We start from the raw sequence: 62,680 nt of genomic DNA on the forward strand, positions 1-62,680 counted from the left end.
ACGTGAAGAAGTCAGACACAAAAACCGACGTATTGGATGGATCTATTTATATGAAATGTCCAGAAGACACAAATCCACGGAGACAGGAAGTAGGTTAGTGGTTTCCAGGAGCTAGGGGACATGAAGACTGACTGCTAATGGGGATGGAATTTCTTTTGGAAATGACGAACATACTCTGGATGGTGGTGATGGTTTCACACTCATGTGAATGTTTAAAAGGGTGAATTTTATGATGTGTGAATTATATCCCAATAATCAAATAACTAGACAGGGGTAAGGGAGCAAATGATATGGACGGCCTCGCTATCCACTGACAGTAGGTAAAATGAAGAGAGGTATAAACAGAGGTATATTCTATAGAACCTGACTGACTGTGTGTGGGAGGCAGTGAGATGAGTGAAAGACTCAAGAATGATTCAGAGGTGCCTTATCACTTAGTATTCTCTTGATTTAGTATGTATTTGCCCATCCCATTAGCATATATGTCCCTCAACATACATTGGCTAAAAATATAGGGCCTATTGTGGGGGGAGGAGAGGTGGCCATTTTAGATACACGTCAGGTAAAACATCAAGTATGTCCATTTTCATGGGTCTGTTTTTTTTAAAAAATATATTTTTGTTGATTTCAGAGAGGAAGAGAGAGATAAAAACATAAATGATGAGAGAGACTCATTGATTGGCTGCCTCCTGCACACCCCCTACTGGAGATTGAGCCTGCAACTGGGCATATGCCCTTAACTGGAATCAAACCTGGGACCCTTCAGTCTGCAGGCTGACGCTCTATCCACTGAGCCCAGCCGGCTAGGGCAGTGGTCCGCAAACTGCAGCTCGCGAGTCACATGCGGCTTTTTGGCCCCTTAAGTGCGGCTCTTCCACAAAATACCACGTGCGGCGCGCACATACAGTGCAATTAAAACTTCGTGGCCCATGCGCAGAAGTCGGTATTTTGTGGAAGAGCCACACTCAAGGGGCCAAAGAGTCCCATGTGGCTCGTGAGCCGGTTTGCTGACCAGTGGGCTAGGGCATGGGTCTATTTTATACAATTCAATTGCTCAATTTCCCGTGTGAATAGAGAGGTCACTCCCTGTGTTTGGACAGTTTTGCAAGTTTACTTCCCATTTTGAAGTTTCCCCATTAGAGAGGCCGTGAATCTCTATCCACTCTATAGTAAGTATTCAATGTTCTGCAGATGAGGTGCCCTCTTCTTTCATCCTGAATTGAGGCCACATGTTTTGAAATATGTTTTTTGGCAATAAAAACATTTATCAACTGCCAGGGCTGACCAGCAGACCCTGAGTGATGGATGAATGATTACTCTGACACATGTTTCTGTGAAAGAGAGGGCTAAGGGACTGCCTGGCTAAAGGAACCAGACAGCCCCGTTCACCTGCCTCCTTAGGCTCTTATTGTAGCAACAGCTTGAACTGAAATTAACCTCTAGATACTATCAGCAGGGTAAGTATCCTTGAGAAAACACATGTATCTGTAGTGTCTTTAAAACAAGGATGTTTGAAGTCTAAACATAAAGATTCCAGTAAAACACCCAGGGGCTCAGACTTGTTTGGAAAAGTCAAGGCAGGGTCTGCAGGCTTCAGCAAGAATCCCCTAGAGGCCTCCGACCTTTCGGAGAATCCTCCTTACAGACTTTCCAACCAAGTCCTGTGCTTCCCCACAATCAACATATTTGGTTTCCCTTTTTGTCAAAGTTATAATAATGCAACTGTCAATTGGACCTTCTCCTTGGTGTGAGCTGTCCCACCACTACCACAGTGCTGGTTGATAAACTTTCAATGTGAAAAAGGATCTTGACACTTGGATAGGTCTGTACATTCTCATTTTAGATCATGTAAATTTAGATCACTAAAATAACTCAATTCCCCAATGACCATCTTCCCAGGCCATAAGACTCTAATGTCACATAGCTGTTCATTAATTATTAACCAGGTTCATTCTGGACTGAGTGTTTGCAAGCTGATTTTATTGTTCTCAGAAAGTTTGGCACCCAGAGTGTGTATCATTGGAGGTATATCTTAGGATAAACTATTTTGCTAAAGTTTTTCTTTGGCTCACCTTTGCTTATGCTATTTTTTGAAAAACTCATTTATTATTCATGGGTGTGGAGGGTGTGGAGAACTAGATGTTTTCAAGATACTGCAGTATATATATCTTGGATTTCATAAACTCTATAGAAAGGTTTCATTTTTTTGTTTGTTTTACAGTATAAAAATAAAATTTATTTTCTCTATTTTAATTTGATGGAATGCCTCTTATTCGTCAAGTGCCTGCATGGTCACTAGATGGCACTCATGAGTCATGGAAAGTAAATGGCTTTCTTTAACTTCAAACTTTATTATTATTTTTAAATTTTAATTTTTATTGAATTTTTCTGGTGACATTGGTGAATAACATTAAATAGATTTCAGGTGCACAATTCCATAACACATCATCTGTATACTGTATTGTGTGTTCACCACCCAAAGTCAAGTCTCCTTCCATCACCATTTGTCCCCCCTCTACCCTCTTCTACCTCATTATTTTTATTTTAAGTAAGAAAATTGAGGCTTAAAAGAATAACGTAGATAGTAAATGATAAGGCCTGGATTTGAGATAAGACTTGCCTGTTTCTTTCTGGCAAGTCACATTTTCTCCCAAGAAGCACGTGCACACAGAGGAGAGTGACACTGATCTCTTTATGAGAATGGATAACTCAACACATCTTCATGTGTATTTAAATGCATGTAATTACTGCTCTTTTCTTATATGCTCACTAGGAAAGAATGTACATTTGGAAACATGGTCACATAAAAATCTAGGAACTGTGTTAGAGTGAAGATCTATGAATCACCCGGTCTCCCTTGCATTCATACCACCTGGCGTCCATGAAGCCTTCAGTGAAATCTGTTGTTGCATTTGCTTACAAAATACCCCAGTTCCTCCAAACAAATGAATGAACAAGCAAGCATAGGAGAGAGAATCTTTAGGATGCTTATTCCATTGCACTCTGAGCAATAAAATAATAGAGCTAACAAATTTAAAAGGAATAATTTCGAATTTTACCTTTGAATAGGTATGTTCACTAATGTATTAAAAAGATAAACCATTACAAGGTAAAAAGTCTTAGTCACATCTCTTTTTCTACTTATCCTGTTTTAACCTTCTCACTCTGTCCTCACACGCATCCCCAGTCAGGTTATAATTTTTATTAGTTTCTTGGGTATCCTTCCAGAGTTCTTTCATGAAAATGTAAACAAACATTAATATATATATATTTCTTATTCTTTCTCCTTTTAACCCCAAAGTAACTTACCATTCTGTGGCTTTCTTTTTTCTCCTTAAAAGTGTATTTTGCAAATATTTTCATATCAATGCATAGAAAACTTCAATGTTTTAGAACTGTATAATGTGCATACTATAATTGACTTAACCAATGCATGATTGATGAATATTCGGGTTGTTTCTAGTCTTTTGCACAATAGCTCACATTTATTGAACTAAGCTTACTATAGCTCAGGCCCAGAGCTAACTGCTTTACTTGGATTCATTTTATGAAACAACTCTCTAAGTTAGTTAATATTATTTCCATTTTTCTGGATAAGGAAGCAAAAGGATCAAAGGTCACTAAGCAACTTGCCTAAGACTTGAACCTGGACTGTCTGCTTTTAGAGCATGTTTGTATACTAGTGAAACATAAATTAGTACCCTTTTTTAATTTTAGAATTTTTTTTTCCTTTAAGAAGTTTCCAGTTATGTGTTTGTGGTTGTTCTTCACTTGTTTCCAAGATTTTTTTTTTTACAAGTATTTGAAGAGTTTGTACAATTCAGGGTTTTACTTCTTTCTACCGCCCATGCTTTATTTTTTGTGGCCATGGAGTATGTAACGATAAATCTGATACCAAATGATATCTGTTAGAGGGAGTTTAAGGAGGAAAAGCCTAAAATTATGGGATAGATGGACATTATCTGAGAGTGATTAATTTTTATTTTAGGGCTATAATATGCTGAAATCTTGATCTGAAAAAAACACAACAGCCAACATCAAACAAACAGACAAACGCAACTTTGTTTGTAGGCACCGGAAGTTTAAAGTGTAGAATAAATAAATGACCTTGCCTTTTGATATTTGCCCTTCCTCTAGGCTTTACCTAATGCAGTCAGGGAACCATGGAAACTTTGCATTTTGTGTCTTCCTTCTCAGAGCTGTTTGACTTCATTCAAGTGTGAACCAAATGAAAAGTATCTTGCACTTGCAGGCTGCTGCTACTATGCGCATTGCAGATAATGGAAAAACCCAGATGCCAGTTAGAAACCCAAGCAAACCGGCCTTCTCCTAAATTTAGCAAGTGCCTGCCCCTATTGAAAAACCGTAACAGCAAAATGACAAAACATCTAATCCCCTCCTGGTGGTAATTGGATCCTTGCCCTCTGCAGCCATCAGAACCCCTGACAAAGGCCTGTGCAGGGCTGTAAGGGGCCATGGCATCTGCCTAAAAGGGCAGTGTGAAGCCCCGTAAACATTTCTTACTCTAATTAAACCTTAAACAGCATTCATAGGAAGACCTGAAGGCCAGCGCTTGAATGCACAGATTCCAGTATTTAGTGCAGTGCCACCAGCGGAGATGGGCAGAATCTTATTAGGTGTAATGATAAAACATGTAACAATCATTATTTTGCTGAAAACTTCCTTTGGAGAAGGCATTGCCTAGTAGTCATTTTGCACTGTTCGAACAGTGACACTTTAGTGGAAAAAAGAGATGCCACCTGGAGTCTTGACTAGCTTAACAAGCACTTGATCTGGAGCTGAAGAAGAGTCAATGTTTCTCAGGGCTTCCAAGTGGTTTCACTCCAGAGCCTAATGCTATTCCTTTTACTCGAGGAACTGGAGTACGCCTGCCACTAGGGGGTGCTGTTGCTTCTTTCTCCAACCCCGGACAGTTTCAAGTCTGACCTTACCAGTCTCAGCAGAAGAGAGACAATGAGGCTTTATCCTTTCCCAGTGGGTTCATTTCTCCTCCGCCTCCAGAGTCAATGGAATCTGTTCGAACAACTCAGAACAAAACCAAGTGGCTAGTCAATGAAATAGGCCTGTTAAAATGTTTTCAAATACCTCCCCTAGTTGAGCCACAACAGCTCCTTCATGTCATCAGCGGCCTAATGGTTTTATTAGGGTCTGGGGATGCTAACGGCTGTTGAGGTGCCACCAAGGGGAGTGAGGACTGATGGGGAAAAGGGGGTGGGTCATAGCAGGAGATGGGGAAAGCGCTAGGCTCTAGTGGAACCTTCCCCGCCTGGCAGAAATCTGCTTTGCCTCTCTACCCATTCAGTTTTGGTTCAGACACCAGTTGCCAAAGCATGTCACATACCAGTTTGGGGGATTGTTAGAAATGCAAGTTCTGTGGTCACATGAATTTGGGAAACTCTGGTTTGAAAACAGTTAAGAAGAAGTATTAGTTGGGTAGAACTCTCAGAACGTTTAATTTGTAATGCATTGTGCACTGTGCTTTGTGACTCCAAGGCTGGGCATTTGCTAGGAGTAGACAATATTCCACTGCTTCTCAAAGGAGGGTGTGTGTGTGTGACTTTTGTCCCCAGGGGATGTTTGGCAATGTCTGGACATATTCTTTTTTTGTTATTATTTTTTTAAATCCTCACCCGAGGATAAAGAGAGTGGAAGGAAGGAAGGAGTGGGAGAGAGAGAGAAACATAGATATGAGAGAGACACATTGATCGGTTGCCTTCCTCTTGAGCCCTGACCTAGGCCAGGGATCGAGCCTGCAACCGAGGTACCTGCCCTTGACTGGAATTGAACCCAAGACGCTTAGGTCCGTGGGCCGACGCTCTAACCACTGGGCTAAAATGGCTAGGGCTGGACAGGGTTTTGATTGTCATGACTGGGAAGGGCGTTACTGTCATGTAGTGGGTAGAGACCAGAGACCTGCTGGATGTCCTCTGATTAACAGCACAGCTCCCTCTTCACTCCCTCTACCAGCAAAGAGCTATCAGGCCCAAAAGGTCAGTAATCCAGCTGCCGAGAAACTCTGCTCTATAATTTATACAATCTCTTACACTTACTTAACCTCAACATTATTTTGCAAGGCCTTGAGCAGAGACTATGTCAGAAATATGCCCTCAGTTCAGCCACAATGTTTGAGTTGCCGGGTGGTGTGGTCTTCATCAGTACTCCGTCTCCTTGACCTCCAAATGGTGCTTGTCATTGTTGACCGACCTCATCTTGAGATTCTCCTCAGTCGGCTTGACATGCATTGTTTTCATTTTCTTTCTCCTCAGTAACCTTTCTCTCTCCTTTTTAGCTTTTCTTCATCTTCTGGCTCCTTGAATAGGAGCATTTCTTGTGGTTTTATACTTCACGGTGATGAGTCTCCATGACTTCAATTATGTTTGCTCAGGCCCGTGGCTTTACCTATAACCCATTCCAAAATGTTTCCTCCCAAAGATTTCTACATTTTCAGCCCAACATTGGATGTTTTCTCCCACTTAACACTTATGTCTCCTACTCATAGTACCCTAATGCAAAGAAAACTGTAGCTCAACTTCATAGAAAACCTAAAAGTCTTACCAAAAACAGTGTTTTATGAAATCAATGACAGTGATATTGAAGAACTGCTAGAATCAATGCCAAGCCAAGGAAAATGAGGATCTGGCAGAAGAAGACAAGGCAACAACCGAAGAAGAGAAAATGGACAAGGATGATAACCATGATAAGACTTTTCCAACAGAGTGATCTGGATATCAAAGGATTAAGGGAAGTTCTTAGGAAGATTAGTGATGCCTTTTAATATGTTTGCCAAAAAAAAAAAAAAAAAAAGATGTTCTTTTTGATCATGCTATGAATGAAGGGTCGGGTATCATATTGTTTTAGGCCATATATATATAGTGTGGTCTTCTCTCCAGAATGTTCCACTTACCTTTGGAGTGACAGAATTGCATTTAGATCTTTTCTCCCACAAAGTGTTTAGTCTCTAAATCTGGTCTATAAATCCTTAAAAAAAAAACACCATGAAAACATTCACTGAGTTTAGTACAGCGATTTTCAGCCAATGTGCTCTAAAAATTTTTAAAACATGCAATACCTATTTAGTCAGAAGCACTGATGTTTTTTCCCTTAGGGTGTCAAGTAAAAAAATGACAACAGCCAACACAATAGCCGTTTGATGTGAATGAATAAAAATTATTCCTATTTTTTTGTCAGATGGGCAAAAATATATTTTTTGGTGTGCTGCAGAATTTTAATAATTAGTTCATATGTGCCCTGAGATAAAAAAAAAAAAAGGTTGAAAATAGCTGGTTTAGGCCTAACCAGTGTCCCTCAGTGGTTGAGCATTGACCTATACTAGGAGATCACAGTTCGATTCCCAGTCAGGGCACATGACCAGCTTTTGGGCTCAATCCCCAGTAGGGGGTGTGCAGGAGGCAGCTGATTAATGATTTTTTCTTGTAATTGATATTTCTATATGGTTTCTCCCTCTTCCTTCCTCTATGAAATCAATAAAAATATATTAACATGGAGGCATGGAACAGACTGACATACCTCGATGTGGGGTTGGGGGGATAAGAAGAGATAAACCAAAGAATTTATCTACTTACTAGAGGCCCGGTGCACAAAATTTGTGCACTCAGGGGGGCCCCTCAGCCCGGCCTGCACCTTCTCACAGTCCTGGAGCCCTTGGGGGATGTCTGAATGACAGCTCCATGGGTAGCGGGCCTAAGCCGGCAGTCGGACATCCTTAGCGCTACTGCAGAGGCAGGAGAGGCTCCCGCCACCCCTGCTGCACTTGCCAGCAGTGAGCCCAGCCTTCTGGCTGGGTGGTGCTCCCCCTGTGGGAGCACACTGACCACCAGGGGGCAGCTCCTGTGTTAAGCGTCTGCCCCCAGTGGTCAGTGTGCATCATAGCGACCAGTTGTTTAGCCATTCGGTCAATTTGCATATTAGGGTTTTATTATATATGCATAGCCCATGGTCATGGGCAATAGGTTAGTGAAAATATGAGGGGTGGGTAGGGACTGGGAGGAGGGGGGGGGAGAAGGGGGATATTTGTAATATTATCAACAATAAAAATATATTTTAAAAAAAGAAAATAGCTGGTTTAATAGTTTGAGACAGGATGAAGGCTTATTCCTTATCTTACACAGCCTCCTGTGGTTGAAAATCACTTAAACATTGAACTGAGAACATTCTCTGCCTTTTTTGATTTATAGATGTTTCTTCATAGCTACACTTCCAAACAGTCCCCGTTGGCTGTGTGGATTGATAGGATGCATCTGGCTTGAAGACACAGACTAGTCACGGGGCAGGCCAATCCCTAGAGGATCTGGTTGGGGTAGGAGCTGCCTCTCAGGAACCCTCTCTCTATATAAGAGAGCCAAGCAAAGCCCCAGGCAGAGCCAGGAGGATGCAGACTGCTGGGCTCCTCAGCTGGTGAGCTGCCCAGGCGCTCAGCAAAAACTTTCACCCTCTCTTCCGCCCTGAATGTGCTCCCCAACATGGAGGTAAGAGAATTATTTCATTACTTTTGTAAACACAGCTATCTCAAATGAGGATAAGGAAGACTAAATGGAAATAACTCAAATAAGGAGAGGACATGGGAAATAGTGACGATGAGGGTGACTTTTTAAATCCTTACTTAAATATTTAACAGTTCCGCTAAAGTGAATTCCTTTTTCTTATCCTGCAGTTAAGGTATTGGTTCAGGGGTGGGAATCCGAAATTGGAGACAATGTTTATGAAAGTCCTGAGAAAGCCTCTAAGAAATACACTGGTACTATTGTTTTTTCTTAAGGAAAAATTCCCTCCAGTGCATTTTTGTGTGTTTGATTTGGAGCTGAGCAATGGGCACCCTGTGGTCTGATTTACCTAAGAGCTTTATAAAAAACAAAGAGTTCAGAGACTTGGGCTTTAGGGGGTTAGCATCGTGACTTGGAAGGTGCAGGTAGTTGAAACGAAACTAAAGGTTTAGCAAATACACATGTTGGCCCAATGCAAAATGGCCAGATGATAAAAAAAAGTTACTATTCAACCAAAGACAGGACCAAAGACAGCAAACACCGTCATAAACTATATTTCTGGGATGCAAAAATAACTTGAAATTGCTACCACAATTTTATTATTGAAAATTTTGGTATTTAATGTTAAAAATTCCGCATAATAATGCTGAAACAATAATTTCTTAGTCCTGTCAGCTGCTAAGATGGCCTTTGTGGTTGCTATGCTGTCCATTTGTGATATTGAATCTATGCTCAGTTTCCAATGTGGTTGGAGGAGTAAGACATGGGTCTCGAATGACTCATGCACAAAATGAAATAATTCAAATTAAACACAAATCACAATTACCAGGACACCAAGTAACCCTACAAAAGTAGAATTATGATATAATCTAATGTTTATTACCTTGTCTTGTATTTTTATTTTAAAATTTAACCAGTGTCACCCCAATAAATTCAATAAAAAGAAAAAAAATATTAGAACATTTGTTAGCTCAAAAATAATGATGCTTTTCTTAGGGCCATCTAGCCCTAATATTTGTGTTAACCATCAACCAATTTCCTTATTTATTTTGTAATGAGACATCTTAATAATTGTTTTGAACTTAAAAATTTGTCCACTCTCATTGATTATTACGGTATTATTCTACCATGATAATAAATATACATTTCTCCTTCAATTGGCTGATTCAAAATAGAGAAATTATTTTTTTTGAACATTGCATGCAGGGCTCTCTATTTCAAAGTAGATGTTCATATTTTTACATGAAACCTGAAGGGAATACTTTTGTGATACGTTTCAGAGAAGAAAAACTTGGGTTATGAAGACAACGGCAACGATGATTCCCAGATCTGGCCGTTTAAGGGGGAGTATGCTTTTGTCCCCAGCCCCCTCCATTCATGTGAACTAAATTCAGAGGGAGGCTCCCAGAAACTCTTTGGTTCTCTCTGTATCCCTTGGTTGGGAGATAACTTGGGTCTGAAGTGTTTCAGAAGGATTTCAGAGCAGAAAGGGCTTCCCTCTGATCCGGCTGTGGTCCAGCCTTTCACTCTGTCTTCTCTGGACTGAGATGAACCTGGGGTCGGGGAATCTACAGCACGATTCTCACGGGGCTGTCTCATGTCAAGGCCTCTGTGTTTTCACTACACCCAGAGCTGATCTGGTATTACCAGCTGTCTTCTATCAATGATATTGTGTGGGTATTTGTGCCATTAAAAAAACATGTCCTTCTCCAGATTACAATACTACCTTCTTGGGAAAAATAAGTTCAAAAAGAAGATAATATCTATTATTTCTCCACCCAGTTAATAACCACTATTAACATTTTAATCTTTTCAGACTTTTATAGGAATATGTACAAAATATACTTTATTAAATTGCTATTACACTATCTGAATATTTTTACTCACTATATCATAAGCACGTTCTTTTGTCATTGGAACCTATAACATCCTTCTAATGACTACAAAGTATTCAATCATATTATTTTACCATTGTGCATTTCTATATTGTTAGAAATGTTGCAAATACAGATGTAAGTAAATTGATTTCGAAATCTAACTTCTTCATTTGTATGATGTTCTATGTTTGAAATTCATTGATCAAGATATTAATTAGGAAATGCCAATGAATTAAATTTGATTCATTTAAATTTCCTATTTAAAAAACTTTGGATATTGGAACCCAGTATTCTACAGAAATTAATATTTTATTTTTTACCCTGAATTGGCTCATGGCTCAATAGACAAACACAAATGACCAGACCTGAAGAAATTAGAAGCATGGAAGACAGAAGAAATTGCAGCTGGAACATATTAGAAGAAGGAGGTAGCACTAATGTTTATTCAGAAAGAAGAGAAAAGAATTCTGGGAAATGTAGTTCCAGCTTAGCTGTATCACACAATATGAAGACACCATATCTCTTTTTTATTAATGAAAGATGATACAGAAGACACTAGTTCTTCTTTTTTTAAATCTATTTTTATTGATTTCAGAGAGGAAGAGGGAGAGAAAGATAGAAACATCAATGATGAGAGAGAATCATTGATTGGCTGCCTCTTGCACGCCCCCTACTGGGGATCTAGCCTGCAAGTGGGGCCTGTGCCCTTGACAGGAATGGAACTCAGGACCCTTCAGTACAGGCTGATGCTCTCCACTGAGCCAAACATAGGGGGACACCATATCTTTTCAACTAAGGAATTCTTTTATAGAGTCAACCCAGATGTATGTCTGTCTCTGTCATTAATGTGACTGTTTATTAATTTGTGATTATTCTACCTTGCCCCTTTGATAAGATAGTCTTTCCAAAGGCAAGATATGATAGCTGCTTCTTTTTTAGGTATCCAGCTAACAAATTCTTAAGAAATTATTTTGGTTATTAGATTCAGCTTGCATAACTCATGAACAGAAACTGGCTTTGTAATAAGCAGATCTTCATGGGCTAGAATAAGGAGTTTGTACAAAGGGAAGGTGGTGTCAAAGGTACTTCTGGTGAAAAAAAAATCCCTAAAATGTAGTTGAAATTTTTAAAAAATGCATGTAATAATAGAGTGTTAAAAGTGATGTGTGCATGATGCCTGATTTGGCTGGGAGTCAAAGGCCATGAACAGGTGCTCAGTGCCCCACATGTTATGGTGGAATGTTGACATTCAATACAGTATTACAGAGAGAAAAGCCCTAAACCTGTCCAGTGTCCTGTGGCCATCTCCATCCTCAAGAGTATGCAAGATTGTGTCCCTTTGGGGATAGAGAATGACACCTTTCTCACATGTGAGAATATCTAAGGGCATAGGCTGGTTGACTGGCCTGCCTTTAGCAGGACAAATTGACACAGCAGGATCAGTTGCACTGGGACATCAGAGTTTGAGAGAACAGAAGGTGCCACAGTATCCCATGGACTAGACATGGGCCTTTGTGTTGTCAGATGCCCTGCCTGAGGGACTGTCTGCCGGATAAAGCGATGAAACGGATAGCATCAGTATGGGTAGGGCTCCAGTGAGAGTCAGGAGTGAGATAAAAAGATGAGTCATTTGAGCAAGAGAAGAGTAGTTGTAGATCTCCAATGGGTGGGTGGGGGTATCCAAAGAACCACAAAAACTCTGTGAGAGATAAACAATTGGCATCAATCATCCAACACACTCCGATTTACCATCACCAGAGTCCTGCTGAATGAGTCAAGCAATGTCACCCCCATACATTTTTTAAAATGTATTTTTATTGATTTCAGAGAGGAAGGGAGATGGAGAGAGAGATAGAAACATCAGTGATGAGAGAGAACCATCAATCGTCTGCCTCCTGCATGCCCCCCACTGAGGGACAGAGCCCACAACCAGACATGCGCCCTTAAGTGGAATCAAACCTGGGACCCTTCAGTCCTCAGGCCGACACTCTATTCACTGAGCCAATCTGGCTAGGGCACCCCAATACATTTAATAGTAATTTTTAAAAAATGTCCTTTTTGGCTCTTTCCTCTTTCACTCCTGCTGCTCTGACTTGGAAGAAGATAAGAGGCAGCTTCGGGGAGGGAAGGGGGAGAGAAGCCGGAGAACACCCCTCCCCTGTCGTGAGCATCCAGGAACTGGGAGCAGGAGAGACATTTGAAATCAGATGATAAATTGAAATTTGACTGTTAACTTGTTCCAGAATTTTATTTTCTGAAAATTTGCTAATGCCTGGGAGTGACTAACACAGCTCTGATATAGGCTTTCTCCCGGGCAGGAAAAATGGGAGCTGAGAGACGTGTTGAGAAAGGAAAGAGAAACATGTTGTTTATAATTAACAAATAAAACCTGTCGAAGGTGTTGCTTTACATTATATGCTTCATGTGTCTGTTGAAAACTCAGGAAGCATCCTAGCTCCCCCATCATTGTTTGCTCATTTCCACGTGGTCCACAGCTCCTTGGTTGTGCTGGTCAGAATAAGAGGCGGAAGGATTTGTGCAAGTTTAAAAGACAGAGGCAGGCAAGAAGGATTTTATGATAGAGGGGAGATAACTAATATGAGGACAGGGGATCTCAGAGGGGAGTGGGAGAGTCTGGAAAAAAGGTTGGGAAGCCACTCCACAGCGACACTGAGAGAAGAGAGGTTTGGGGCAGAAGAGGAAGAATACTGGCCTGCTAGCCTGAGGGGTCGGATGATTTTAAAGACGTTTATTCTGGGTTATGAATTGAATGCATTTGATGTTCTTCGAGCGTCTCCAGTAAAGATTTGAATTATATGCCCTACACCTTCAGTTGTCAGGTAATGTCGGAAGATACTTAAAAGTAAAAGTAAGATAATAAAAATCATCTATGATTTTACAACTGGAAATAAACTTTTATCCTTCTTCATAGGTTTTTCAATACACATTTGATTTTTCAAACAAAACGTAATTACATTCTACACACAATTCTGTCACCTGTCAGACCCCCACACCTGGCTGGTGTTGCAGGTAAGGAGGGGTCAAAGGCCTCCGAGCCTCTTCAGAGACCACAGGAGCCACCCACAGAACTAAGGAGTGGACTCACATCACCGCCTCCCTAGCCAGGGACGTGTCTCAACCCCTGAGTCTTCATTTTTGAAGCTAATTTCCCTTTTTACTCCTCTGCTCTCGGCTCTGCTCTTTCTTCCAGGCCTTTCCTCTCTGGGTGTCCTCATGGGTGCAGAACTTAGAGAGAAGGACAGTGGAAAAAGGAACTAAAAGATGATGGGACCTTACAGAAATGCTTGGGACAATTGAACTCCAGTGAGCATTATTTATTTGTCCATGACATCGCCCATCCCCTAGTTGTTTTTACAGAAATGAAGAGTAGGCCCAGCCGGTGTGGCCCAGTGGTTGAGCATCAACCTATGAGCCAGGAGGTCCCGGTTCTATTCCCAGCCGGGGGCGTGCAGGAGGCAATCAATCAATGATTCTCTCTCATCATTGATGCTTCTATCGCTCTCTCCCTTTCCCTTTCTCTCTGAAATAAATAAAAATACAAACACACACAAATGAACAGTAGGATGTGAGCTTAACAGAATTATATTAGACTCTTATTTAAAATGGAGACTTCAAAGACAAGTAGAGTCACCAAGCCTTCTTCCTGGTCCTTTCACTCTATATTCCTAAATCACAAATCTTGACTTGTACAAATGAATTGGCTTTCAACTCATTTAAGAAATGCAAACGAAAATAATGCTTTTATTTCCCCCCAGGCTCTAAGTTTCTTCATCTTGGTGGGATTTATAGCAGAGTTCCCAGTTTTTTCAAGGTGAGAATTGTTTGGATTGTGTGTGGAAATAATTAAAATTGTTTTTTTGTTTTTAGGAAATGTTTTAGTGCAGCCTGAGCATGTTTCTCTCTTCAACGCTGTATCTTTCCACATCTTGAGAAAAGGCAATGATAGCAAAAGCTTGTTTTATTCTTATTTTACTTGCTGCAAGGAAGAAGCCTGCAGTTGAAAAATACCTCAAGGTTTTCTGCCTGTCCCAGCTGTGGTTTTACCCCTTTCGGAGAATCGCAGCTGCCTTACACAGCTCAGAGCAGAAATTGATCTTTAAATGTAGGCATTGCAAAACATTCTTTGGATTTTAAAGGTCGAGAGTCTTTGCAGACATAGTTTTAGTGGCTCTCGAGGCCTGGAGAACGGCGGGCTCATTTACCCACGGCCTTGTTTTGCTTTTGCGGTCAGTTTGGCAGGACGGGACCAGGTCAGTTCACGCTAGGAAACTATCAGAATATGTGTCAGGCGCCGTGCTAGTGACTGGGGACCGGGCAGCACTGCGCGTCGGCTGTGTGATTGGGAACTGGAAACAGTTGATTTCCACACACACATGCTCGGGGCTCCCTCTGCCAGAGGCCTGGACAGGGCGCAGCGGGAGCCCAGAGGAGGTGAGGCCGAGCGCGCTTCCCTCCCTAAGCCTCGCGCTTTGGGGAAGGCTGAGCCTGCCCGTGGGACCCCAAATAGGAACATAGCAAGTTCACATTGTTTGAGGGTCAATAATTCTAAGGCATTGGGACCCTTGGTGCCACGTCAAGACCACAGGTTAGCAAGGTTGGCTCCATCAAAGCACCCGAGACACACACACTGCAGCACCGGCTCCTGACTGTCAAGGTCACCCGAGGGCCCGAGGAGGAGCGCAGGTCACCCGCAGGTGTGTCCAAGGCTAGAAATGTGCTCAAAATCCAGAAATTGGGAGTCTCCATTCCTTCACCCTTTGCGGATGTGCGAGGGGAATGTCTGAGGGCTAAGCCATGGGACCTCCACACAGCTGGAGCTAAGCATGGTGTGAGCGCCAACTCCCCATTTCCACATATTTTGAGTGCACTTGTTTAGGCTCGGATTTCCCCTCTATGGGTGTGGGCTTAAGAAGGGACCTAAATGAACAGGGGAGCATTTAAAAGTGAATTCCTGTCCATTTAGCCCTTGCTCGTCTTCAGTGTCCCACTCTCCCAGGGTCTTTCTAGAACTCCTGGTCTCCCGGGTTCGAGAGGTTTTGAGTAACTTTTTCATGTCACTCAGAATCCTTCCGAAGGCTACAGTACCTTCCTCCCAGATGTTCTCACTTATCCCTCCCGACTCTGACCACTCCCCTATCTCTATTTCCATAACATCATCCTGTACACATTCCTATTGTGAAATCTTTTAGATTGGATTTATTGCATCACGGGTTACAGTTGTATTATTGTACTGTGATCACTTGTTGATGCATCTGTGTCTTTGTCCTCCCCTTTGTCAATGGTTAGTGACCTCTTTTAATATGCCTACAACTGTAGTGTTTCCATAGTGCCCGGTACATGATAGATGTTTAACAAATGTTAATCTCTCAAAAAGTGGGTCCCTTTTACAGATTTACAAAATATATTTTGGGATACTTTTGGTTGCTCTTTGGAAGTAAATTTGTGAAGCAGTTTTTGACTGTTCTCTGTGTCCCCTCTCTCTTACCTTCCCACCTGCGTTGATGAACCGTTGGACAGCGCCTCTTCTCCCGTCAATTGCCAGTGGGGTTCCTTCGGCCCTTGGTCGGAATGCAATGGCTGCACCAAGTCTCAGGTGGGCCCCTGTAGAAACTTTGTATTTATTGCTTATCTCCTGAAATCGCTGAGGTGTGGACAAAAGGGCATTCACGTTTGAATGCTATTTTTTTATGTTTCTTGAAATGCAATTAGTCATTTTAAAGGAAAAGAAGTATAACTTGTATAATAATTAATATTGTAATAAAGTAATGTCTGCATTCTAGCTTTTCCTCACAGGACTTTTCTGAATTTTACCAGAAATATACATAGGCTAACCATGAAAAGCAGCTCACTAATTCCTGAGCTACTAGAGAAACAAGAAGAGCATGAAATGAAGTCAGTAGACAATTCAAAACCTGATTCAAGTTTAATGGATTCAACTTGTCTTCTTATTTGAAATAAACACTAACAAGTGGCAAAATTACCGCTTCATTTTGCCTGGCAAGTAGTGGATGACCATAAAAAGTCAAACATTTTGCAATGTTTTAAAGTTCCATTTTTTAAAAGAAAATTGAATTTATTTAAGGAACAGGGTGTGGGAGACGTGGCTATCCAAAGGGAAGGGCTAAACAAAGAAAAGGGGGCTTGGAGAGAGGTTCAGGGGTTAGCCTGGCTTGAGCTGCCGCCGCCCTTGCTCCCCGGTTGCAAGTCTCACGGCCCCTTAGAGGTTGGAGGATACGTGTCTGCCTGTGGGGGAAGGGCACGGGCGTGCTCCTCAGAGGGAAAGTGCACCTGAAGTTTCATTTTTAAGTAATACAAATAAAAGACCAGACCTGCTCTGGAGATTATAGAGTCCTTCTAGAAATGTATGCTTTTTTTCCCTTATTATAAATTACTCATTGGAGAAAAAGACAGAAAAGTATACATGAAGAAAACACTACTTATAATTCCACCATTTAGAAGAAACCGATATAACAGCGTTGGTTATTTCTTTTGTTTTCTTCCTGTGTGTTTATGATTTTTAAAATTAAGATTATTTGATCATAGTTTTGTATTCTACTATTTTAACCTAACATACTGTCAGCATAAATTAAAAAAGAATTTTTTTGTTGAGAGTATTCCACATGTGCTCCATTCCCCCCCCTTTGTCCCACTCCACCCAGCTCCCACCCCACCCCAGTCCTTCTCCGCATTATTGTCTATGTCCATGGGCTATGCATATATATCAGCATGAATTTTAATAGCTGTATATAAATATATTAAACGTATTTATCTACTTTCCTATTATTTGATATTTTAGATTATTTACATTTTTGGTTATTATAAATAAAAATTTAATGAACATTTTTATACATAGGCATATATCCTCTTTTCTGATAATTCTTTAGGATGAATTTGAAAAATATAATGTTTGTTTTATTTTATTTTTTAAAATATATTTTTATTGATTTTAGAAAAGAAGGGAGAGGGAGAGAGAGAGAAACATTAATGATGAGAGAGAATCATTGATCAGCTGCCTCCTGCACGCCCCCTACTGGGGATCGAGCCTGCAACCTGGGCATGTGCCCTTGACAGGAATCGAACCTGGGACCCTTCAGTTCACAGGCTGATGCTCTATCCACTGAGCCAAACCAGCCAGGCTTATAATATTTGTTTTAAAATTTCTGAACATTTGAATGTTAAGATATTTTTCATTGAAATATTATTGACATGTAACATTCTAATAGTTTCAGGTGCACAATATTATTCGATATTTGTAAACTATTTTAGAAGTAGTGCTGTTTGGATAAAAATATGTATTTAAAATTTATATTTTAAGTTATTAGAACAACAGAAACATATTGCAGAACATAATTTTGAAGCATCATCATAATCATCATTTTCTTCAAGCATTTATTTAGTACCTCTGTGAGTGGTATTTACAAAATAACTTACACAATTGCAGAATTTGGCTTCTGGCAAATATAATAGATGACAACTCTGATTATAGGCAAAAAAATACATGATTAACAAGGCGAACATCAGACAAACACCTACCACAGAAAACATTTTTATAATTTAAAAAATGTTAAGAAAGAACACTAAATAGAAGTAGATAGAAGGTATTTTTCATATTAGCAATTTTTTCTCGTTGAGAGAAGGTCATGATGCAATGGATACATCCTAGCTTATACAATCAAAATTTTCATCCAGAAAGAGACAAGTGAAAATTAAAAAGGGGTCATAAGATCAGAATCTGACAGGTGAGAATGAGACTGCTGAGCGTAGGCAGTCATCAAGGTCCTCCTGACAGACAGGGAGGGAAAACATCACTTATACAACAACACAATCCGTGCTTTGAACTTCAGAGAATGACAAATTAATCAGCCACACATGAGAGGGGTCTTCATCAATTAAATAAAGAAACTAAAAACTTATTAAGAAACTGTACTGAGCCCAGCTGGTGTAGCTCAGTGGTTGAGTGTCAACCTATGAACTAAGGTCACGATTCTTGGTCAGCGCACATGCCCAGGTTGCAGGCTCGATCCCCAGTTGGGGGCGTGCAGGAGGCAGCTGATCACTGATTCTACCATCATTGATGTTTATATCTCTCCCTCTCCCTTCCCCTCTCTCTGAAATCAATAAAAATATAATAATAATAATAATAATAATAATAATAATAATAAAGAAACTGTACTGAGTTCCATTCCCCACTGAGAAATGCCAGAGCCAGGCCCAGGCTGATGTAAAACTGCTCAGAGTTCATATCACATTCCTGTGACCCTTTGTCCCAAGAAATCCCCACTTCTAACCAGTGTAAGATGGATGAATAGACTCAACATATCTGGTTTTCCCTGTTGGTCTTTGCTCAAGGTTACATGCTCTGGAATGTCAGATTTTACTCATTTTTATTAATGGGGAAGAGCTGAGTATAGGAAGAGGCTTTGATGATGCACCTTTGGGGAGGGAAAGGGCTTTGTAGATCTTTCTTTTTTGTTTAAACATTGGATACATGTTGATTGTTGCATTTTAGGATGATTAGTTGTTTCTCAATTTGCTTGATGATTTTCTAAATTTTCCCCTCCTGCCCCTCCCTCCCCCCTGCTTCCTTAGAGGTTTGCTTTTGAGCTAGTTTCCATTTTAGACATCAAGGATTTTTATTGTTTCCTAACATCCTATTGTAGATGCAGCTTCACCTTTGGACTACTAAGGCTTCTATTTTGTAAAATTGTTTAAAATATATTTTTTATTGATTTCAGAGAGGAAGGGAGAGGGAGAGAGAGATAGACACATCAATGAAAGAGAAACATTGATTGGCTGCCTCCTGCAAGCCCCCCACCTGCAATCTCGGCATGTGCCCTGACCGGGAATCGAACAGTGATCTCCTGGTTCAGAGGTCAATGCTCGACCACTTAGCCACACAGGCCAGGCTTCTGTTTTGTAAATTTGACTTCTATGTGATCACATTTCTCTCTGGATTGTTTTGCCTTGACTTGCCTTCCTGACAAAGGATTAACATTCAGTTCAAATCAATTGCCACCATGTTTCCAAAGTTTTCCGTAACTCCACTTCATTTCAACCCTCTTCCCAAAACCATTACCCTCTCTCCAGCCAAATTCATTGTCGCCCTTCTAATTAGCTCTTGGTACAAAGCTTTGGCAAAGACATTAATCTTCTACATTGCAGTCTATTTGCATACATGTTTACCCAGCTAATTCTTTCAGGTTATTTTCTTAAAGATTCTATAATATATTTTTTAGTACTCACTCCTGAGAGTAAATATATACATACACATATATAAATATAAATATAATATACTAGAGGCCCGTTGCAGGAAGATTCCTGCAAGAATAGGGCTTCCTGTGGCTGGAGCGAAGCAGAGAAGGGAGCAAAACCCGCTGAGGCAGGCTTCGCTCCCACTCTGCCGCGTGGCTGGTTTGTTTTCCCTCCCGCTCCGCCGCACAGCTGGTTTCCCTCCCGCCTCCCGCCTCTGCTGCCGTGGCTCCGTTCCTGTCTCTGCCGCCTCTACTTTGCTCCCTTCTGTAGCGCTTCACTTCCACCTTGTTTTCAGCCTTCCCTCCCAGCTGGTATATGCAAATTAACTGACATCTTGGTTGGGCTAATTTGCATATAGTCACTCTGATTGGCTGGTGGGTGTAGCAAAGATACGGTCAATTAGCATCTTTGTCTTTTATTAGTGTAGATTATCTGTAATAATAACCCAAGTGTCACTGGACTCAAGGACAAGTGGGTCTTTGGGTTCATTGATTTTGTAGGTTTTACTTTTGTGGGATCCAGGACCATTTCCCAGACATTGCTTCTCCAATTGTATTAATGTTTCTCAGATTTTATTTCTCAGATAAAGGAATCTGGAGTTATCGATAAGCACTACCTGTTCTTTGTTTAGACTCGCAGGCGGATGATTGATGTTTATGCACAGTATGGCGGCTACCCTTGTGCCGGAAGTGCTTTTCAGACACAAGCATGTAAACCTACACAAGGATGTCCAGCGGAAGAGGGATGTGGACAGCGTTTCAGGTGTTTTTCAGGTACTGGTTTTCCATAGGCGGAGTGTAAACTCAAATGTTATTTGTTTAAATTGCTCAGTATATATTTGTTGAATTTTACTGAATTTATACTGACCTATAAATTAATTTTCCTCAAATATCAGTATCATTTTTATTGGCACGATAATCACACTCAGCTATTATTCTTTTAAATGTAAAGGGAGGCATATGGTAATAAAAGTGGGAAGATTCTTTGCCTCTTTGAAAAAACACACAAAATAGTTCTTGACATTGCACTGAGACTGGGAAAAAATGTTACTACCAAAATCATTATTATGTTTATAAGAAAAGCAACTCTAATAGCTAATCGAGGAGCAATACAAGTCACCCTTATGCATGGGTGATTGAAACAAAGTTTTTCCATTATTATTTGATTTATTGTCTATGTTGCATTTATAGAATCAGATTAATTCAACAACCTTCAGCAAGCATTTATTCTTCTTCATTATGTTCCAGATATAGTGATAAGGGTTGTGGATTTAGAAATAAAACACATAGCCTCTTCCCTCAAAAAAATTTTTAAAGTTTTATGGACAGAATAGTACATAAATAATCCCTGTGTTTGAAGTGTTCTTTAGAAACACTTGTCAAACTCCTATTTTACTTTCAAAGCCCAAATTACATGACACCTCCTTTGAGAAGCCTTCCCTGAACCTCTAACCAAGAGAACTAATTAACAAATCACTTCCGTGTTTCCTATGTACATCTGCAATCTGGACTATTGGTTGGCCTGGATGTCTCTTGGCAGACTGAACTCTTTGAAGACATGCAGGGTGGTCAAAAGTAGGTTTAGAGTTATGAGTACGCAAAGCAAGGAGTTTGTTCTTGCATTATTATTTATTTATTAACTATTGTATTTTCCATATGAACAACTGTAAACCGACTTTTGCCCGGGCCTGTACCCCACATGGTTTTTGCATCTGGAGTGCCTGGTACACTCTCAACCAATGTTTACTGCATGGGCTTGAGGGGCAGCATAGCGGGTATGTGCTATCCCGTCAGGACAGTGTGGAAGGACAAGTGGAAGGACGTGCATCGCAGCCTGTGGGGTAGAGATGGTTTCTGCAAGGAGACCATGTGTCATTTGATTGTTGAAGACAAGCAGGTGGTAGGTAGAGGAAACCCTTCTAGGCTGAGAGAACTGTAAGTGCAAGGTCAGTGGAGACGAAGAAAAGCCTGGCCTTTATTCATGGAAGTGATCCAGGATGACTAGGGCATGGGAAGCTGGCCGAGTGGCTGCAGAGGATGCTGGGGAGGTTGGCGGGGGTTTGATCATTTGTACCCTCCAGTGCATCCTGGGAACCCTGCGCGTATGTCTACTGTGACAATCATGTTGTTGAATTGTAATGATCTATGTCTTTATATCTTTCCTGTGACATTGTAAAATGTATTAAAAACCTAACAGATACCATTTTTATTCATACTTGTATCCCCATACGCAGAAGAGTCTCTCAAACAGAGTAGGTGTTAATGTTGAGCTGTAACCTTGTGGCTCGGTTGCCATGCTCTCAAAGCTCACACATCTAGGTCACCAAGAAAAGCAGGACTTGGCATCTTGGTCAGTGATTCCAGAAAAGAAACTGAAAGTTCAAGGGCAGGAGGTCAATCTGTCCTCCCAGTGGTTGGCATGGTCTGGTTTTGGAGGACTCAGACAAACTTCTTTGATGCTCATGAGTGAAAGCCTGGAATCGGAATTCAGGCTTTATTTTCAGTTTTGTGTCTGGCCAAGGTCAGAGTCAATTCTGTGTGTTGCAAAATGAGGACCAAAATAATCACCAGTCCTTCCGGGACATGGATGTTAAATTCACACTGAAAGGCCAGTGCATGCTGGGGGCTGCGGGCGGACGATTTGCTCCCACGTGGTGTTCCCTTTCTGCCCTCCTTTATTTTTGTGTGGGTGCTTTTCTCGTGGTCAGGCCAATGCATCAGCAAGTCACTGGTTTGCAACGGGGATTCCGACTGTGATGAAGATGGCGCCGATGAGGATGGATGTGAGGACATGGACAGCAGACGTTCCTGTGACCTCGATAAACCTCCTCCCAACATTGAACTTACTGGAAATGGGTAAGGGGCTGGGCAGCCACCTGTGCATTCAGGTGGGCTATAATTCTTCATTTTTTTTGTTTTGTTATTATTTTTTGGTAAGTCTAATAGCAAATCACCTAATAGCCAAGCCTCTGGCTCAGAGCTCTTTGCTACATCCTGAAACAATTTTTTAATTCCTATCTGTATACCCATAAATACATATGCAGTAAAATATGGAGTGACCAATTATCCCAGGACTGTCCTGGTTTAAGCACTGAAAGTCTTGCATCCAAGGAAACCTCACAGACCTGGAAAAATCCACATAGTCGGTCACCCTGTTGGAGAGAGAGAAGGAGAGAGAGAGAGAGAGAGAGAGAGAGAGCGAGAAAGAGAGAGAGCGCAGTATATTGGAATATGCAGGCTAAAAAGTAATCGCTCAGATGAACTGGGAACTTTTATTTCCAAGTAAAGTTGAGACAATCCTGTGTTTGTCTTTTCAAAAAGAATTCTGAAGAATTTTTAAGGGTCAGACCCAAGTTAAGATTTCAAGGCTTTAAAATAATCTATTATTGAATGATAGATGTGATTTTTTTCTATGATATTTCAAAATGCATTCATAGAGAAGTGATAAAATTACCCTAAAGAGGACACCAGGCGACATGCTAAGAGGTAATCAGTTGAAATTCTTTGTAGAGTGCTCTCTGTCCTCGAAGGTAATAGTAATTGTATTGGTTTTATCTGTAGATTCAATTCAAAGCCAGCTGTTGCCATAGCTACACAAGGACATATATTTCCCAAACATGTGCTTAGGCTGAAAGAGGCTGGCTTTTCCCAGATATTAGTTTTAACTACCATACCAAGCATGGGAGGCTGGAGAACGTAGGGTATGCACTAGAATTCCGTTCTCTTTATCTGAGCTCTCTTTCGAAGACATACTTAACTGTAATGTATTTCTAGAGTTCTCTAATGATGCCGTTTCCAGCAAGTGCTATTTCTGATTTTTAACCATCTGTTCTTCCTGTTAAAAAAAACACCCACAACAGTTACAATGCACTCACCGGCCAGTTCCGGAGCAGAGTCATCAACACGAAGAGTTTCGGCGGCCAGTGCAGAAAGGTGTTCAGTGGGGATAAACCAGACTACTACAGGCTGAGCGCCAATGTCCTCTCCTACACATTTGAGGTACTGAATTGCATTGACTTTACTTATTTCTCACCTGTGAGTTGTTGCCAGAAATCATTATTCACATGATATATATTTTTGGTAGGTATTTGTGGAGAGCTTACTTGTGCCTACTATGTGGTCAATTTTTAAAAAAATATATATTTCATTGATTTTTTACAGAGAGGCAGGGAGAGGGATAGAGAGTTAGAAATATTGATGAGAGAGAAACATCCATCAGCTGCTTCCTGCACACCTCCCGCTGGGGATGTGCCTGCAACCAAGGTACATGCCCTTGACTGGAATTGAACACGGGACCGCTCGGTCCGCAGGCCAACACTCTATCCACTGAGCCAAACTGGTCAGGGCTGTGGTAAATTCTTATAAATGTTTTATATGGACTTAAAAAGAATACCCAACCTGGCTGGGGTGGCTCAGTGGTTGAGCGTCAACCTATGAACCAAGAGGTCACGATTTTATTCCCAGTCAGGGCATATGCCCGAGTTGCGGGCTCGATCCCCAGTATGGGCTGTGCAAGAGGCAGCTAATTGATGTCTCTCTCTTATTGATGTTTCTATCTCTCTACTCATTCCCTTCCTCTCTCTCTAAAATCAATAAAAACAAATATATCTATAAAGAATACCCCTTATGTAACCCTAGAGCATGGGGCAAGGGTACTTTAACTTGTGTCATTTGAGCTGAAATCTCCTTTTGCCTCATTTTCATTTGGCCTCTGCTCTGTATGGGCCCAGGACCACCTGGTCTGTCCCAGCATGGGTGTTAAAAGTCAAGGCCCTGGTATGATCATTTCCTCAGAAACATGTTTTTATTTTCAAACTGTGAAAGATTTCATATGTACAAAAGAGTGTGAATAACATATATGGACAGTTGGGGAAAAACTAATAGAGCAAGTACCCATATATGCCCATCACCCACCTAAATAAATAGATTACCAGTGACTTAAAGGTTCTTGCTTACCCCTCTCTGCTCAGTCCTCCTCTCCCCAACTCCCCAGGCTATCACTATCTCACCAATACAATTACGATTACCTGTGTATTAATCATTTCCTTGTTTTTCTGATTATGTGTATTTCCTATATCTTTGTCTCCAAATAAAAATTTGTAGTTTCATTTTGACTGTTTTGACTGTTTCGTTTTCATTTTGACTGTTTTGTAGTTTTACATAAATGGTGCATATGGTATATGTTCTTCCATGGATTGTCTTTTTTACTCAAAATTATGGTTTTGAATTTCATTCATGCTGATGTAGGTGGCATCTTTATTGCTGTTCCCAACTGTTTCTTATGTAATTAAGGAAAGTTTAAGAAGATCATATTGCATTGAAAAAAGATGATTCTTGCAGTTAGTTATGTGTAGAGTAGATGGCTGAGCTAAGGAGTAAGGAGATGGCTGAACTAAGGAGCTAAGAGGCTTACTCGCATAAATTGTGCAGAACTGGAAAGTTAAATATACTACGGAATCACATAGAATGTTCCAAAACAAAATCCAAGTAATTTGATTGCATGATGTAACCTATTTGCATCTCTGTCCCTCTCTGTTAGACAAAAAATATATCAAGAACCAAATGCTTTGTAGTTCTTTTTTTAGTGTAGTTTTGTTAATTTGCTCAATTCTGAGCTAAATGTTGACTGTAAAGGAAAATGGAAGATGTTTGTACACAGATGTATATTTTTTAAAAATATATTTTTATTGATTTCAGAGAGGAAGGGAGAGGGAGAGACAGAAACATCAATGATGAGAGAGAATCATTGATCAGCTGCCTTCAGCACGCCCCCTACTGGGGATCCCACAGATGTATTTTGAGAAGCGCTTGGGATTGCCATTATTGATACCATGTTTCTGGCTTAACAAAGAGTAATTACAGAATGAACTTGATTCCTTATATTCATGCAGGCCTGGTCTTAATGAGAAGCATAGTTGTTGTTTATTTTTTATATGTTTTTATTGATTTTAGAGAGAGAAGAAGGGAGAGGGAGAGAGAGGGAAACATTGATCAGTTGCCTTCTGTATGTACCCTGCCCTGGGATAGAGTCTGCAACCTTGGTATGTGCCCTGACTGGGAATTGAACCAGTGACCTTTCAGCGCACAAGACAACACTCAACCAACTGAGCCACACTGTCCAGAGCAAGGCACAGTTGTTTTGTGTCAATAAAGAGCTTTGTCTTTAGAAGATTGTAGGAAGCAAGTATCCATATTAAAGGATCTATGATAAAAGGTTCTTGATTATGTCCAAAGTCTTAATTTGGTTATAGCAAAATTTTTCATTTTCTTTACAGGTGAAAATAAATAATGACTTTAATTATGAATTTTACAACAGTAGCTGGTCTTATGTAAAACAAACATCTTCAGTGACTTCATCATCTACAAGGAAACGCTCCTTTTTCGGATTTAAATCATCATCTTCTTCACACAATAGTAATTCAAATTACCAGGAAAATCAGAAGAAAAAGGTTAGTATGTATTAAGTTAACTTTTCCATATTTTACTGGTTTAGTTATTTGTAACATTGACAAAAGGATCAGCTCTCATTTTTTAAATAGGGCAATAGTATCTTCCTCAAAGAGAAAATATATTTCTTTAAAAGGTATGATCTCCTCTTGTTAATTCTCTTTGGTATATTTATTTATAATTTCATTTTTTCATTAAAGTATTTGTACTTATTTAAAGATCTAAAAAAAAGCTTACCTTCAATTCTTCTAGTTAAAACTTTCCTAAATTTCTCACCCATGATTACTGATGATACTATTTTAAGTGTTATAATTTAAAAAATCCAATTGATATATATATACGCCCTAAATGCTAATGATAGAAAAGATTTAAAATACTTTATTACTTTTGAGATACCAAAATTTTCACATAGGGCCGTAACCGGTTTGGCTCAGTGGATAGAGCGTCAGCCTGCGGACTGAAAGGTCCCAGGTTCGATTCCGGTCAAGGGCATGTACCTTGGTTGCGGGCACATCCCCAGGGGGGGGTGTGCAGGAGGCAGCTGATCGATGTTTCTCTCTCATCGATGTTTCTAGCTCTCTATCCCTCTCCCTTCCTCTCTGTAAAAATTCAATAAAATATATTAAAAAAAAATTTTCACATAGGGAAGTTAAAAGACTTAAGATATTTTGTTCTTTTGAAATGTTAAAACTTTCATCTCAGGCAATCTAAACAGTTCACATAAATTGTACTACTTGATACACACTTATTGCTGAAAAAAATTTCAGGCTGATCATCATTTATAATCTGCATATTTTATCTCATTCTTAAAGTAAGTAACACAAGAGAGGTATAAAAGTATATTTTATTGGTTTTATGACTAAGAAACTGTGGAAATATGAGCTATAGAAACATTGGACATATCCATATTGTTCACACAAGTGAGGATTTGGTATAAGATAGATCGTTCTTGAACATCGTCAAAAGATGCTTAAGAACTAGTTAAAAGACCTCATTATGAAGTGGCTTAACTTATAAATGCTTCAGTATGGGAGATCATTATATGGCCACCCAACGATGTGGACCCTAAGGACACATTATTTTATATACTTATTTGTGAAATTATCTAGCATTTAAGTTGGTTCTCTTTTTGTAGTTGACAAACTACATTAACAACTTGGTCAGGGGTTTTAAAAGAAGTTACCATGACATCCCTCAGATATTGTTCCTACTTGGGATTCCAAAAATTCCTTGGATTGCTTCAAATGAGTGGGCCCAGAACAGACCTTGTCATGCAGCAGAATTAAAATTGATATAGACTGGGTTGAAGGTGGCAGCTGAGGAAGAGGCAGTTGAGGGAGACATTGGACAGGAACTATCACCATTACCTTTTCATCTTCCACCTAAAACTCCTTTTACTGTTTCCTCTTCCCATAGAGTTATCAATTGCTGGTTCTTCAGAACACTGTGGAAGTGGCTCAGTTCATCAATAACAATCCGGAATTTTTACAACTCGCTGAGCCGTTCTGGAGGGAACTCTCCTACCTCCCCTCTCTGTACGACTACAGCGCCTACCGACAATTAATCGAAAAGTATGGGACACATTTTCTGCAGTCTGGATCCTTAGGAGGAGAGTACAAAGTTCTCTTTTACGTGGACACAGAAAAAATGAAACAAAGTGGTAAGAGTATTTTTAAAAATTTTATGTACAAGCATTGCGGGGATTGAAATGGGGAATAACATGGAGTTAAACTTTAAAGCTCTAAAATAAGACAAATAGAAATTAAATTACAAAGGCATCCCAAATGGCAAGAATCCATTACATTTTACTCAAAATCTTACAGGCTTTAAGAAAAGCCTGCCTACTCTTTTAGTGCCCTGAAATGTGAGTTAATCCAGTATCATCATTGGTTATCTAGATAGGGTGTTGACTGGGTTTTTAGAACACCTTTCAACCTTTCCCATTTCTCAGATTAAATATTATTCCTCAGGGGAAGCTAATGAGGAATTGACCATTATTGCAGAAATCAATGCGTTTTGTTTTATATTTTTTTAAATGTGGAATTTTTTGGTTGGTTTTTAAAATATATTTCTATTGATTTTAGAGAGGAAGGGAGAGGGAGAGAGAGATAGAAACATCAATGATGAGAGAGAATCATTGGTCGGCTGCCTCCTGCATGCCCCACACTGGGGAGCCAGCCTGCAACCAGGCATGTGCCCTGACCAGGAATTGAACCGTGACCTCCTGTTTCATAGGTCAATGCTCAACCACTGAGCCACGCTGGCTGGGCCAAGTTACATGTTTTAGCAATGACTCTCACTGTTACCCAGTGAGACAGCTACTGTAATTCTTGTCCCACAGACTGAGAAATGGAGACCTATGGAAGAGTACATATATAGGTCATAAGAATGTCCAACTGGCTCTAGAGCCAGCTCAGTTTTTTCCTTCTGCTACGTGTCTGATAGGAATGCCTTGTTTTTGCTAGAATCAGAGCATGCCACTGAGTTCGAATTTTGTAGATCCTCACCAGCTGCCCCAATGTGGGAAGGGAGAGAGTGGTGTCTTAGTATCCACTCTTCCTCTCAGAGACCTTCTGGCCTTGGTTTACTAATGTTTCCAGGAAAACCTGTCCCTTCACAACTTTGCCCTTAAGCTGATGCCCACACCTGCTTCTTCATTCCAAGTCATCTCCTCAGGATGCTTCTTATCAGTCAAGATGCCCTTACAACCTTGGAGGACAGTAAGACTCCTTTTCTTAAAAAAACATGTTTAAATATTTCATTAAAGCAGCATTTTAAAAAAGTTAGGCAGCACTGTTTGTTTACTATTCTATAACAAGAAATAGTTAATAAATAGCTGCTACTAAATATGATGGTAAAATTAGAACAATAGGTTTAAAATTTGATACTGCAGGATTCAGGTCAGGTGTCTCCTTGAAATACCTGTCATTAGGAAATCAGGTGGAAATGTCCCCGATTGGCTCATTATATTTTTACTAGAGAAAATGCAAGGTAGTTTCCCAGACTTACAGTGGTTGCTTCCATGATAAGTTTCAGAGTGAGCGAGGATAAGACTTCTTCCTGAGTTCAGAGGAGGTCTTGTAGTTTCTCTTGTGGGTGAACTGCCATATTTTTCTGTTTCCATTGCCTAATTTTTTCCTTTGGGCTTGATTTTTACCAAATAACATTTAAGTAATATTTGAACCTTCCTGATTTCACAGGTTCGAAATAAGTTGCACAAGCACAGGTTTTTGTAGCAGCGACAGAGACAATATTTCCTTGGAAAATTAATCTAGAAAGTGACTCGATCTAAAATCAGGTTTACTGCCTTTATTTCTTTTTAGCACTTAAAAGAAATGGAGAGAATTTTTTTTAAAAGCTTTTCAAGTTGGTAAAAGTATTCTTTTGAGTAAACTCTCCTGGGATATGATACAGGGTGGGGGCAAAAGTAGGTTTACAGTTGTGAGTACATAAAACACAGAGTTTATTCTTATATTATTATTTATTAGTTATTGTATTATTTTCCGTGTAAACAACTGTAACCTTACTTTTGCCCCACCCTGTATATGCCCCCAATTGTTCTTTAAGAAATATTAAGGTTATTATGATTAATAAAATTATGTAAGAAAAATATCTTTCCACACTTTATTATAGATCCTCATTTTAAAAAAATAGCCCAAACCGGTTTGGCTCAGTGGATAGAGCGTCGGCCTGCGGACTGAAGGGTCCCAGGTTCGATTCCAGTCAAGTATGTACCTTAGTTGCAGGCACATCCCGAGTAGGGGGTGTGCAGGAGGCAGCTGATCGATGTTTCTAACTCTCTATCCCTCTCCCTTCCTCTCTGTAAAAAAATCAATAAAATATATTAAAAAAAAATAAAGGCATTGGATAATGAGTGGTCATTTTCACATACTAAGGTCCTGAGTCAGGGGAAGGACATGTTAGAAACTAGCGATGTTAAAGATGGAGAGACAGAGGCTGTAGAACTAGGGTTTTAAGAATTAGTTGCTGAAGAACCAGAACCCAGATTTTGGGGTCTCTGGTAGATGGCTGGAGGCCATTGCAGTCTACTTTCGTCTATTTGCTTTATGCCTGAAAAGCTGACTATGGAGGGTGAAACATATCACTCTTTGGGGTATTTAACTTCTGCTCTGTCTGCTGTTTCATGTAGAAATCACCAGCACCTCATTCTCTCTCTGGTCAAAATGAACAGGAGCCAATATTGGCTCAACCATTTGAAAGTAAGTGTAGTATCTGTTCCTTTGTTTAATATCAAACTTAAGTCAAATATCCCCTTTTTGACCCTTCACTCTTGTAGAGCACTTGGAAATGTCCGTATCATGTCACTCTTGATTAGACGGGCTCAGTAGTCGGAAACATCCTCTGGTCCTCACTCTCATCAGACCTGGCTACGTCTCAAAGGTCTTCAACAAATACAGAAACTCAGCACCTTTTAATTTTTCCCAACAGGTGTTTCATCAATAAGTATGAAGGGATGTTCATCCAAAAGTGCCAACTTTGTGTTTGTTAAATATTCTTCAAGCAAATGCAAGGAGCTGGAAAATGCTTTAAAATGGGCTTCAGGTAAATGAGAAGGCGGCAGTATGCACTACAAGGTTCACCTCCAACCCTCTCTCTTTGGTTAATTCTTGGTCGCCAAAGTCCTTTGACATTTTAGCAAGTGTCCCATAAGGGACATTGGTCATAACGGATGAACCTACATTGACACACTATTATCACTCAAAGTCCACAGTTCACCGGAGGGTTCATTCCTGCTGTAGTACCTTCTATGGCTTTGAACAAATGTATAATGACATGTATCCACCACTAGAGTGTCCTAGATAATAACGTCACTGCCCTAAAACCCCTCTGTGCTCCACCTATCCCTCCCTCCCACTGCCCACCCCTGGCAACCACTGATCTTTTTTTTTTTACTGTTTCCATGGTTTTGCCTTTTCCAGAATGTCATACAGTTGGATGGGTTGTGTTTTCATACTTGATGGATGTTTCACGCTTAGGTTCTCATTTTCATTTGTGGATCCTGACTTCCTTCATTTGATTTCTCCTCGTGCAGGAACTCAGAGCAACGTGTTGCGAGGGGACCCATTTGTCAGAGGCGGCAGTCCAGGCTTGGTGTCTGGCCTTAGTTTCCTGGAGCTGGACAATCCTGCTGGGAACCAGAAGCGGTATTCCTCCTGGGCGGGCTCCGTGCCCGATCTTCCCGCGGTCATAAAGCAGAAGGTGCGTGATGCCCCGCTTACATGCAGCAGAAAGCGGTCCCGTTGCTTTGCACTGGGAAAGTGAGATTAAATCAAGGTGGTTAAACAGGAAAGGTTGTGGTTAGCAGTTTCTGAAGTTCAGTTTATGTTCTGTATGAGAAAAGGACCATAAAAAACAGAAGGTTTGTTATCTTGTTGTCTATATTTCAGTTGTAACAGTAAAATGTCTTGTCAATCCCAAGAGAAATTAATGAAAAAATTTGTATTTTAAACTTTTGCCCTAAATTGGATTGTTTTCTTGTCCCCTCATTCAGAGGAGCTATAGATTCTCGCAAGAGGAAGGCATTCAGGCTCATTATATTTGTCAGATCACCTTCTCCCTGTGGCCATGGCCTGTAAGCGCCCGGAGGCGTGTAAATTAAGACCAAAACTGTTTGGACTGGTGGAGGTTTAGGATGTTTTATTGATACAGTCAGTTCTTTTATAATGCAACCAATGTGTTCCTAAAAATCAGGGAGCTAGGCAAAATTGCACAATAGAAAGACTACAGGGTTTATGGGGGGAAATGGGGTTAGGGATACAACACTAAAAATTTAATCTGTGACACTCATTTAAAAAAAATAGACACCAAAAATAAAAATAAAAAACAAAACAAAAGAAAAGCCAGTAGCACAGTTTTATACATGTCCAATTGTTAAGAAATGCATTTACTATAATGAATGTGGCGCATTACCTGGGAAAATGTGGCTGGTGACGGAGCAGTTACAGCTTGTGAATTGTTGTAAAGTGGAAGGAGAACAATCAGAAGTGACAGCCAGCTGTGACACGGGATGTGGAGGGGTGTAGTGTACCACGTGGGTGGTGAACTGGATCGATGTTTGAGGCGTGTGTTTGTGCGTTTTATGTATTCCTGTGTGGTTTGGTTCAGTCATGTCCAGTGTTCCATGCTCACCTCATGTTTCTTGTGGACAAAACGGTACGTAAGCAAAAAGCAAAACGTGTGTGGTATGCTTATATTATTCCTCACTATGACCATCTCAACAGAACAAATTCATATTTTCAAAACAAATGCTGTAGCAGAATTGATTCTATGAGCTGTTCCCTGCCATAGGAGTCAAGCAATGTGCAGGTGAAATTGACCTTCAGAGATTAAGAAACCTGGACACATGTTATAAACTCAAAAACTACAATCGCTTCTCAGGTTGCCGCCCAACACCATGTTGTACCCACTTGCCTCCTAATAAGCGTGATGGGGGAGGGGGAAGTTTCCCCAAGAACTCTCATCTTGAAGTGTCACTCATTAAGAGTCAACGTGGCCTATTTTCATTGTCAGTATCCCATACAAATCGTCAAAAATCCTGAATAGTTGATTATGAAAGAACAGAGATTCTTTTTCATTCTCAACTCTGCACTTTTCCAATAGGACGGTAGCTGTCACAGTTAGCTGTGCTAATTGATTAGCCTCACAGGACAGGAACAGAGAGAGTAGAGGCATGTTCCAGCTCTACGGCCGTATGATGCCATCCAGTTCCGAAGAGCTTGGGTAGAGATGGGGGAAATGTGACCGATTCTCTGCATCAATCTTAGTCATGCGCTGCATGTAGATTGTATGGACTCTCTCCAAAGCCAGTGATATGCATCTCTTCCCAGTTCTGTGCTCTGTGACGTCATGGGGGTAGCCTGGAATCAGCCGTGGTGACGGTAGTTACCCTGATTCTACAAATCAGAGCCTTCTTATTCCTGAGCGAGCAGATTGTTAAGACTTAGCCAGCCCCCCTGTGGTCTCGAAGCATTGGACATATCCAACACAGAGCAACAATGCAAACCTGTTTTAAATTTCTTCAGGGAGAAAGAGTGATGGTCTCCTCTCTGCGGCAGGACATTTAACTTGAATTGCATGTGCTCTTCCTGTAACATAAGTGCACCTCCTTTTCCTCTGTCCTCTGCGGGGGTGAAAATGTGTTATCTTCAAAACAACCTTTCAATAACTAGAAAATAGATGTCCCGTTGGTTTTAAGAATTTTATAACTGCACACAAGATACAAAAAATATTCCTTCTCTAGCTGGTCTAATATTTCCTAGATTTCTCTTGCAAGGAAAGTGAATTATTTTCTCTTTTTATTTGAACAAGCAATGATTGGAATTAACATAAGTGTTTCCATGGGGTTTGAGCTTAACTGTCAAAAAAAAAATACTGTCTCCTAAAACCCTGGCTTCTGCCTGGGATGTCTTTCCCTGTGCAGCTGACACCTTTGTATGAGCTGGTGAAGGAGGTCCCCTGTGCTGCGGTGAAGAGACTCTACCTGAGACGGGCTCTGGAGGAATATCTGGATGAGACCGACCCCTGCCACTGCCGGCCCTGCCAGAACGGGGGCCTCGCCACGGTGGAGGGCACCACGTGCCAGTGCCACTGCAAGCCGTACACGTTTGGGGCGGCCTGCGAGTATGGAGTCCTTGTGGGGGACGAAGCAGGTCAGTGCGCGGACTCTTCTCTAGTTATGCTGGACCCATCGAAAAGGGGAACCCCTTCCCTCCAGGCCCTGAGATTGGCGTCTTGGTGTATGGAGAGGAGGAAATCTCACTGGGCATTTAAAAATATATATATTTTTATTGATTTCAGAGAGGAAGGGAGAGGGAGAGAGAGCTAGAAACATCAAAGATGAGAGAGAATCATCTATCTGATGACTCCTGCAAGCCCCACACTGGAGATTGAGCCCACAACCCGGGATGTGCCCTGACTGGGAATCAAACTGTGACCTCCTGGTTCATAGGTCGATGCTCAACCACTGAGCCACACCAGTAGGGCTCACCGGGCATTTTAATTCAGTGTCTCCCACGCTCCATGTCCGGATGGTGGACCCTGGGGTCAAGGCCCTTGTCTGTCTCTGTTTTTCTGTCTGAGTTCACAGACCCACGTGCCTGCCACCATTCCCCATCCGCCATTAGACTAGCTGAGTGCCCCAAACACCTCCCATCCTTACGTTGTCATCTCAGAAAGTTTCCATCATAACCCAGGTCTGTGGGGTGTGGGCTTGCACTGCCTAACCTCTCTGCTGGCCAGCTCCTTGAAACATCTCTGTTTGTATTATGTCCCGCCCATCAGTTATGCATGGGTGCTTGTTGAGCACCTGCTGTGTGCCTGGCAGTGTGCTTGGTGCTTTAAGCACTTGGAACAGGGCTCTGTGACGTTACTTTATGAGTAGGCCACGCATGAGACAACTACGTACATTTGTCTTCATATTTACTTATATGTGTCTGTCTCTCTAGAACAGCAGCCGCCAACCTTTCGGACCTCACGGACCACCGGTTGGCGACCGCTGCTCTAGAAAGATCGTTTCTTAAGATCAGGACTTGATTTTTTTCTTTATTTCCAGAGCCTGACACAGAGCTTGATTTTATAGAAGTCACTTATTAAGTGTTTGATACATGAATACATACATGACTAAATGATGGTTGCTTATAGACAAGCACCAGGAAGGCATCCTTGCCTTCAAATGCCTCCCCTTGCCTACCTTCCTGGTAAATTGAAATTCCACCCCTGACTCTCCCCTTTGTGGCTTGGATTTCCAGTCATTTGATAAAAATGAGAGCTTCCCCTGCTGGTGAGGAATGGAGTAGCAATCATAATATATCAAGCTATTATTACCCCTTATTAATATACTCAGGGGACTACTTTATTAACTCAGTTTTTAATGATGGAAGAAAGCATAAGGAAGATCATGGGAAACTATTATACAAATTAGTTTAGTTTTGGTGTGTGGTACCGAGGAGTGGGGGGTGGGATAGGGGGCAAAGAGGGATATAGGTTGCACAGTAGAAATAGCTAAGGACCAGTATACATACCCACTTATTATCGGAAAATAATGCTCTGGGGAATGGTGTCTGAGAGCAGTTTCTAACTAGTAAAGCAAAGTTCTTAGAAGATGGTACCAGCTCTCTCCTGGCTCCCCCACGGAATATGATGGGGGAAATATTAAAAGACTGTGAGTCGTGCATCAGCCCGGAGGTGGAAGGTGCCAGGGTTGGTTGAGGAAGTGCCTAGTGTAGAACTGGGGAAGGATGCTAATAGGAAGGAAAAGCAGGTCATCTGCTTACACACTTCCTGACTTTTCACAGTGCCAGCCCTGGGCTTGGCAGCCTGGGGTACCAGTACATTATGTCCTTCTCATGCCCTATCACTGCTTTAACAAGAGCAACTAATTCGCTTTATTGAGAGACTGTGGAACGATGAAAAGAACCTGGACTCAGTTGTAAGACACAGTTACAGTCTGGATGTGGCTCGTGGCAGCCAGTATAGCATTGGGCATGGCATTCAACCACTTTGTGTCAGATTCCATACCTTTCAAACAAAAACGGTGACTGACCTCCTGCCCACCTGGCCTCATTCTTGTGAGAAGTAAATAAATGATGGAATGTACGTGGTGCTTTGAAATGGCTTTAAAATGATAAACACATTTAAGATGTTATTGCAAGAAGTTTGTTAATGCAGCCATGGTATGGACAGCCCTGGTCAGTGTGCAGAGACCGTTGGCCATTGTAGAGGACCTCAGTGAATGCCCAAGGTAATAAATCCCCTGACGTCCCCTCCCCCAAGGACCATGGAGCAGGGAGCTGCGCAGTGAGCTCCACAATCTTCTCTGCAAGTACTTTCTGACCTTCCTCTTCTCTTACAGGAAAGGTGGACGGAGGTTGGAACTGCTGGTCCTCTTGGAGCCCCTGTGTTGAAGGAAGGAGAACAAGGCGCCGTGAATGCAATAACCCACCTCCCAGTGGGGGCGGGGAGTCCTGTATTGGAGAACCGTCGGAGAGCAGGCAGTGCGGAGAGGAAGACGAGGAGCTGAAGAATCTTCGGTGAGGGGGACCAGACCTCCTGGCCATCACATAGGACACAGTGTCCCTGCAGTTCGCGTGAACTATGCGATGGCTGCTACTAGATGATTTGGATGTGAAACAGTCGTTTATTTTATTTTTTTATCAATGACTGCCTTGCCCTTTAGCACAGGGGTCAGTTGAAGGATGGAGGCCTGGCCTGGCCACCTTGCACTCATGTTTCAAGTTTTCCTGACTCATCGTTATAAAAGGCTGGGGAGCTGGGAGGCAGTGTGGTCCCATAGATACGAGCGGCGGTGTTGACATCAAGTAGATTGGCCACCTCTGTGCTGTGTGACCTGGGCAAGGTTCTTGCCACACCTCTAAAGTTAAGATCTTCATAGTAGATAAAGTGATAATAGGCTATAAGTGAGATTAAGCCTGGCACGGAGTAAGTACTCAATAATAGTTGTATGATTTTTCAGACATACCACTCCTCATTTATTTTTTTATTTAGGATGAACCATAAGGCCAGATGCTTAAGATGGCTAATATCTTTTTTAAAAAAGTCAAACATTTTTTATTGAGGGAATAGCACGTTGTGATTCCTTCCACTGTCTTAGTCCCTCCTGAGTTGGAGTCAGAATCTTCAAGTTAGCCCCTTTGCTCAATGCACAGCTGTCTTCTCCGTCAGCTCAGGATTCCTTTAGTTGGGATTCTCTGATCTCCACTTGAACAGGGACATACTTTAAAAATCCCCCACCCGTAATCTTCAGGATCCAGTTTCTTTAAGCAGTTTAAGTTCCTAAAAGTTAAATTGTGGGAAATATATCACCGTTTTGGCAAAGGATCTAAAATCTCAATAGTTTCTGGTATTGACACGTCTTACCTCCAGTTTTTACTCATGAGCCTGGCAAAAAATATCACAGTTCTCAGGGTCACCACCGCAATAAAAGAGCATGACCCGTGTCTCCATGTCGGCACCAGAGAAGGTGAACATCTCGACTGTCATTTCACACTCACTTCCTGTTGCCAGGACCTTGCAAATACTCTCTCACAGATGTCTAGTTGATGAATCGTACCCCTGGGTCAGTGGTTTTTTATGCCACCCCGCACTGTGTTCACTGTCCTTACTAACCTCTTCCAATCGGGGATTGGCAACACGTTCTAGTCAGATAATGTGAAGGTCATGGGAATGGAAGAAAGGGTGACCCTTGGGTGTCTGGAGGTGTGATGCCTTGTTCCCAGGTCTTCGCTGCCTCCTCATCTGACGTAAGCAATGCCTCCTGATGGAGGAAGGTGGGAAGCATGTGGGATTTTGGTGAGCAGACAGCACTGGCCTCAGGATGGGTGCCTCTGGGAAGAGGAGGTCTCTCAGGAGGCTGCTGCCTGCTGGACGCTTCCCCTGCCTTTAGACACAAAGCTTGATGGGAAGGGGCACCCTAAGGAAGGCACTGGAGGGATTTTCACTCTTCTTGGTGCTCAGAGGAGGAAAAATGTCCTCCTCTTCAGGATGAAGAGGAAAATGATGAAAACGTCACATTTCTGAGTCTCCTCAGAAGGTGGCAAGAGCCTGAGGATCTGAGTCCAGAAGGAGGCCGCACTCAAGCCATGTCTAATGCTTTCCCTCAGATTCCGTGTCCTTGGAGTGCAGGCCATAGTGGCGATACACGAGCCTCAGAGGCACTATTGAAAACACTGCTTCCTGGTGGCTGTCATTGCTGTCACTATTATGAGCTCCCTCTAGAGTTCGCCTTGTGAGAAGTAGAGAGAGCATGATTTTAAGAGCCTGACTAATTAGACATGAATCCAGCCTTGATATCTTTTACTCTATAACCTTGGACAACTTATTCCAACTCTCCAAGCCTTTGTTTACTCCATACGTCTCATAGATTGCAGTGAACTGAGGCAACACACATCCGTAGAGTGACTGCCAAGAGCCTAGACACATAGTGCATGCTCAGTCAGAAGTGTTTTTTTAAATCTTTATTGTTGAAAGTATTACATAGGTAGAAGTGTCGTTATTTTGTCTTCTTTTGCAGGATCACTAACTCTAATTACCTTATTTTTATTTTTTAAAAATATATTTTTATTGATTTCAGAGAGTAAGGGAGAGGGAGAGAGAGAGAGAGAGAGATAGAAACAGCAGTTATGAGAGAGAATCATAGATCAGCTGTCTCCTACACGCCCCACACTGGGTATCAATTCTGCTATATATATATATATTATCCTCTTATTTATTTATCATTCATTCTTTCATTTAATCCTCATCAAAGGATATTTTTTCCATTGGTTTTTATTTTCATTTTATTTTAAAAAATATATTTTTATTGATTTCAGAGAAGAAGGGAGAGGGAGAGTTAGAAACATCCATGATGAGAGAGAATCATGGATTGGCGCTTCCTGCATGCTCACTACTGAGGATCGAGCCCACAACCCGGGCATGTGCCCTTGACCAGAATCGAACCCGGGACCCTTCAGTCTGCAGGCTGATGCTCTATCCATTGAACCAAACCGGCTAGGGCTGGGCACTTTATTTTTAATACAGAATTAATTCTGTGTTAAAAGAATTTCAGAACCAGCCAGCAGGAGAAACAGTAGGTCTGAGACAGGTGACCTCTGAAAGTTTCATAAGTAGGTGTGTTGCCCAAAGAATGACTTTCCTTTCTGCTGTTATTTTCCCCTACTACTGACCACTTAACTATCTTTTGCAAGCCTGAGTTTATGTTTGAGTTTTCTATCACAGGTTGTGATCAGATATTTGATCCTGACAATGACAAAAATATCACATTAACCTACTTACATGAGCACAATCTTTTCAGATGCAAATAAAAAATTTGCTGTGGTGCAAAATATTGATTATACTGTGGAAATTCATCACATTAATTATATTTTGTTTTCTTTCTCTTCCAGATTGCTTGAACCCCATTGTTTTCCTTTGCCTTCCAGTCCAACGGAATTCTGTCCACCACCCCCTGCCTTGGACAACGGATTTGTTCAAGTTGGTTATAAGATATATATGTATATATATTTTTTTCTTTACACATACTCTTTGCGTCAAGTTCTGCATCTCCACTGTTGTCATAATCCATGTCCTTCTTCCACAAGGAAACAGAGCTGTAAACATTTTATGTGTGCATCTTAGTTTTAGTGATGTTTTAGACTTTTGTTGTGCATCTTAGTTTTAGAATTCTGCAGAAGTCAGTACATCTTCTGTGGCAAGGTAAATCAACAGAAGTCAGTACATCTTCTGTGGCAAGGTAAATCAATATTTGCCACCCAATGAATTAGAAATGCAGTCATGCCAGAGGGCGGCTAAACATTTCCATTCCCACTAAAATAGGAATCTATAAGCAAGTTCTTCAACATGAGGACTTCCCCTGTTCTTGCACTGAAAGAAGTCTTTGAAAAAAAGTCTCATAAATATGGAGTCTAGGATGAAGTATTAGGTTTATTCCAGGAGCCAATCAGACAATTAGTGAGTGTTGGTGAGATATGGGTCACTGTTCTTTAAGCAATTTTCTTGTTTGGGAAGGAACACGAGTCAGCTGCTACTTGTCATTCTTGGGAATCTTCCTGGCTTGGGGGCTTGTGAATTTGTGCCCTTCTCACTCCTTGTCATGATGAGGCTTGGGCCTCAGATTCAGTGAAGCCTCCTCTTGGCTCACACAGGAGCTGTTCATCAGCGTTCTCTGTGGCCAGTCTTGCATTCTCCACGAACGATTTTGCCTCGCAGGGTCCAGGCCCTAGAACATACATACACTGAGATTTTGCTCAAATTTTCCCAGATGTAGGCAATATTGGGAGGTGGAAGAGCAGTGTGTGTGTGTGTGTGTGTGTGTGTGTGTGTGTGTGTGTGTTTATGTAGAGAGAGAGGGACCTAGTATGACTGACACTCATATGACTGACACTCATTTTGTCCCACTGCAGTCACCATAGTCCATGAAGTTCCTGAAGGTAGCACATGCTCAGAGAATGAGGCCAAGCAGACTATTTTCCTTTAGCAAATGCTGAGGCTGCTGTCCCAGACTCCACTGGTGGTTGCGAACACTGCCCCATGGATGGGCTACGTCACAGCCACCCAGAACCATAATGATAGAGATGGCTGCTTGCCCCTGTCTTCCAATTTTTTTGCATTCTGTAGGTTTAGGGTAGATCCCCAGAGTCTATATTTTTCTAAATTGCTACTAACAGTTCTGAAATAGAGCCAGGTTTACACAGTGTTGAGCTTGACTTTGCTACATGGGATTCCCGTTTGTAGGGAAAAGCAGATCCAGTGTCCGTCCCCATTTTCTTCAAACCTCCACTCCAATCTGGGCCTCTGTTTCCTACCAACGTCCATGATGGAGCCAGCCTGGGCCAGGCCTGGCAATGAGAAGAAGGAGGCACCAAGGAATCTTGTTCTTATGCCTACAGCATAGTTGGCCCAGCTCCAAGCCCTCTCCCAGGCTGGTTTCTTTACCGTACCTTTGGGTGGAAGAGATCAGCAGGATAAGAAAAGGAACCCAGAGAGACCCCAAACAAGCATGACTGCCCACCTGAAGCTCAGACTTCAAACTCTCCTGTGCTTCACCAACAAAGCTCACCTCCTGGCATTCTAGGCTAACGACATGCCCTGTGTCTGACCCAGCCCAGCAGCACTTTCCTTACAGGATGGGGTGGGAGAAGGCCAACATTATGCTTCCCCCTGCTGATTTTTGGAAGAAACTTAAACTTTCACGAACACGCTAAAGAGATTTCAACCTGTCAGTTCACACCAGCATTCGTCAGGCAGTATTGCCCATGAAAAGCCCTTAACACCTTTCTACGAAGGGTTGACTGACAAGGATGTTTCCCAAATCTGATAGGAAACTGACTTTACCTGAAAGTTTAAGGGAAAGAACTTACTTGGGCAGTGTGTTCTAAAGTACTTTTAGTCAAATTTTTACTACAGAGAACAATCAATAAGTCATAGTACAGTGGCATTACTGGCTTTATTTCCATTGATGGTGGGATCAGTGTTGTTGGCTAGAACTATAAACAAGAAAATGCTTTTATAGACAATTTTTAAATCAGCTATTTGAATGAAGGTTGCCTAATGATTAAAAGAAGGCATGGTTTATAGACCAAATATATCTAAAGAAACATTGTGTGATTGCAAACTGGGCATACTCTTTCTCTCTGTTGTATTTCTGTCTAGAATGAAGATACCACGTTTCCTGTTGGGAAAAACATAGTCTATACCTGCAGGGAAGGATACTCTCTGGTTGGAGACCCTGTTGCCAGATGTGGAGATGACTTACAGTGGCTCACCGGGGAAAGGCATTGTCAGAGTGAGTGACCTCGGCCATTGTATGAAATTTAAGAGGAGATAATAATGTGCAAGAGAATGAATCAAGATAATCGCTTACCATGTGTGCCATGTCTTGACCTCCCTTTTCTTTTCTTTTTTAATATATATATTTTATTGATTTTTTACGGAGAGGAAAGGAGAGGGATAGAGAGTTAGAAACATCGATGAGAGAGAAACATCGATCAGCTGCCTCCTGCACACCCGCTACTGTGGATGTGCCCGCAACCAAGGTACATGCCCTTGACCAGAATCGAACCTGGGACCCTTGAGTCCACAGGCTGATGCTCTATCCACTGAGCCAAACCAGTTAGGGCTCTTGACCTCCCTTTTCTGAAAGGCTCCTATGACCCTGTCTAAGTTTCAGGAGTGCTTTGAAAAAGCCCTCAGCATTCTCTAGCTGATGGAGCTCCTGGTAGGTATGGCTCATTTCGTGATTTTAAATTTTCTGGGACATTGGAATTGGCCAGGAAGCTCAGATCTGGCTAAGACCATCAGGACATCCTGTGAAGTTCAATGACTAGGAGTGTACCACAATCAATCTACTTCCTTAGATGCTTTGAATCCTATTCTGTTCAGATATAGGCATCTTGTCACCTTAACATTACTCTGGCCTCCATCTCAGTTGTGCTGCCATATTAGTTTGTTCTCAGATGCACGGACATAGTGTAGAGTTATAATTTTTCTATATCAATTGGTCTGTGCAAAGCAAGGAACACTTTAGTGAGCACATGCACATTTTTTCTCTTGGGTATATAATGCAATTTCTACTTTAAATTTAAAATATGCTACCATCTTCCATGTAATCATACAGTTTACATCCCTACCAGAATCTGAGAAGTTAAGGTTGCTCTGTATCGTCACCCACACTTGATAGCATTTATCCTTAAATTCTTTTTAGCTATACTGGTATATAGTGATATCTTATTTTTTAACTTGTATTTTTAAATATTTTTTTGAGGCATAGTGATGTGTTAAGCCTGTTTTCACATGTTTATTGGCCATTTGGATATCCTCTTTGGTGAAGGGGCTATCTAATCTTTTGTCCATTTTTTAAGATTTGTCTGTCTTTGTCTTATTGGTTTGTAGGACCTCTCATTTCTGTCTGTCTCTGAAGTCCTTGAACAGAAATTACTGAAAATAAATATAAATATTCCCTAGCTAGGAGTAATAAAGCCCCAAATTGGTTCTATGAAAAGATTAATCCAATACTTATGCTTGAAGAGCTTCTTTCCCTTTATTGTGAGTTTACTGGTGAAAAATCATTCGAGTCTTTGTTCATCTTAAAATGCCTTCATTTTATCTTCATTTCTTAAGGGTATTTTTATTGGGTAAGGAATTATAAGTTAGCACTTATTTTCTTTAAACCCTTTCAAGATTTCATTACATTGCCTCTAACTTCACTGTTTTCTAGTGATATGTCAGTTCTTAGACTTAACTGTTTCTCCTTTGAAATCATACTTTTTCTTTCTGCTTTTAAGATTCTTTTTTGTCTTTGTTTTTCAGAAGCAACTCTGCCCCCATGTGCTTTGGTGTGATTTTCTTTCTCTCATGCTGGATGATACTCAAAGCAGTTCTTGAACCTGTGCTATAATGTTCTCTGACAATTTTAGAAAATTCTTGACCATGTGTCCTAAAATATTGCCTCTTTCCCAGTCTTGCTCATCTCTCCTCTTGAGACACAAATGATACATTTTTAGACTATATATATTATGTATGTTATTTTCTTTGTTTTATATCATTTTCCCTCTTCCTGTTTCATTCTAAATATTTTCTATTGACCTATCTTAAAGTTTGTTAATTCTCTGTACAGTTATATATTATGTGCTTTTAAGAAGCCTATTGAGTTCTTAGTTTTTTCCCCCCAATTCTAGATATTCCATTTATCTACTTTTTTTATACTTTCCAATTCTCTGTTGAAATCACCCATATTGTCATTTATTTCCCCCCTTGACATGTTAATCATAGTTATTTCAAGGACCACGTTCGTTAATCCCCTTATCTGGATCTGCTGTGGGTCTGCTTCTATAGTCTTTTTAAATTTTGGTCAAATCTTATTTATTTATTTATTTATTTATTTATTTATTTATTTATAAGAGAAAGTTTATTTAGAAATTTACAGAGGTAGGAAAAATGAGCCAGCTGGGCATGGAATCAGGAGAAAAGTTATACAAGAATAAGAAGGAACCTTGGAGCTCAGGAGAGAGCAAGGCAAAGGGAAAGGGGAAAGGCGGGCTGGCTCCCAGGAGGGAGAGCGAGCTGGGAATTCTTATCTTTTTAAACGTTAGATTAGTTTTGGTTGAATGCCAGACTTTATGTGTGAAAATTAGAGAAATGACTTGAGGCTCTGGACGATGTTATCTTCCTGGAGAGGAGATTCAGTTCTGTGTCTGGCAAGCAGTGAGGCTGGTTCCTGCCCAGCTTACCTTTGTTCCTAGTGCGTGGTCATTAGTGAACGGATCCCAGTGGAAATTTGACATGGAATTTCTACTTAGGTCCCTTCTCAGCAGGACTGGACTCTAGTTTCTTCTCTCCTAGCCCCAAAACTCCAGTTGTTGATTCATTGCCTTCATGCCTGTCTCCCAGCTTCTGAGCTGCAGCTTTCTCCTCTGTTTAGCAGCCTTTCAGCATTTTCCCCCACCAAGTTTACAAATACCTCAAGGAGAAAGGGATCACCAAATCCTGTAACCATTTAGTCTTCCTTTCTCTCTGGAATCTTAGGCCTTCAAAACCTGACTCATAACTTGTATCCCCAGCAGCACACAACATTCTTGGCAAAATAGAGGCACTCAATAGATGCTGTTTTGAATGAATGAATAAATGGATTTTCTGATGAAAATGGTGCAGAAATAGAGCAGTAGTTTGTAGACTATTGTCCAAGGTCCATTAGAGAGATTGCCAAAATTTTTTTAAAAAATTGTGAAATCTGACTTGCTTTCCATAAAAATGTATGCTTCTCAGTTTTCTCTTTGCTGCGTTTTCAAGTAGGAAGTTTGAACTAATAAACATAACCAAGCAAGAAAGAATAGAGATTGGAAACCAAATAACATTTAACACTTTTATAGTTGCAAGGTTAAAGGCAGTTTTTAAAAAAATTCAGCTAGTAAAATATGCAACTGGATACATGCTAATGACACACAAATAAACACAGTTCCTGCGGAAGTTCTACCAGACTGGAGAGATTCGTGGCGGCTGTGAAAAGTCTGGTTTGGACAGCAGGCTGGACTTCGGGTCTCTGTTTATAAGGATCATGTATTTTAAGTTGTCACATTGCTTTGTGAGTGGGAACTGTTTTGGTCTTCAGTCTTTCATTGGCCAATTACATGTGGGTCCCGGTGGGACATGTCTTTGTGGGCACCCTAAGAGTGAGCTCACCTCTTCTTTCTTGTCTTCCAAGGTGAAAAAGCAGAGCAAGTATAACAGTAGCATTCAAGGAGGTCATGTTTTTACAAAGATGGTTTAGGAAATCAATGGCCCTTGTATTCTGCTCTTCTTCTTTTTTCATCTTTAGGAATTGTCTGTGTTCTACCAACACTGATGGATGGCGTACAGAGTCATCCCCAGAAACCTTCCTACGCAATTGGCGAGAAGGTGACCTTATCCTGTTCGCGTGGCATGTCATTAGAAGGTCCTTCGACATTTATCTGTGGATCCAGCCTTAAGTGGAGTCCTGAGATAAAGGATGTCCAATGTGTCCATAGAGGTGAGCAGTCCCAGGTTGGTTCAAGGACACCTGCACCCAAGCGCGTGACAGTCTTTGTGGCGGTCCTTTAAGGCCTTGAGTCACCATAATTGTCAAATCATAGCCTTTGCCTCTGCCTGCCATGAGAAGGCAGTCGGTTCATAGACCAAATGCAGATTTTTTTTTTACATGGCACAGATAGACTCATGGAATGCAAGGGAAGGCAAGAATAGCCCTGGTGATTCTTAAATTTGAACTGAAACCCTTTATATCAAAGTTTAGCTTTGTATCACTTACAGTGCCAAGGAAAAATATTTTTAAACGCTCATTTTTGGTTTCCTTCTGATTTTTAAATGTACTTTAATGTAGTCCAAAGTTGAGATAATAAGTTATATAACGTTTTGTATGTTTTATTTATGGGCTTTCAGAGAATTGATTAGTATTATTGAAATAGAAAATTAAAAGCATTTTACAAAGCAGAGGTTATTGAAGAAAACGTGTTGTGGTTTGCAAAGTTGTTCTTAATAGTGTAAAACCAAAAGTCTATTATTTTGAACATTAGGCAAATTAAAATGGTTTTTCAAAGAAATTAACGGAGGAAGAGATTTGGAAAGCCAAACTATTTATTTTTTTAGAGATATTGTAGATGAGATGGATTTGTTTTTAAAAGAACCTCTTATTTCTTGTTTGCATTTTTTAAATAAATAAAAAATGTATTTGGAATAATTAAAAACAGGAAAGAAGAAACACTATTTTGCATTCCATTTTATATGGTATTCTTATTTCCCCAGTGTATGATTTTGAGCTCAGTGATGAAATTTGTCTTTGCCAGTGAGAATGAAGTACTAGATTCCACGAGTGACACTATTAGGTGACTTAGATGGTCACAATGACAAAGAGCAGGCTGCATGGAGCCCCCTGTGACTGATGCAGCCACAACTGTGGTGTTAAGTCAGTGGTTCTCAACCTTCTGGCCCTTTAAATACAGTTCCTCATGTTGTGACCCAACCATAAAATTATTTTCGTTGCTACTTCATAACTGTAATGTTGCTACTGTTATGAATCATAATGTAAATATCTGATATGCAGGATGGTCTTAGGCGACCCCTGTGAAAGGGTCATTCGACTGCCAAAGGGGTCGCAACCCACAGGTTGAGAACCACTGTTTAAGTAGATCATAGATACAGGACAGCAGGGCAGCCTGTCTAATGGAATGCCCATCCCCCCAGCTACCACCTGCTCTTTGGCTGCCAAAGGCCCATATCAGAGACAGGTATTTTTTTAAAAAAAAACATATTTTTATTGATTTCAGAGAGAGGAAGGGAGAGGGAGAGAGAAAGAAAGATCAAAGATGTAAGGGAATCATTGATTGGCTGCCTCCTGCATGCCCTCTACTGGGGATGGAGCCTGCAACCGAAGTATGTGCCCTTGATCGGAATCGAACCTGGCACCCTTCGTCTGCAGGTCAACACTCTATCCACTGAGCCAAACTGGGTAGGGGTGTTTTTTCTCCTATATGCACTGAAGCAGAAATACAAATTTATTTGGGTTATCCATGCAATAGATGGGTGATTCTAAAATTAAAGAGAACAATGTAGGGTTGATGAGGTTGCTCCTTCATTCCAAAGGAGATTATATATTTGTCTTTCTCAAATGTCTGCCTCAGCCCTATTATAGCACAATTTGGTATAAAATTTCTCCCACTCAGTAGCAAATTCTATTGCAGTTTGAATGAAGGATGTTTTTCAGACCTGCATGTTTTTGGGAAGATGTTGATAACAATAATAACTTCCTTTAAAATAAGCTCATAATCAGTAAAAAATTCCAGGTTTGTCAGCCTCCAAAGTTAATGTTTATTTTAATTTTTATTCATTTCAGAGATAAAGGGGGAGAGAGAGAGAGAGAGAGAGAGAGAGAGAGAGAGAGAGAGAGAGGCATCAATGATGAGAGAGAATCACTGATTGGCTGCCTCCTGCACACCCCACACTGGGGATCGAGACCGCTATCTGGGCATGTACCCTGACCAGGAATCAAACCTGGTCATAGGTCAGTGCTCATCCACTGAGCCACACTGGCTGGGCTAAAGTTAATGTTTTAAAATACCTGCTGAATCCATACTTATTCTTTTTCATTGTAAACTATACATACCATAAAATTTACTATTTTAACCATTTTTAAATATGTACAGTTCAGTGGCATTGAGTTCATTCCCTTTATTGTTGAAACCATCACCACCCACCGTCTCCAGAACTTTTTCATCCTCCAAACGGAAACTCTGTACCTATTAAACACTAAACCCTTACTCCCTGCCCAGTCAGGGTTTAGTCTTGATGTGGAGATAATCTGGCTTTAAAATAGTAAAGGTACATACTCTACGTGAGTCCTAAGAGCATGCTTATTTGGTTAATTGAGCTACAAAGAAAACAAAGTTATGCTCTTTTTAAATGTAAAAGTTCTGGTCTAGGTAATTCTATAAGTAATTTTCACAAGGACATTATAATAATTTTTAGAAAATATTTAAAATCTGAAATTTCATCTTTAAGAATGATTACCAAACGATGTTCTAATCAAAATGCAGAAATAATTTACATGGCTTTAGCACTGAACTTTAGTTTTTTACATTTAGATGAGCATTTCTCAACCCCAACACGATTGGAATGATGGGCCTGGTAATTCATTCCAGGTGGGAGCCTGTCCTATACATTGTGAAGTAGTTAGCAGCGTCCCTGACCTCCACCCACTGGACGTCTGTAGCGTCCTCTAGTGTAACAACCCAAAATGTCTCCAGACCACTCTGTGGTCTGTGTCTATGACGAATTTGCATGCCACCCTTGAGCAGGGCCTAAGCTGATCTTCCTTGAATCATTCCTATTTTAGTATATGTGCTGCCAAAGTGAGCCCTGAACACCAACTTCTTGATAAAAAGCAGCCTGCTCTACTGGCCGTGGATTCAGACAAGCATGGACTTGAATCCTGGCCTGACCAACCTGTTAAGTCTGTGAACTAGAACCAACTTCGTAACTTCTCTGACCTTTACTATCCTCATTTCTTAGCTGGGCATTTGTTAGGGAGGGTTAGATATCGCAGTGTATAAGAAGTGCATAGCTGATAGTAAATGCTCGAGGAATGATAGCTGCTGGGACCAATGACGCTATTCATAAGGTGCTCCGAGGAATGTTCTATCCCTTGTAAAATGCTTTCCAGCTTTATATATATATATATATTTTTTTAAACCAATTTTAAAAAAAATATATTTTATTGATTTTTTACAGAGAGGAAGGGAGAGGGATAGAGAGTTAGAATCATCGATGAGAGAGAAACGTTGATCAGCTGCCTCCTGCACACTCCCTACTGGGGCTGTGCCCGCAACCAAGGTACATGCCCTTGACCAGAATCGAACCTGGGACCCTTTAGTCCGCAGGCCAATGCTCTATCCACTGAGCCAAACCGGTTAGGGCCCAGCTTTATATTTGTACTGTTCCAAGGTGTTGAGAACATTATAGAGCCAGTTTCACCCTGAAAATGATGCGTTGTTTACCACGAAGGGGCTCTTCTCCCAACGACTCTCATATCTCTTGCCTTTTAGATGGCCCTGTGACACAGGCAGTGCCTCGGTGTCAGCCCTGGGAGAAAGTGAAGAATTCCAGATGTGTTTGTAAAATGCCCTACGAATGTCGGTAAGCCCTGTCTTCGCTCACTTCTCTGTTTCATTTTACTCAAGATTAAGAGAATGATTTCTTAGATGCTAGTCTCTGTTCGGTGGAAGGTGCTGCTTGCCAAGGGCTAAGGCTCTGTGCCTTTTCACCTGTCCATCTGCTGCCTGTTACTTGCCTGGCAAGTTGTCACCTGGGCTGACAACTGGGGCATCAGCAGTGCTCTCACCTGGCTAGCGAGGCCGAAGGACTACTTGTTCTCTCTATAAAGTGGTGCAAAACGACAAACTGTCACCTGGGTGTTTCAAATTTGAGAGGATTAGGACTGAAATCCTCCTGAGACATAAACTCTCCAAGCAATGCCGACAGGGAAAAAAGCAGCTGCTTTTCTGATTCTGGAAATGTCTGTCTCTAGATTGCTTTATAAGATGCCACCTAACTGGCCCTAGCCGGTTTTGCTCAGTGGGTAGAGAGTTGGCCTATGGACCAAGCGGCCCCAGGTTTGATTCTGGTCAAGGACAGGTACCTCAGTTGTAGGTTCCTCCTTGGCCTGGGCCATTGTCAGGGCTTGTGCAGAAGGCAACCAATCGATGTGTTTCTCTCACATCCATGTTTCTCTCTGTCTTTCCCTCTCTCTTTCATTCTCCCTAAAAATCAATGGAAAATACCCTTGGGTGAGGATCAACAAAACAAAAGATGCCAGCCAACTGGAAACCAGCCCATTGTAGGAGGAGACCTGAAGAGTTGCTAGATGTCTGTGCCATGGTCCTCGTCAGATTCAGATGGCAGGATTGGATGAGGACAGAGGGGGTTTACTTTGATTCACTGTCATCATCTTTCCAAATGAACTGAAGTGTGGGAGAGGAAAGGACACTGCAAGCCACAGGCAGGGTCCTGATGGGTCACAGCTCAGGTATATCTCCATGCCCACGCCTGGAGGATCAAGAGAGGAGCATTTAGGAAAACCTAGAGACAGAGGGAGGTGTGGAGATGGCAGCTGAGGAAGGACCTCAGAAATCCCCCAGGCGGGAGCCAGGGGATCTGCACTCTCTTCCCCTTCCAGTCTCCTGCCATCGCTCCCCATCGATGAAATGCCCCCAAAGCTAGAGGACAGGGAGGTCTGGGGATGTGTCTTACCCGTCAGTCCTCCGGGCAGCGTGGAGAAGAGAGAGAGTGACTCTGAAGAGGCACGTGGGAGATATCCAGGCCCCGGACTTACTCAGAACACACATTTATTGGGCACTTACGTGGCTTTCAGTTATTATCACTATCCACGTGCACATCCAACTCCACGAACACCTGCAGTGCGTAGTGTGGTCGCGGTGGTACCTTACAGGAAGGAACTTCCCCCGTGAAGGAGAGAACGCAGTGAAATAGTGTGGATGGCAACGGTGCTTGGGCCCCGGATATTCTGAGGGGACTGTTATTTTCTATTAATCATTGTTTACTTTGATTTACTTTCATCGTCTTTCCAAATTCTCCGATTCATTCCTTTATTAGCAGCCTGCTGTTTATAGAGGTGGTGTGTGTGAGATTACATATCAGATCCCGACACAAGGTGGCCTTGCAGAGTCTCTGCCTCTGAAGCTGCTCTGAGTAGTTCTATTTAAAGTCTAAAGAAGCAGAAAAGGAGATGCACCAGGATTTGTTTTCCTGGTGCAAACAACTCTTAGGTAAACTTACTACTTGGTCAGAGAGGAAAATATTAGAACTAAATGTATATACAGGTGAAGATAGACTTGGTCTGCTATACAAAAATGCATTGCTGTGCCAGGTTTCACTACAGTAAAGCCTTCCTTACTCATCAACACTCAGATATGCACTTGTTTATTATTTTATTTTTTATTTCTTTAAATACATTTTTATTGATTTTAGAGAGAAAGGGAGTGGGAGAGTGAAGTAGAAACATCAGTGATGAGAGAAAATCACTGATTGGCTGCCTCCTGCATGCCCCACACTGGGGATTGAACCCGTAACCTGGGCATGTGCCTTGACCGGGAATCGAACCATGATTTCCTGGTTCATAGGTCAATGCTCAACTACTGAGCCATGCTGGCCGGGTGAGATGTGCTTGTTTATATTCTTCCCAAGTGGCATTTCTCCTAAGTTGGGTCTCATCATTTTGACACCAATGCTTAAGAAAAAAATAACAATTACTTATGGAAATGTTTCTAAAGTATTTTGTAAACATAGACACCAACAATTAGCGATGAAACAGTTTCATCTTCCCAGAGGCTTCAGTCATCTGCTGTGAACGGGACTCTCAGGGCCTCGGGGCTGGGACAGTGTGAATGTCCTGCAGCCGGTGGTCCAGTCCCGCCAGAGCCTCTGGGGCTGGATCTTGGCTTGCTCTCTGTCCCTCCCTGTGGTCAGTCCCCCAGCTGTCCCTGCAGAGCTGCCCTCTCTTCTCATCTGCTGTCTCTGCTGTGATCTAGATGAAACTAGATCCAGACTATCTAAGCTTCTAGAATTTGTGAGCAAATAGAGAGCAAAATATGTTCATTGAGAAGATCTGGGCGGGGGGCGGGGAAGGCACGGGGCTGGGCCCTGGTGAGGAAGTGGGTATGAGTTTCCCTTCCATCTCTTTGCTGTGGGCGATGACACCCGAGACCCTGAGCTCAGAGCCTCACCTGCCACTTCTCACCCTCTGCTGTTAAGAATGAAAAGCTGGTAAATAATATGATTTAAAAAAATTCATTTCAGGTCCTCCTTGGGTGTATGTGCTCGGGACGAGAAAAACCAAAGGATACTGCCTCTGACGGTTTGCAAGGTGCATGCCCTCCAATGTCAGGGTAAAAACTTCTCCCTGCTGGGCTCAGAGAGCTGTGCTCCCCCGGCCTCCGCCAGGAAGGCGTGCGGAGCGTGTCCACTGTGGGAGAAATGCGATGGTGAGGACATTTCTCCTTTGTTTCTTTCCTTTTTAAGAATATGATGCTTCACGAATTTGGTATATGCTGCTGAAGTGAGAACAGCAAGGGGAAGTTCTGATTTGTAACTGTAAACATGCTAAAGCGATAGTGCCGGGGTTTTAGAAAATGTAGTTTTCTAGCCTAGCAGCAGATCAGAGAGGACCCCCGAGGATGTCAACGACTCAGACTGGTCTGAGAGCAAACCACTCGCCCGCACTGGCTCCCCTGGGAAGCAGGTTGGGTCAAGTACCTGGAGGCCAAGAACCCTTCCCAATGGTCTGCATGTCCTCCCAGGCCTCCCTGAGTCCCATTCTACCTTCATGCTTTTTGCTCTGTCCCTGTATTATCCACCTTATGTACTTGGAGTTTGGGCTTTGCCAGGAGAGAAGAGCTAGAGCAGAGTAGCCCTTCCCCTCCCTCCTCCCCCCAGCCCTGCCCCCATGCAGCCAGGCACCTTGCAGAGTGAACTCTAGGGGTGCTGTACCCAATGCTGCAGCTAGGTGGCCTGTGGCAAGGGCTCAGCCCTGAGCTTTTTGTGCCAGGGGGTCCTCCTGGGCCATTGCAAGTCCCACTGAGCCCCATGGTGCTGGGCTGGCAGGGAGCCTTCTCCATCCCTCAGAGGCACATCTGGGCCAGGTGCTGAGAGCTGAACTGAATCTGGCCAGTTCCCTCTCCATTTTGAGCAAGAAGCTGGTGGGATCCACGGTCCAGGCTGCTCCTAAGCTCTGGACGTGGTATCAGTGTAGGACCTTCAGGGTCCAGGGCTGGGTCAGCATCTGCAGTGCTGACATATGCCTCAGAGCTCACCCATGACCTTCCATGAATGACCTCTCACTGTGCTTTCCCCAGCCCCAGGTCCACTCTGGCATAAGAGCCACACGACCCTATCTAGTGTCTCGTGATGCTGTTGGCTTCTAGGGATAATCCAGGCCAACAAGGCTATACCTGCGACAAACAGCCAGCAAGGCCACTGGTCTCTCCTAGGCCCAGCTGAGTCCAGGTGCCTTCAAACACCTCATGGTCTTTCAGGTCCCTGGTCACTTCTCTCGTGGGCCATTTCCTGAAAGAAACATGCCTTCCTATCCCAGCCTGTCTGGTGAGTGTCCAGTCCATTCTAGAGGTCACTGGATGGCCTCCAGGCAGAGGAGACACGGATGCAGGGCACCAGCCTTGAGGTCATTGCAGAAGCTACATAGTGTGCATGTCCCGTGTTCTCCATAGAGACAGAGCCTGTCATGATCCAATCCATTGATGAGGGTTCAGGGAGGACTGATTGGAGAAGTGGGGTGCTGGCCCCGGGCTGGAGGTGGGGGTGGGGGCTCAGGAAGAGGTGAGGCTGGGGAAGCAGAACCTGGCATCGGGTATAGCTGTTTTGATGGCACAGACTCGCCCCACACCCTCTTCCTGGGTGGCGCTCTGGCTTCTTGTCATTTGGGAAGGCCATCTCAGAGCACGGCTCCCTCCAGGCCTGCTAGCTGCCTCCTCCTCTCTGTAGCTGGGGCTGGGGAGGGCATAAGTGTATTTACTGTGTTGAACTATTTTTAACATCTTGTGACTTCATGCTAGAAATTCTCTATTGTATCTAAAACTTTTTGCAGAAACATAACTAAAGCACATCTGCGTGTCTCAATTCCATAAAAAAATAGCCTCATAAAAATAACTATTTTCAAAAAAAGAGAAATTTTATATCACTTTCTTAAAAGGAAGTTGACTTGCCACTAAGTATAGGTGACTATCAAACTATGTATGACGAAACAACATGAGGTCGTAGAGTCTTGCCAGTGGCGCTGGGAGCTTGAGGGAGGCTGTTTATTTGGGAAAAGGAGTTTAGTGTTAAAGACCCACAGTGCCACGTGACACTTTGTCCTGGAAGGAATCGAGAAGTTGTGATTCAGTATTTTTAGTGCTATGTCCAAGAGGCACTTACAGTGACCTTGACCATGACCACTGGCATGGCCTGCCATGCATGGTTTCAGTTGTACCACCAAGGGGGGAGGGCTGGGTTCCTGTCCTCAGCTTCCCCAACTGTAAGTGTGGGAGCTGGACTGTGGGATCTGTAAGGTGTCTGCCAGTTGGGGTATGCAGCACAGACAATGACATTTGTAACTCTAGCCATGTCTGGGTCACTTTGGGTTTGGCAGTCACCACTTTGGGTTGGCTGGCTGACCTTGTCACTCTCCTCTGGAGACGCCTGGCTGGTGTAGTCCAGCCTCGACACTTGGAGCACTCAGAGCCCCCTGCACAGCCTGTTTCTGCTTTGTGTGGGGGATATGCGGCCTTTGGTGCTGCCTGCCCTCTCTCTCAACGCCAGTTGAATTCTTTGGTTCTTTGTCTCTGTTTGACCCTTGCTACCCAGTTCTTTGCTGAGGTCTCCTCATTTGGTTGGGGAGCTTGAAGGTCCTACTCAGGTTCTGACTCCCCTGCACGGCCCCCTGGCCTAGGACAGAGCTGGACAGCTCTTGCCTTGGGAGAATTGCCCCACGTGCTCCAGATAGTAACAGCAAGCTGGGCACCAGTTTCCAAACCTGCCTATGCTGAGCGGAGCAAACGGCCTGGCTTCCCTGGTCCTATGCCAGGGGGTGGTGGGTTCCATCGCTGGGAGCAGGAGCTCCCATGGGTTGCTAACCACCACATGGAGGGAATGCCCCGACTCGCCATCGCCACGATGTGCCCATGAGCCCGTCTTCCTTCTTTTCCAGCCCAGAGCAGCGCGTGTGAATGCAGAGAAGCTTCGGAGTGCCAGGAGGAAGGCAGCACGGTCTGCGTGGACGTGGACGGCGCCAAGCGGACGATGACCGAGTGCCAGGCTGGTGTCCTGATGTGTCGAGGACAGAGTGTCTCCGTCACCAGCATAGAGCCCTGCGAGGGGGGACCCCAGTAGGCGCCGGGCTGCTGTTGGCTTGCTCGGGATCAGCCACCGCTGTGGCTGCACTGAGACATCAGGTCACTGAGCACTTCAGACAGCGTCTCTCCGGTGGAGGCGCATTCTCTCTCCATCCCTCCAGGGCCCCTTGCTCCCCGCGGCTCCCCGCCACCTGCCTAAGCCAAACCCGACTCAGATCCTCGTTCTCTTCTTCCTAAAACATCAGTCAGGATGGAGAATAACCATGCGCCTCTGCATGTTCTTGGAAACGTCGCTAACTTCTCTGGACCTTGACTTTCAATGGGAAAATTAGAGGGTTGCTCCCTTCAAGCCTATGATTCTTTCCAGTCTGATTGGCCCCGCCCAGGGGCCCCAATACACTCTGCAAATTGATTAGGAAACAGGAAGATTAGAGAGGCGGGCCTCCCCCAGTGAAACCGAATACAAAGGGGACCTTAAATGGGAAAAGGCAAGTGCAATCATTCCATCCCAAGAAGCACACCTGTGCTTCACCCTATTGGCTCATGTAGGAGTCCTTTCAGGAGATTGAAACATGAATTGTCGGTGCCAAACTCAACATGCTCTATGCATGGGCAGCTTCTGCCTGAGAACACATACAACTCAGTCTTCTTTGTTTTTTTTGTTTTTTTAGTATGAGTCAAACACAAGACCTGCAATTTGCCCCTCTCGCCCCTTTTCCTTGGTAGGAAGCATCACGTTCATGCCTGTATGGCATGCTTGCATGTTAAAGAGAACGGTTTTCTCTGATGTGGGTACACACGGAGATTTTTCTGGGGGCTGTAGAGGTAGATCAATTTGAAGCATTGGCATTCAATTTATTCCTTATCAAAACAAAACAAAAAGAAAATAGCTGTGGGAGATGAAATGAGTGGGGTTAAATGGAATTTAAAATATGCCTTTTTATATCCAAATAATATTTCTGTATTTTTCTGATACTGATACATACATTGCAACAATGTAAAATGACAATGATTAAAATACTAATTGAAGATACTATCCTTTGGAAATTTTTGATCTGTATTATGTTTAACTTTAAAGAATATTCCCATGAAGAATGGTTAATGAGATCTTTTAAAATATGTTTTTATTTTTAAGCTATTTTTTGACATATGATTGACATATAAAAAGCAGTGCATGCCCAGTTAGTGTGGCTCAGCATTTGAGCATCAACCCAGGACCAAGAGGTCATCAATTTGATTCCCGATCAGGGCACATGCCTGGGTTTCGGGCTCGGTCCTCAGTGGTGTGTGTGTGTGTGTGTGTGCAGGAGGCAGCCTATTGATGATTCTCTCTCATTGATGTTTCTATCTCTCTATCCCTCTCTCTTTCCCTCTCTCCAAAAAAAAATCAATAAAAGCATATAAAAAATAAAAAGCTGTGCATGTGTCATGAATACCACAACTTGATGACTTTGAGGAGAAGCATACCCCCATCGAGGCCATAAATATATCCATCACCTCCAAAAGTCTCCTCCTACTCCCATTATTATTATTGTAGGAAGACAATCTAAGATCTTCCTTTTTAGAAAAATTTAAGCTTCCATTACAGTATTGTTAGCCAGCGGCACTATATCTTGCACATGGCTACAGCTATGCTATAGAGTGGATCTCTAGAACTTAGTCCTATCTTACATAACTGACACTTGCTACCCTTGACCATCATTTCCCCATTTGTCCCTCTGAGCTCTTGGCAACCACCATTGTCACTTCTGCTTCTATCAACTTGATAATTTTAGATTCCACATGTAAGTAAGATAATACAGGTTTTTTTTCTGGCTTATTTCATTTAGCATAATGCCCTCCCAGTCCACCCACATTGTCACAAAGAAGGGTTTCCTTCTTCTTCTTTAAAATAATTTATTGATTTCAGAGAGGAAGGGATAGGAGAAAGAGATAGAAACATCAATGGTGAGAGAGAATCATTGATTGTCTGCCTCCTGCACGCCCCGCATTGGGGACCGAGCCTGCAACCTGGGCATATGTCCTGACCAGAAATCGAACTGTGACCTCTTGGTTCATAGTTCAATGTTCAACCACTGAGCAACACCGGCTGGGCGGCTGGTTATTGTTGTTGTCCTTCTCCTTCTCCTTCTCCTTCTCCTTCTCCTTCTCCTTCTCCTTCTCCTTCTCCTTCTCCTTCTCCTTCTTCTCTTCCTCCTCCTCCTCCTCCTCCTCCTCCTCCTCCTCCTCCTTCTTCTTCTTCTTCTCCTTTTCCTCTTCTTCTTCTTCTCCTCCTCCTCATCCCCCCTCCTCCTTCTCCTCTTCCTCTTTTCTTTGTTTACTTCTTCTTCTTTTGATTTAAAAGAATAGTTTATTGATTTTCAGAGAGAGAGGAAGGGAGAGGGAGAGAGAGAAACATGGATGTGAGAGCACAACATTGATCAGCTGACTCCTGCACACCCCCTACTAGGAGATTGAGCCCCTAGCCTGGTCAAGTGCCTTTTACTGGGAATCAAACTGGCAACCTCCCAGTGCACAGGATGATGTTTCACCAACTGAGCCACATTGGCCAGGGCTTCCTTCTTCTTTTTTTTAAAGGCTGCATAGCATTCCAGTGTATATCAATACCCCTTTTCTTTGTCCATTTATCAATGGTCAAACACTTAGGTTGTTTCCATATCTTGACTATTGTGAACAATGCTGCAATGAACACGAGGGTGCAGGTATCTCTTCAAGATCCCGAATTCAGTTCCTTTGGATATACACCCACAAGCGGGGGATTGCTGGATCATATGGCAGTTTTACCTATAACTTTTTGAGGAACCTCCATGCAGTATTCTACAATGGCTGTACCCAGGTCTCACCTAGGTCCAGCTTTGTATACCAAATTGTCCTCGAATGACAACTCAGATATAATATGTGCAAGTTAAGGGAGGTAGGTTTACATTGATTGAAAACAATAATACTCAGAAATGTTTAATTGAGGCCAACTACATTTGTTAGAGTTTATTATGAAGTTAATTTCTGCCCTGGATAGGGGGATAGATTTGAAAATGCCAGACCCAGGTGCAGATCTCAAAACAAAGAGTTGAACAAGTCCGTTATTTGGTAGAAGAGAGATCAGTATTTTTCCAGTAATTTCTCCTCTTGTCTTAAGCTAACTTGGAGTTAGGTGTCTACTACTTATGCTCCCCCACCCCTTTCCTAACTGAGGCAGAAGACGTAGTTGGCACTGTCAAATGCTACAGGAGAAAGAGGCCTGTAACTAGAAGATTTGACAGCTAAAGTTTGAGAAAGATGTTTCACAGAGTTAGTGAAGGAGAAGTAAGGGATTAATGAGCAGTTGGAGAAGGAGGGGAGCAGTGAATGAGGTTGTAGTGAAATGCTGTCTTGAAATATGTAATTTCATGCCTTTTTTCTCCTGAACATTCCTATATTTGACCTTTCCTCTAGTTAGAGACATTCACAATTTATAATAAAAGATAATATGCAAATTAGACCGAATGTCCTTCCGAACGAAGCTGGGGCTGTGAAGGAAGCCCGGGTCCTGGGTGTTGGAGGGAAGCCAGTGCCGGCAGTTGGGGGAAGGAAGGCCTACTCTTGCACGAATTTCGTGCATTGAGCCTCTAGTTGTCTATAAGAGAATTAGGTTTGAGGCAGTGGGTTTGCAAGGAGAAAGTAACTTACAATGTTAAATCTTTAAAAATGTTTGAGATTTCCAAAATAAAGTCTTAAATAGCTAGAGAGGGCTTTTAAGGAAGCTAGAAGGACTATTTATGCCATGAAAACTGATCACAAAGAAAATAGAGGGAAGACTCATGTAATACTTTAAACAATAAATTTTTAAAAAAAGAAACTAGAGGGAGTGTGAGAATTTTCGTGCCTGCCCTTCCCTCTGCCTCAGGCCAGGTGAGGGCCATCTGGATGAGGATGGGATAGAGCAGTGGTTCTCAACCTTGGCTGCACATTAGAATCACCTGGGAACCTTTTTAAAATCCTGATTTCTGGGCCTCATCCTCTGGAAATTCTGTTTCTTTGTTACTAATGTTGTGGCCTCACCCCGTAACAAAGAAACAGAATTTCCGGAGGGTGAGGCCCAGAAATCAGGATTTTAAAAAGATTCCCAGGTGATTCTAATGTGCAGCCAAGGTTGAGAACCACTGGGATAGAGTCTTGGAGGAGAAGGTAGAAAGTGCTGAGATTAAAATCACCTGGACCTTAGGTGGTGGAGGGGGAAGGGACAGAGGGGGGCAGGGGATTGGCTGGTGCATTAACCATCACCAGCTTCAGAGAGGTACATGGGAGCCCAGCCATATCCTACAGATCATCACTCAGTAGAAGTGGACCTGCAAGTCACCTGGGCAGAAAAGCTGCTTCGGATGACCTCCTAATTGCATTGGCCAGTGCCTCCCGTGACACAGCACCAACTTCCTAATCATGGACTCACAGGCGTGCTGCTTGTCAATGCCCTGAGATTCAGTGAGCCCCATCCCATCAGCTCTGTGCAGAACTTTCCTTCCACGCCTAGCAGCCTAAGGCCCTTGTAGTGCCCTTGAACCTACCAGCCCAAGGCCCTTGTAATCCCCTTGAAACGGAGGGAAGGTTCTTGGTGTTCAGGTGGGGTATGTTGAGGGTACAGAATGGCAAGCAGAAATATCTGACAAATGAAAAACTCTGCTCAGTGACTAGCTAGACTAGGCAACTAGCTTGATTGAGGCCCCCCTCTCCACTGGGTAGGTCATGGCTAATCTCAGCTTCATATGGGAATGGTGAACCCATCCTGCTGGTAAGAGGCCACTCAGAGCTGTGGAGCCTGAGCAGCTAGCTTACCCAGCATCCCCTGAAACAGCTGATTATGTGTCTGCACATAAATATCAACCACTTTTCCTTTTGATTAAGGTAAGTATTAATAAATATTTTTGAACCCCACAATTTATGCTTTGCTCTATACCCACCAAAATTTCTTATACCCACAAACTCACAGACACACACTAACCCACCATAAGCATTTGGATCATATGTTAAGAGAAGTATAATAGCTAGTGGAGGTGGTCATCATCCTATATAATAAAAAGCTAATATGCAAATTGTCCCCTCGACCAGGAGTTCGACCAGGGGATGGGGCCAGCTGGCTAATCACCTGAGGCCACTCCCCTGGCCTCCCTGCCCCCGATTGATTGTCCTCCCCCTATTGGGGGCGGGGCTGGCTGGCCAACCTCTCCCATCCCCTCCCCCGCAGCCAGCCTGGCGGGATCGGCCCAATCAGAGTGGGCCAGCTGGATTGCACCCATGCATGAATTCTTGCACTGGGCCTCTAGAAAGAACATAAACTAAGAGGTTACATACTTTGGGTACCAGATGAACTGTGTGTTCAGGTGTATCTACCTCTCTCTCTGAAGTAGGAGAGGGAAGGGAGGAGAGGCAAGAGAAGAGAAGACAATGAAGAAATGAGAAGAAGAGGAGAGGGTGGGGAGAGATTGGGCCATTCTTAGAATAGTATTAGCAGAACTGAGCAGCCATAGTCCACTGTCTACCAGTCCACTGAGAATTTTCTCCTTGACAGACTAGTTACAGTGTATTCAATACTGTGCCAGGAATAGAATGACCTGTTTCTCTTTCAGAACACCGAGCCAGAAAGCAACCACAGTAGGAGGCAATTTCCGTTAACATCTGAGCAACCAGAGGTATATGCACCACTTTCAATTACCTCGGTCTTTCAGGCATTCCGCACATTTGGGGACAAGAGAGATGATGGCATGATAGGAGTCCCTGCCGCGACAACCGAAGCACCTACAATTTGTCTTTTATTTGTTCTTGTCAGGCAAAGCTCCAGATCTACAGTCAGAACATCAATCATGTAGGAAGATTGGCTTTTTCAGCCAAGGGTCAACCAGACCAGATGGAGAGACTATGGTTTCACAAGGAATGGGCTGAAGGTGAGAGGGTGGGCAGGAGGAGAAAAACAATAAAATGTTCCCTGTGATGGACAGGCTGTGGTCAATTTCCTGTGCATGGACAAATAGAAAGGACTGCACTGTTGTCACTGTTATTCCCATGCATCCCTGGGAAAGGAGGCTTGTTCTGAATCTAGGGGAGGGGGCTTAGGGGCATAACAGACCAATGAGGTTCGAGACAGAGGGGAACGGCTGGAAGAGTAAAGCTTGGGTGACACTGAATGAGTGTCCATTATGTAGCAATCAGCTGGCCAGGTGGGCTGGGAGCAGGAAGGTCAAAGGAATTTTCTGTAATAGTGAAGTGGAGCCTGGCAGGCATGGTTGAGTGTCAACCTATGAACCAGGAGGTCACAGTTTGATTCCCAGTCAGGGCTCCAGGCTTAATCCCCAGTGGGGGGGGGGGCATGCAAGAAGCAGCCAGTCAATGATTATCTCATCATTTATGTTTCTATCTCTCTCCCCCTCTCCCTTCCTCTCTGAAATCAATAATAATATATTTAAAAAAAATAATAGTGAGGTGGAATTTTCTCATCAAAGGAAAGTTTTATCAGACATCCTCCAAAGAAAGCGATTAATATGAAAGACTCCGTATTGGTGCAGTGTTAGACCATGTGCAACCCAAATGTGCAAGAGGACAGTATTTAATCAAGAGCCCTAACTGAGCACCAAGAGGAACTCCTGAAATCAGTGTGATGGAAAACTGTGGACAGGCCCATTAACTGGATGATTGCAGCCCTATAGGATTAAATACTTCGCTGTAATGATACGACTTTCAAAGGATCTTGAGTCTCTTAAAAGGGCAATGATTGGCCCTGGCCGTTGTGGCTCAGTTGGTTGGGCATCATCCTGTGAACTGAAATGTTGCCTGTTCAATTCCAGGTCAGGGCACATGCCCGGGATTGTGGGCTCGATCCCCCCAGGAGGGGGAGTGCAAGAGGCAGCTGATGGGTATTTCACTCTCATACTGATGTCTCTCTTTCCCTCCTCTCTCTCTCTAAAAAATAAAAAAAAAAAAATCTTAGTGCAGTGATTGGCTGTTTAGTATGGACATGGTGCACAGATTCATTAAATGTGAGAGGAAGGCACCTTTGTGGAGATCTGGACGCAAACCTCCTCTAGACGGGTGAGGGTCTCTTGCTCAGTATGCTGCCTGTATATACCCAATAAAATGCCCATGTCCATAGTCACTCAGCTGGGTAGCAGAAGACCTAACCTGAAGATGGCTCTGGTGCCTGCCAGGGGAGTGCTCGCCCTGCTTCACAATAGCGCTGGCCTCGTTCCTTCCCTGTGGATGTCACGTTTGAGCTCTGTCTTCCTGGACAGGGCAGAGTTAATGTGCTGCTAATGAGACAGTCTTTAAATGTTTGGTAGCATCACCAGTGAAGCCATCTGGTCCTGGACTTTTGTTTGTTGGGAGGTTTTTGATTACTGTTTCAATCTCCTTACTAGTAATCGGTCCTGCCATTTCTTCTTATAATATTTTCTTAGTCCAAAAGCCCATCACCTACTCTCTGATGTACTAGTTTATCTACTGTTAGTCACATGCTAACGCATTGACTTGATAATTCCACTACTTTGGTCAAGAACTTCTTTTGGCTTCCCACTGTCTTCTAGATACAGCATAACTCGATGTGTCATTCCATATTTGTGCCCTGCTAGTTAGCCATCTTTATCTCTTAAAAAACCTTTCTGTGATAGTCATATGGGGCTTCATTCTATCTTCTATAGAATGTTACAGACTGGAAAATGGCCATCCCACGAGTCCTGCCCACAGGCCTGTCCATCTCTACCCACAGGCCTGGCACAGTCTCATGATCCCAACTCTGAGCAGAGCTTTGAGGGTTGGATGTGGGGTAATTAATGATTTTCTGATGTTCCACTGGGGTCAAGGTAAAGGTAAACTCCAGCTCCCTGCTCCTTTCTCTGAAAGTAAAGTCCTGGTTGACCTGTTCTGCAGGCTGATGAGCAATTCCCCAGGCTCTCCATCTCTAAGACAGAGCCTCTTTCTGACCACTGTGCAGGTAAGAAGGTGTTAGAGCACTGGCCAACTTAATCCTCCGGATTTACTGCTGAGACTATCGGGAGGAAGTGGTAGGTAATGCAGAGGGATGGATTTCTTATCTTGTGTGGTTTTTGGTTTTTTTTGTGACTCTCAAATGGAAAAAGGAGCTATGAGTCATGGATGTTCATAAAATTGTGTTTTTA

General features: G+C 42.4%; 1 protein-coding gene across 2 annotated transcripts; it reads left to right on the forward strand.

The window, feature by feature from the left end:
• The first annotated feature begins 8,416 nt into the window (after positions 1-8,416).
• On the forward strand, positions 8,417-55,173 carry C7 (complement C7). Of its 2 annotated transcripts, XM_006090154.3 has the most exons (18): positions 8,417-8,507; positions 14,176-14,231; positions 15,938-16,013; positions 20,304-20,445; positions 22,380-22,527; positions 23,532-23,670; positions 25,947-26,120; positions 27,535-27,778; positions 30,568-30,681; positions 31,172-31,338; positions 33,560-33,788; positions 35,990-36,167; positions 39,039-39,126; positions 41,305-41,437; positions 44,966-45,157; positions 48,723-48,813; positions 51,493-51,677; positions 54,398-55,173. In XM_006090154.3, the coding sequence occupies exons 1-18, from the start codon at positions 8,502-8,504 to the stop codon at positions 54,577-54,579; spliced, it is 2,544 nt and encodes an 847-aa protein (XP_006090216.1). In that variant the 5' UTR covers positions 8,417-8,501; the 3' UTR covers positions 54,580-55,173. The 2 variants fall into 2 exon arrangements, with proteins under 2 accessions (XP_006090216.1, XP_023610806.1); XM_023755038.1 differs by lacking the exon at positions 44,966-45,157.
• Positions 55,174-62,680: the final 7,507 nt, after the last annotated feature.

This window comes from Myotis lucifugus, unplaced genomic scaffold (genome assembly GCF_000147115.1).
Source record: "Myotis lucifugus unplaced genomic scaffold, Myoluc2.0 scaffold_68, whole genome shotgun sequence".
Lineage (NCBI taxonomy): Eukaryota > Metazoa > Chordata > Mammalia > Chiroptera > Vespertilionidae > Myotis > Myotis lucifugus.

Bases quoted from the DNA above. Each gene is read 5' to 3' on its own strand.
- C7 (XM_006090154.3), top strand. The intron at 39,127-41,304 runs GTTGGTTATAAG...ATTTCTGTCTAG, and splicing joins TGGACAACGGATTTGTTCAA to AATGAAGATACCACGTTTCC. The intron at 41,438-44,965 runs GTGAGTGACCTC...TTTCATCTTTAG, and splicing joins CGGGGAAAGGCATTGTCAGA to GAATTGTCTGTGTTCTACCA.